The 72,089-nt window shown below is 47.2% G+C and overlaps 1 non-coding gene and 1 pseudogene across 1 annotated transcript; both read right to left on the bottom strand.

Annotated features, from left to right (window-relative positions):
• Window positions 1–32,590: 32,590 nt before the first annotated feature.
• Window positions 32,591–32,779, bottom strand: LOC144764432 (U2 spliceosomal RNA). Its single transcript, XR_013596539.1, has one exon. It is a non-coding gene; the product is annotated as a U2 spliceosomal RNA (small nuclear RNA).
• A 23,939-nt stretch (window positions 32,780–56,718) lies between these two features.
• On the bottom strand, window positions 56,719–56,893 carry LOC144764359 (U2 spliceosomal RNA; annotated as a pseudogene).
• Between the last annotated feature and the right edge of the window lie 15,196 nt (window positions 56,894–72,089).

Consider the following 72,089-nt stretch of genomic DNA (forward strand, 5'->3'; position numbering starts at 1 on the left):
TGAGCACTATTAACAATGCCCCCAAAAACCAGGGATTAAACTGCTTCCTTTTAAATGTCCGGTCCCTCCCCAAACATCAAACAGAGTTATGGGATCTTATCAACACCATGCAGCCTGACATTTGTTATCTCACCGAGACATGGATGAAACCCCACACAGTTACTGCCATTACTCTAGGGGTCCCCTCAGCTATAAAATAACTCACCTTGACCGCCGAAATAAAACAGGTGGTGGCTTAGCCATCATATATAAGGATGCATTTAATGTAACCATCCTAGATCAAAGGTTAAGTCCCTACTTGGAAATAATGATTTTTAAAATCAAATTGGAGGGTCACATCCACTGGAAAGGCGCTCTGGTATATCGCCCTCCAGGTTCCAAACCAGATTTTGCCCTATCCTTGCTGGAGTTCTTAGCCCCCCATTTTAAAGCTAAAGAGGACTTTATCCTTCTCGGAGATTTTAATGTACATTTGGATAAACCAGCACACCCGGAAACAATTGCACTTAAATCAGATCTGTCCACCTTAGGGCTAGAAATAATAAATACAGGTACAACCCATACAGGTGGCCATACCCTTGATTTAATATTCTCCAACTGTTCAAAAGTACACTGCCTCCCGGCCAAAGAAATCCTCTGGTCTGATCACTATTTGATAGAGTTTTTCCTCCTCACTGGTCCAATAAAACCTATACAAAAAAAACTTCTCCCGCCAATACTGCGCCGGCAATGGCATAAAATATCAGTGGATAAATTGCGGGACAAATGGATACAACCTATATTCACCGATGATGACACAGCTGATACTGCTTTAGGGAAACTCAACAAATCGTTAAAATCAGCCATCGACATTCTGGCCCCACTTAAACCTCACAAGCAATATCCCACAACAAAGCAAGAAAAATGGTACTCACCAGATCTTAGGAAAGAGAAACAGAAATGCAGGCGTCTAGAAAAAGTATGGAGGAAATCAAAAACTGAAGAAAAAAGGACAATTTACCAAAAGGCCCAGTTAACATACTATAAAAACATAAAGCAAGCTAGGAAGAACTGTCTTTCCTTACAATTAGCAGAGGCTGGTAATTGTCCAAAGGAGCTGTTCAAAATATTACAGAGTTTTGTAAAACCCACAGCTAGTGAGAGCCCTGACGAATTTTCCCAAGTTCTATGCAATGAGATCTCCATATTCTTTGAGGACAAAATCAACCTCATTTATAATAAAATCCTAGCATCTAATGGTGCTGGAATAATATTCCCTCTCCCTACAGGTCTGTCAAATCAGAACACAAATAATAATTCACTACTCTCTTTCCCACCAGTTAGCGATCTTGATTTACCACCTCTCATCAACCATATAAAAACTGGGTCTCCCAACGACCTCCTTCCAGCTAAAATGCTCCCCCCCCTGATCACCCTCTTGGGACCTGCTATACAGTCTGTGATGAACATCTCACTGGCGGTAGGTCAGGTCCCAAGGGAATGGAAGGTCGCGGTGGTGAACCCTATAAGGAAAAAGTCGGCCTCTCCCTGGACAGACCTCCCCAACCTGCGGCCCATTTCCCTCCTACCACACATAGGGAAGATGACTGAGAAGCACGTCAATACCCACCTCTCAAACTATATCGAGGCAACGGATGGCCTGGACCAATCTCAATCTGGGTTCAGGCCTAACCACAGCACCGAATCAGCCCTCCAGGCAGTGACCAATAACATCAGGATGACACTGGATGATGGGGGGGTCTATGATTCTGGTGCTGTTGGACTTATCCGCTGCCTTCGATACGGTGTCTCATGAGGTGCTTCTCGGTCGTCTAGAGGAGGTGGGATTGGGGGGGCTCAGCGCTGTCCTGGATGGAGAGCTTTCTCTCTGGTCGCTCTCAGGAAGTCAGGTTGGGCTCCCATAAATCCATCTCTAGGGAGCTCACCAGGGGAGTGCCACAGGGCTCATGCCTAAGCCCAACATTATTTAATGTATATGTGGCCCCCCTGGCCGACTTAGTGAGGTCCTTTGGGTTCACCCCGGTGTCATACGCCGATGACACCCAACTCCTGTTCCCTTTTAAAACCTTTACACCTGCCTTAAAACAATCCTTTGCAGATGGAATGAGGGCAGTATCCGAGTGGATGGCTAAGAACTGCCTTCATTGCAATGTGGGCAAAACTGAGGTATTGCTGTTTGGGGAGGCGGAGAAACTATGGTCTGATGAGTGGTGGCCTCTAGAATTAGGGCCTGTTCCAACCCCGAAACAGACTGTGAAAAACTTGGGGGTACTATTCGACCAAGCCCTAACATTCAAAGATCATGTTACCAAGTTGCCAGCACATGTTTCCGGGCGATGGGACTTCTGAGAAGAGTGTTCCCATACCTCCCAGACACGCATAGAAAGACCTTAGTTCAGGCTCTAGTCATCAGCAGATTGGACTACTGCAATGGCCTTCTCCTATCATCTAACAAAGGCCAATTTACCAAAATGCAAGTAGTCCAAAATACGGCGGCGAGGTTAGTTCTAAATGCTCCACCTAGAACTCCCTCCCGACCTCTGCTTATAGAACTACACTGGCTCCCTGTGCGGCAACGCGCTCAGTTTAAAACTCTTTGCTCCATTCACAAATGCCTGATTGGAATGGGGCCAAAATACCTGACTAAAATCTTTCAACCCTATGTCCCTGGGCGATCACTACGCTCAAGCAACCTTCAGCTGCTGCAAGTGCCCAGAATAAAAAAATCTAGACAGGGAGGCCGAGCCTTGGCACACACAGGCCCAGCACTCTGGAACTCTCTCCCCCAGACACTGAAACAAATCACCAATTATCTGTCTTTCCGGAAAACCCTCAAAACCCATCTTTTCACCAATAGTTAATTTATACCACCCTCACTTAGCCACTTCTGAGCTCGCATCTGTACATCCTATGCTCCTCCACCAGACAAAAGCGCGGAGATACCCCTTCGGGGGTTTATTCAGGCGCGATACAAGACCATAAATAAATAAATAAATAAATAGCCAGTGTAAATATGCATCACAGTCCAAATAATCAAGCATTGTGTTAACATACACTCCACACTCAATAGGCTATTTCCTAGTGCTAAGGCAGAGCCATTTTGGTATGTCCCATTGAAAATAGGGCACTGTGAGACCACCATGTACCACTACTACTTCTCATGTGAAATCTCCTCAGATCATTCGCCATTTGTCAAACACAAACCCTTTCCTCTAAACAAGTATGATCAGACAATGTCATGCTGTATCAAGGTGTAATGAACAAATGCATGATTGTTTGTGACAAACAGTGATGCAATTCATCTCCCATGTCACATTGCAGAGGGTGAGACAGCACCTCCTGAAGAGCAACCTGGCCTGGCACCCACTGATGACACGGACGTCTATGCTACCATCGACATCGATGACCTGCAATTCCTGCTCAATGAGATTGCCTCCCCAGCCTCCGGTGCAGGGCAACCCAGTAGCCCTCGGCAGAGCCCACACCCTGCTCACACCAACGAGCAGCAGTCATCCACCACCCCAGCCACTTCCCTGGGGCCAGATCCAACGACACGTGCATTCCAACAGCGGATCATAGAGCTCCAGGAACGTTTGGTGGATAGGGTCGAGCTAATGGCATCCGAAATTGCAGGCCTACGTGGGTGTCTTACTGACACCCACAGCCCCTTCCATGGTCTCCAGCAGTCCATGGCTGACATTGCTGGAGTCATGATCCAGAGGCAACATGCTTTGTCTGCTCAGGGTGGTTCCAGCAATGTCAGCACGGATCTTGACAACATCAGGAAGATCCTGGAGAGCATGGAGCAGATGCAGGCCCAACATCTGGCTGACAGGGCTGAACACATGCGCCAGGTTACTGGGATTTACACTGCCCTGCACCTTCTTGTTGTCTCCTAACTGCCACAGGGTTTGGCGCAGATGGATGCTGCTGCAGCCTCCACATCCTCAGCTCCAACACCAGGTGTGTCAGTGCCTCACATGGCTGCTGCCACAACACCCACTGACACCTGTGAGGCACATGACACCTATGATGATGGAGATGAGGATGACAGCGAAAATCTGCTGAGGAGGAAGCAGTAGTATCCCTCTGTGCCAAAGCCCCAGTTTATTTGGTTTTGCAGCACTCTGAATCGTGCCACCCATGAACTTCTTGCACTCACTTCACTGTCCCCCGGAACATCCTTGGACCCCCCCCCCCCCATGGACTGCCGTATGAACCCATTCCTTGCCACTTCAACCAGCCTGTGGAGTGAACTATGCCTCTTCCCTTGGACCTGATAACATCAATAGTCTCTGTCTGGCCATCCAACGGGCACCCTCTGCACTAGCCCTATATGCTCACCACGTGTATATACTGTAAATAAATTATTCTTTTCAGTTTAATATGTGTTTTGGTCATATGTTGCTAAGGTACTAACTTGCTTTTTAGGGTCCGGAGACTGATACCTTAGGAATGTACAACAATGTCAATACGAGCAGTGTACATGTTGATACAGATCCTGAGATGGTGGAAACTAATGTAGAGATGTGTAAACATGTGGAGCCACCATTGCACCAATGCTATGCCATGACATTGTCACAATGTAAATGGGCCATCAGGTAAGGTCATCTATTGAGACATGCCAGTGAGCATTAATTTGCTAAATGTGATAGGAGAACGCCCCCTGGCCCATGTTTGGATGCAGCAAGTCTAGTACTAATGTCCTCATGTCTAGTATGCCATGCACTGCTAGATACCACTGGTTGACCTCCATATTGGCATCATACATTAGAAAGGGTACACACTGTCTGAATGAATATTAGTTCCACTCCTGCATACACTGAGTATTCCCTGCCGTCACACTGTTATGTGTGTAGTCTGTGATTCATGAGTCTGTGGCCCTGAGGTGCAATGAGCATGCCTTTCATCAACATCAAATTTGTGGAAGGGCTGCAGCAGATGTGTAGTTGGGCCACAACTTACCAACATGGGCAGCAGCTCTGCATCCTACATGTGTAGGTACAAGTAGGAAGGTAGCTCCAGGCAGCCCCAAGCACGTCTGTACTATTTGTACACTTAGCCACCACACATGCCACGTCATGTTACCATTGCTCACAAGTGGTCCATGAGTGATGATAGCCTCGTCTTACATGTGCTACTCCCCCATGGTGGACACGTGACATAGGGCCAAAACTTCCAGTAAACTTCGCGGTGTGTGCACCTGCATGTGTAATGTCAGATGTTGAAGTTACGATGTCACGTAGTGGTAGAAATGCAATGACAGAAGTGTCAAACTGGTATCTATGAATGACCCAGGGGTCAGTGTGTATCCACATATACATGTCCGGCTGTAGGAGGTGTCTTCACCCAGCCATGTAAAATATTTTGGATGTTGCAGTTATGCATGTCATGGTGATGGTTATGGTCCATCGATTCTGCAAAGTATCTGGTCAGCATAGTGATGTTTGGCCTTGTGGATCTGTAGCTGGTAGTTGTTTCCGGGCTGAGGTCTTGTGACAGACAAACTAATGTTGTACCCACATTAGACGCAACATCAACTTATTACTCAAATTCGTCCCATGACGTTTAAAGTGGTCTAATTTATAGGCCCTTTCGCCTGTTCATATGGCGCCACTTTTCACCGGCCATAGCAACATTTCTGGCCATTACATGACCTATTTGCAGCTCTTATCACATTCCACACATGCATCTTTGAGGCATATGTTCAGGAACCATATTGACAGTATGGTCATCTGTGCAGATATGTACTTGACATTATACATCAACAATGAGCTTGGTAATATTCAGGATATGTAACTTATACGGGCCCTGGTAATTTATACGGCACATCTTGTGCGTGCTTCCATGGGAAAAGAAATTGGCTGGTAATCCGGAACGTTGTTCACATCTTAAGGGTCAGTTTACCGCTGCTATGACGGACATGGTTTGGACAAGTGTCTTGATGATTGGCACCATTGTGTATTGGGATATTGCAATGACTATTGGCATCATGTACACCATTTCACACATTCCAAATTTGTGTGATTCACACAACATACCCAATCCATTATACATGGATTGGGGAAATGGACTCAGAATAGGAATGTCATCCTCATCACAAACAGCACCCTAGTTTTCTAGTATTTGAAGAATGTGACACAACCATTTGACATAGTGTAGCCTACGTAGTACCTTGACAAGTAGAGTGTCATACATTTGACACAGTGCAGGGCATAACTGTACTGCGTACACATTCCCAACCTCCATTGAGAATTGTCTCATCTGACCACTCATTGGGACACGTAACTGTTTAATGGGTACAGTGCCCATGCCAGACAGTAACACATAAACATGTTATTTATTTGACAATTTTATTTAACAGACACCACGTGACTGACTCAGGCAAAAAAATTGTTGATGATGCGGTTCCTCCGTGTGTACAGCACCAGCCTCTTCATCTTCCTCATCTTCATCAGGTGGTTCTGGCACTTGGATCCATGGGGCTTTGGTACGGACACATATGTTGTGCAACACACAACATGCCAGGATAATTATGTTCACCATTTCGGGACTGTACAGCAGGCTGCCACCTGAGATATCCAAGCACCGGAACCTGGACTTCAAGACACCAAATGTCCGCTCTACAATGGACCTTGTGCGTATCTGTGCCGCATTGTACTGCCTCTGGCCAGGGGTGGTGGGGTTACGTACTGGTGTCATCATCCATGCTCCCAGTGCATATCCTTGGTCCCCTGTGACATACAAGGGAAAGCGGAATTAGTCATTGGTTGTGCTCTATGTGTTGTTGATGAGCATGGCTTTGTGTGTTGGGATGGATGTCAAGTTGTATATCAAGTTGCCCATGTGTTTAAGCTGAATGCTGTAGTGCATGTTAGCATGTGATTAGGGCTCATTGCTGTGACTCCATCCAACATCATTTTAGTGTGCAGATGAGTTGCATGTGTGGCTCTTTTCCCATCTGCAACAGACAGTGATCCACCTACTGCACTGTAAATTACCTTAGCTATATAGGTGGCATGATTACACACAACACACACTTGACCTACTGTGCGCCAGCATTCAGCAATCCTGCTGCAGAACACAAAGCATGCTTCTCACGGTCATGGTCTGAAACAAATCACCAGTCAGCTACCCGTTACATGCATGGACCATTGGGGCCTTGTTAGGTTCAACAACGACATCAACTCCAGCATGTGCAACACCATCCACTACCTGTACTGTGTGCCCCTTCCTGTCCTGGACTCAAAACCAAATGACATGAGTGCTCAGCAGACATAATTAATGTTGCTATATCACATCTCTTATGTTTCAGATCTTTTTGTAATAAGACTTTTTATTATTCTTAAATACATACTAAACAAAACTAAGGTCCTTTATGAATTTACGGCCATCGGCTTTCCAAGTTAAGACTGGACAAGTATGCAATAAGTAATAAAGCATATTAACCCCCCTCTGTTTTGACGCCATCATGCCCAGCCCATCAATGAACCACAATCGTGCATGAATACTGGTTCATGATTATTATACAACGCCCCATCGTTGGGCATGCACATTGACCATCAACTCCCATCCCCCCACCCCGGCCGATGGTGCAGTAGTGTACAATCTATGTGTTGCAAAATCACAACTGATGTGAGTCATGTACCAATGAGTCATCGTACGCTCTATAGTCTTGTTCTCTATAACCTCCTATGTTGCGGGTGCCTCTCACTGTGCTAGTCCCTCTCTATCCGAATGGAGCTACTCATGCATGTCCCACCCCCACTGAGGACACAGAACTGCTATCCTCCTCCCTGTCTATTATCCAGAGTCCCGCCACCAGGGCCTCCCATGCACGTGAAGCTTCAAGCACTTTTTCATGATGGGACCTATGCGCCAGCTGCATTCTGATGGAGCTCTCACTCCCCGGCCATTTGAGTATTGCTGCCTTCCACCTAACAAAGTTTGGGGCCAGCCGCTGCCTTCCAATGTGACGTATTTCCCTCTCGGCGGGAATGATGCCTAAATCCACCAACTTACTAGTCATGTCATTTGTTTATAGTGTGTGGGAAGCAGTGCAGCAGGCACGTCCCCTTGTCCGTATCAATCTTCCGTCCAGTCACCTCGCAGAGCACCCCGGTCACCTCCTCCCAGTACGTGCCCAGCCATGGGCAATCCCAGAGCCTGTGGTTGAGGTCAGCTCCCTCAGCTCGCCATCGGGGCCATATCGCCGTTTAGGATTGGAAAGATTGATGATTTTTAGCTGGTGTGAGGTATGCCCTATATGACACAGAGAAATCGATCATCTGGAAGCTAGCATTCCTAGTACCCTTCCACACCCTTCAAACGATCGGTGAGCAGGCCGTCTACGGGATGTCCCTCCCAAGGTCCTCCGCCCATTGCTCCCTCAATCTTTGTTGCGGGGTAAGCCTATCCCCTGACGTCCGTTTAGAGAGGCTGGTAATTGCCGTGTATGTGCCTGCTGCCATCACCACATTTTTGACATACTCTGCTCAGCGGGAGTTCCTAAAGACCAGCACCCAAATGCATTTTATGAGCGGCACTCAAGGCTGCGTGCATCAGAAAGTGGCCTTGCGGGAGGCCAAAGGCTTCTTGCTGCACACTGTAGGGAAGCAGTGCTCCGTCTGCGTACAAGTTACCCACCATCTGCAGGCACAGTTCCTCTCACTCCGCCAGACTCCGACCAATCACACCCTTGTTGCAGTGCTGTGCACATGCCCAGTGGTATCTTGGGTGCATGAGGCCTCAGCACTCCAATCCTGCTAATGGAATTGTTCCCAATAGTAGCAAAGGCAATTATCCGCCATGGATAAATCAGCGATCCTGAGTCTCTGCAGCAGTATCACAAATGACAACACATGTTGCAGTACATTAGGCGCTGTCTCCCTCTCCGGCCCTCTGACCTCCAGCGCTATCGCTGGAGTGAGGGTCTGGTACTGCGCAGCTAGATAGTATAACTTGAAGTCTGGAGTAGCCAGGCCTCCCTCCGCCAGCAGCCTCATCTGCGTCTCCAATGCTACTCGACGCCCACCCGCACCACAAATAAAGCCTCCCCCCGCTGGCAAGCATTGTCATCAATAAAACAAAACACGGGGATGAGCTACGCGCGCATCCAGGATGGCCGCGTGAGCACAGGGCTCCCGAGTCCCTCGCTGCCCTCCGCATATATCCTGAAAGATATCCTGACTTTGACCACGGGTTCTTGCAGATGAACCTCAGCTGACACCTTGGCTGTTTTCAAAATTTCATTTGGACTTCGGGAACCGCAGATACGCCGATTGGAGTTTTGGAGGCCCGCCCCACGGCGACACCGGGAGCTGGCACACCAAGACGCCGGGGAGTAATTGAACAACAGCGGCCTGAGGGGTTTCCCCTGTTGCCCTGAGTTGACTTTCGGTTTCGTTTTTGGGCCGCTGCCTTCTCTGATAGCGAGGTCCAGCCTAACTCTGCTGCCTGACTATACGCCAACTGTCCTGAGGGTTTGGGTGTTGGGCTGAGCTGCTGCTCCTGCCCTTTCAGCCCACCTTCGTTATTTGCAGTGGTCTGGGGGTGAGCGGCCATTTTCACCAGGTCTCGAGGGCCCCCTCGGGGCTCACCATTCAACATGACCACCAGGCCTGACAACGAGAAGCGGAAGACTAAAATGCCTCTACGCGGGGGACCGATTCAAACCAACGTCATGGATTGCTATACCCAACCCAAGGGGTCCCCCGGTGGTGCCAGTCGAGCTTTTGAGGGCCCCACTGATGATCCGACTGCGTTGGCCGAATTAACTTTGCAGGACGTCATGGGCGCCATTGCCAATATGCAGACTTCCATTGGTCAGCAATACGAGGCTCTCACTCTCAAAATAGACACTGTAGCAGTTGATGTTACTTTGATCAGAGCTGAATTGTCGAAGACCAATGAAAGGGTCAAGTCTCTGGACATGAAGACTTCTAGCCTCACGACCGATGTCTCTGATCTGCAGACGGAAGTTGGACGCTTGCGCTCCTCCAACGAACTCATGGTCCATCGCCTGGAGGATTTTGAAAATAGGGCCCGGCGCAACAACATACGCCTTATCGGGGGTCCCTGAAACGTCTGGAGCCTCAGCAACTGATCTTCTTGTTGAGGACATCGTCTTGAATCACCTGGCCCCCACAGGCCTGAGCAAATTCTTTGCTGTGGAGCGTGCCCATCGAGTGCCGGGCGGAAAGCCGAAGTCGGGCGCCACGCCGAGACCTATCATCGCCAGGATCTTCAATTTTAGGGACAGAGACACCATCCTACAGGCCTCGAGAGTAAGTGGCCCCGTAAAATTCGAGAACACGACGGTGAGTTTCTACCCGGACTTCACGCAGCTTGTTCAGAGACAAAGGATGGGGTTTCAGGGAGTGAAACGAAGGCTGAGAGACTTGGGCCTGAAATATGCAATGCTCTTTCCAACCAGGCTGCGTGTCGAATATGAAGAACGGACTTTCTTCTTTGATCGTCCTGACGGAGTTAGTGACTGGCTGGATACCCTCCCCAAACAGACTGACTCAACCGGGCATCCGGGTGGAGCCGAGGGCGGCCTATCGGAACAAGAGTGACATTATGTTTCCTGATTTCTGAACATTCACGTATTATTTGGCTGGGTTCGATATTTCTTCTATTACTGTGTCTTATTGCTATGTACCTGAGGGTGGCGGGGGGAGTGGGACTCTTTCCTCCTCAGGGGTTTCTTTTCATAGACTAGTTTAATGATGGGGCGACAGGCACACTGCAAGTTGGGGTGGCTTTTGAGTCTAACGCAGGGGTGCAGGGTGGGGGTGTTGTAACGGGTTCTTATTGGGAGGGTGGGGGGTTCTTGGGTGTTTGTGGGTTTCTTGATTAGGTCATTGTGTTCGCTGTGGGGTGGACTCTGCACATCTTTCTGGAATGGGGGTTAGTGGGTTGAAACTAATGTGTTGGAATGTCAATGGGCTGGGGGACAGGATAAAATGGGGTATGGTGTTGCAGCTACTGCGGCGCCTCTCCCCCGATACTGTGTTGTTGCAGGAAACGCATCTGGTTGGGAACACGTGCCATGCCATGAATCGGCGAGGGTATCGTCTGGTGGCACACTCTGGCTTCACCTCTGGTTCTAGGGGTGTGGGTATCCACGTTAGGTCCTCCCTCCCCTTGGCAATCGATGATGTGCTTCTCGACGATAGGGGGCGCTATGCCGCTCTCACTGGTAGATGGGAGGGGAGGACGGTCTCATTTGTCACTGTCTATGTCCCGCCGGGTCTACAGACCTCGGCTTTTGCTGATCTTGGGCATGTAGTACTGGGGCTCCCTGAGGGCATTTTGGTGATATGCGGAGACTTCAATTCGGTTGTCTCCGGTGACATGGATCGCTACCCCCCAGGGATCTCCCCAAGTCGCAATCATGGTTGAGTGGGTTCCTGGAGACACTTGGTCTGGTGGACTGTTGGAGGTTGCTGCACCCGGATCAGGCGCAATACACCTTTCACTCTGGAGCCCATGGCAGTCTGTCCAGACTCGACTATATTCTGCTGCCGGCCGCACTGTCCTCCTCCGTTGGGGAAGTGAGGCACCTCGCCCGGGGCATATTCGACCACTCTCCAGTATGGCTTAGCATGGATACTACTATGAGTAATGAGGGACGGGTCGCCCCTATTAACCCCTGGTTTCTTCGCAATCCCAAGACCCGTACCGAATTGGTGAAATCCCTTGATCATTATTTTGTAGAAAATGTGGGGTCTGTGTCATCTGCGGTATCGTTGTGGGAGGCGTTTGAGACTGTTATACGTGGGCAGGCTTTATCTTTGATCGCCACCGCCAAGAAAAGTAAGCATAAAGAGGTGGTCCGTCTGTAGGCAGAGATAACCGCACTGGAGAGTGACTTGGAGCGCGGAGTGTCCCGTGCCAAGCTTCATTCCCTCAGCCTCAAACAATTGGATTATAAGGCCCTGGTTACTGATGCTGCGAAGGTCATGAGCAGGGAACAGCAGGGCAGATTGTATGATGATGGGGATAAGGCGGGTAAATTGATTGCGTGGCTGGACAAGAAAGAAAGGGCGAGTCGTGTAGTTCCTGTGATTGAGAACCTGGACGGAGTGTGCATGACTGACCCGGCTGCGATTGTTGAATGATTTGCGGAACACTTCCGAACTGTATATGCTCCAGTCTCTGACAGACCGGAGGCTGACTCTCATTTGTTGCTTCGGGATATTACTTTGCCTTGCCTGTCTGCGGCTTACAGAGACCTGATGGACGTGGTGTTGTCGGCTGATGAGGTGGCTACCGCCATTCGTTCAATCCGCTCTGGCAAGGCCATGGGTCCGAATGGTCTGCCCATTGAACTGTATAAATTGTGCCCAGACAAACTGGCTCCATATCTTCGTGATATGTTTCTAGAGTCCCGCGACTCTGGCTCCCTCCCACGTGACCTGCGTCTTGCTACTATTGTAGTGATTCACAAGGAAGGGAAGCCACGGGATCGCTGTTCATCTTATAGACCGATCTCGCTTCTAAACGCTGAACCGAAAATTCTGGCTATGTTATTAGCTAACCGCCTGACGAACGTTATCAGCGACCTGGTCCATCAGGATCAGTCCGGTTTTATCCCGCACCGTAACACGGCGCTTAACCTGCGGCGCTTGCACGGTGTTCTCGCGAGGGCGTCGTCTCTTCGTGAACCGGCCATCTTGGCTTCATTGGACGTTACGATGGCCTTCGATACTCTTGAGTGGCCTTATCTCTGGGCCGCTCTTGTGAAATTCGGATTCGGCCCCGGGTTCATCGGCTGGGTGAAACTTTTGTATGCGGAGCCACTGGCGCAGGTAGTTGTGAATGGTCGGGTCTCAGCGTCTTTTGTTCTCGGGAGGGGCACGCGACAGGGCTGCCCATTGTCACCACTGCTTTTCGCGCTCGCCTTTGAGCCGCTGGCTGCCTGGTTGCGCTGGGAGCCCTCGCTGAGGGGATCAAGTTGTCCCCGGACTTTGAGGATCGCGTCTCTCTTTACGCGGATGATATTTTACTGTACCTTACGTCCCCTCGAAAATCTCTGAATGTTTTGTTCGATGTGCTCACTTCGTTTGGGAAAAATTCGGGCCTCGTTATCAACTGGGCTAAATCCTGTGTATACGTGCTCTCGGGCGGTCCCCCTCCCTTGCCTCACAGATGCCCCATTCGGGTCTCTCCGACTGGCTTTAAGTACCTGGGGATTTTTAAAACTTTAGACCCTGCGGCTCGCTACGAACATAATCTGCTCCCCCCCTTCAAAGATTGAGACTTGACGTTGTGCGCTGGCGCGGGTTGCCGCTATCGCCGCTCAGGCGCGCAGCCCTTTTTAAAATGATGGCCCTGCCGAGGTTTTTGTATGCGCTTCAGAATACATTCGATATTATTGCGGCGAGCTACTTTAGAGAGGTTGAGATCCTGCAGAGACGGTTAATCTGGGATGGACGTTCGCGTATTTCCCTCGCTAAACTCACTCTTCCCTGGTATGATGGGGGTATAGCGTTGCCGGATATTAGGCGTTACTATTGGGCCTCGCAACTGAGTGCGATCAACCATGCGACATATGCACCTGCTCCTAACCCGCATTCGAGATGGATAAGTATTTGCTACCGGGCGGGGACTACAAGAGGGCGCTCTACTCCAAGGCGGCGGGCAAGGATTTATCTGGACCTACCAAGATTGCTGTACGCGTGTGGCATGCTGCGAATGCGTCTGTGGGATGGGAAGATCGATTGACTCGTGCGACCCCCTTGTATGCTTCTGAAAGGTTGGGATGTCTCTGTAAAACTAAAGGGTTTGAAAAATGGGATATGATTGGTATTAGCTGCGTGGGCGATCTTTGGGTCAAACGCAAAATCAAGACCTTTGCGGCACTAAAGACAGAATATGAATTGAGTGACAGGGAATTCTTCCGATACACACAGATTCACCATGCCTTGAGTTCGGTTCTCACTGCGGGTACTGTCGTCCCCGAGTCCTCCCCCTTTGAAGATAGGATCCTTGACGGCCACGTCCCCAACGGTACCATTTCCCGATATATAAGAAGTTGATTAACAACCGAGTGGATCTGTTAGTGCGTCTTAGGGAGGTCTGGACCGGCGATGGTTTGGAGCTGGACGATGAGGATTGGCAAGCTGCATTATCCTCGCCTAAAGAAGTCGCGATTCCTGCCCGTCTCCGTTTCGTTCAGCTCAAAATCTTACATCGTGTATATATCACTGGTCCGCACTTGATTCGCATGGGTTATTCCTCGGACGGGCTATGTGAGCGTGGTTGTGGGATGCTTGGAACTTCCCTCCATATACTTTGGGAGTGTCCGGAGGTGGTGCAGTTCTGGAATAATGTGCATGCAGTGATGGGTAGAGTCACGGGGGTGGTGCTTCAGCCCGAGGCCAGGCGCTGCCTGTTGAATGTGTGGGAGCCGAATGATTATAGTGTGGCCCAGACGCAGTGGGCGACCCTTGGGAATATGATAGCCAAAAGAGATGTAGCGCAGTTGTGGGGTTCCCAGCGCCCGCCCACGGTATCGGTGTGGAAGGAGAATATGGACTGGTGTATGTTCAGAGAGAAGACTCGGTATGTGGCGCGGGGCAAACCTAGAAAATGGAATAGTATCTGGAGCCAATGGAACGCATACCGTGGAAATCTATGTGCGCCTCCGTTCGTGGACGACCCCGAAGTCCCTCTGTCCCCCTGATCCGGCATTCCATGTATTGTGTGCTCTTTGTTATCCTTAAACTTGTTTCCCCGCTGGCCCCCTCCCCACAATATGTACTATTGATCTATTGTATAATATTGTGCCTAGGTGTCCTCCTATGTGAACATATGTCCATGTACACTGTTTCCTTTTTTGCCTTGTACGTTGTTTTTTCTTCTTTTAATAAAAAAAAAAAAAAACACAATACATAATAATGCTAATTTGACCAATAGGTGCACCAGCAGGCAATGTCCCCCAACCAAACAAATCACAAACCCCAAACAACCCATACCCCCACTGACCCTCCCAGCCCCACAAGAACAGGCACCAACACTGTGAATTCCATCCAAACTGGCACAAATGCACTCCTCATTCTAAATCAAGGCAAACCTGCCATTACCATCCAATGGAGGTTGGATAGGGCCTAGGTCACAATCTGCTACTAATCAAATAAACACAACATCCAATGCTGCCCCCCCATTTCCCCGAATCATCCTGCCTCCCAGGACCTCCCTGAGCCCATCACCGTTCCACGCCTGCACTACACCCCCATTTGCTGGCAAAACAGGCACTCACCGCCCCCCATGTGATTCATCTCTGCCATCTTCAAACCACTAATACCAACACATCAACATTATTACTCAAAACCAAAGTGCCATCTCCACAGACCCTCCAATAGCTACTTATTCAACAATCCGTCAGCTGTCCCAGGGGTGAACAATGGCAGTGCCTGGTTGTCCGATACAGAGGATCTACCCTCCAAGTGTTCCTTTCCACTCCCATGCCAAAACTCTGCCGACACAGTGTTTTGCTATTTCCCAGAGATCGCCACCACCGCAGCCAGGGCTGCCTTACGTTCCATGGCAGTGTGCGAAGCCAATGATTTCCGCAGGCCACACCTGCCTCAATGTAGTCGTTGCGATCCGCAAGGCTGCGAGTCGCAGACCAGCTCATGCGCCTCCCCCTCCTGACCATCCTTCCCTGCTTAATGGGACTCCAACCATTCCCAGGCCTCCTCGGGTGTATCATGAAAGTGGGTTTTACCATTCAACACTATGTGTTAATTGGCTAGCAAAAATTGAGAATATTGAATCCCTTCCGCATGCTGTTCTTTCTTCCCAGCTTGGGAGGACATACGATGCCGCTGCGTGGCAAACGAGTAGTCTGGAGAGAGAGTGACGTTGCTGTTGTCCACTTGGAAGGGGCCATGGCAGCGGCCTTTCCGGAGAAGCAGGTTGCGATCTTGAAAGTGCTGCAACCGCGACACCTACGGTCTTGGAGCAGGGCCCTGTGCCGGCGATCTGGCCGGGACATGATGCGCCCGTTCCATAGTGTAAAAATTGAAAGTCCCTCAGGGGCCACAACAGACCAGAGCCAAGTCTCAATATACACCTCTATGTCCGGGCCCTCAATTTAATCAGGCAGGCCCAGCATGCGGATTTATTTGCGCATGTTTAAGCCTTCTGCGTCCTCAGCTCGCCGCTCCACTACTGAGAGACGGTCCAAGAGCCCTTCCATTGATGCAGATGCTGCCGTCTGCGCTGTGCCAACCTCCTGAAGTGTAGCTTCCAACTGTTTTAGTGAGTCTGCAATTCTTGAATGGTCTGCACGCAGTAGGCCTAATCCAGTCGCAACTTATGCAATGTCCTGCTGAAGAGCAGTGCGTGTGTCTGTGATGGCCACCAGGATCTTGTCAAATTGCTGTAGAATACCGGCGTTCTGCAGCAATTCCGGTTCAATCCAGTCTTCCACCGGTAGGGATTCTGCGTCCGACGGCGGTGAGTCCCCCTCCTTCCGACCTCTGGGCTTGCCCATGGTTGCAACTGGCGATGTACTCCAATCCTGCGCCCCCGTCTACTCACACCCACTGCGCAGTCCTGTTAAGCTGCACCTCCCGTGCGTCTTATTGAGCCATCCAGGCCTCCTCACGAGCAAGGTCACTCTGCACTGGCCCCTACACTTGCGTCCACAGCTGTGAGGCCCGCTCCGCAGCTCTACCACCGGTACTCCCTTGCTCAGTGGGCATTTCCGGGTGTGCACACATCCTCTTTGCAGTGCAGATTGCAGCAGCCCGCCACCACTGGGAGGTCTAACTTCCTCAAGGAACTTCCTCTATCCGTGGCCGTTGCTGGCTCTGCATCCTTTGCGCCCCTTTGCAATTTGCACTCAGTCCACGCACAAATCAACAGGGCAGTCCAGTGCCATCACCAGCCTATCCCTCCCTCAATCCACAGTGCGTTCACACAGCTCCAATATTGCTGGAGGTGGGGGTAGGGTCTGCAGCTTCTTGAGGGTCCGGCACCCTCCAAACTGCGCCGCTTTAACTCAGTTACGTTGGGGGAGGGGGGGCTCCCACCCAAGTGCAAGTCTACAGCCCAGCTCGCTTTGCCCTACAAGAAGTCCAAACCCCACCTGCTCAGCCTCCACAGTCGTGATCTGCACTTTCAGGGTAGGGGCCGTCAGTAGCAGGCTTCAGATGCGACCCACTGCACTCACCGGGGGAGGCTCAGCAAACTTCGCGGGGCATATCACATGGAGGGCCGAGCGGTGTCGTCCAAAGTGGGCTTACTCCGCTCTTTAGGGCAACCGCCTGCCGCTCCCTTCACCAGCGCACCCCCAGCTCGTGGCCAGCCGCACCAGTCACCTCAGGCCCTGGCCGTATCTCTGCCGTGCCGGGGGTCAAGTCACTGTCAGTGCGGGAGGGTGTATCTTGGAGCCCCCGTCCTCTTTCATTGCCCTCCTTGCTGGGGCTGCGCAACCGGCGTGCGATCAAGGCTCCACAGTCAGAAGTCGCAGAGCTGTGATCCACATAAGGGCACACCTGTATTTACAGATGCCGGAGTGGCTGCACACATAGCCCAGGGTGTGTGTGCTCCAATTTTCGCTATCGAGGCGCCGTTCCTGCTGTCGGCCGCATCACACTGCCCCCCCACCCTGTCATGTGAGGGTGCCAGCGCTCCCCAGGCAGCCGGGAGCAGCGCCACAGCTCCGCACTCCTATATTAGCGACGTCACAGCTGGGCACAGCCATTACGGAGACTTTGCCCCGGCGCCATATGAATGTGGGTGGCAGCTGGTACTCCCGCTCCATCACGCAGTTAGTGCGGCCCCCACTCGCTCCTCTCTGGGCAAGTCTCGGTGCCCCTCCGCGCCAGGCCGCCCCCCGCTCCTGTGGCTCTGGTTGTGGAGTCACGAGGCATCAATCCTAGGATTACTATGGGGGATTAGGCGCGGAGGTCAGCGCTCACACAGCCTTCCCCATCTGCACAGACACCACGCACCAGTTGCCATATCACATCTCGGACATTAGGCTGACCACCGCCATCACCACACTGCACACTGATCCACAATGCAGGCAACACCTTTGAGTTGGCATTATGCACAGCTCGGGCCATCACCTTGGCACCTGTCTACGCACAGTCCGGGCCAGTTCTTAAGATACATACAAGTCATACACACCATCAGAGCACTGGGTACACAGCCAATGAACTGCAGAGCAGGGCTGCCACGTTTGTACATGTATGTCAGCATTGGTGAAATGGAGACAAGTAAACTTTATATGGTGGACACAGCAACAATGACATGACACACTTGATTACGGTCACACAACTGGCTAGAGACCTGTCCTTCCGCAAGCTGATTATTCTACACATTAGCTTCCATGATTCTGTATGCAACACCATACACAAAGGACACAAGGCGACGTGAGATGCACATTGCAAAGACATTGCTTGTTAATGATTCCATCCCTGTAATCCTCAATGCTGTACCTGGAGGCTAGGGGTTTACAAGTTTGGATCATGTGTGACAAGGAGGGATGGTTTAGCAATGTCTTCGAGACTTGATTGCTCATGCAAAATGTGATAGAGCGCCATGCAAAGATGTTGAGGATGTGTATCCACACTCAACATCATTGATTGAAATTACACAGCATGTTTCCTGAGTTGCAACAGCAGTGGGCCAGGATCTCACATGACTTACTTGGCTGTAGGTATTCATTTATCTACATTGAGGAACACTGTGCAAAAAGTTCCTCATCCCAGATTATCTGTACATACACTTAGTAGGATTTGAGAATACAGGGGTACCATTATTGTGTGACGTGCTCATGGTGCAGCACGTGAAGCAAATTTGACATTGCTCACACACAACAAGCACTTCACTTCCAGGTGGCATTCTTCACTGACCTGACTACCATGGAATTGTTTTTGCTCGTGCCCATTTCCATGGCCCTACCAACATAGTAACACTTTTCCCATGCCATGTCTACTTGTAACACCATGCATGACCAATCAAACAGTGGCCCACAGGCATTGGGATAACTCATGACAAGCACATTTTTTGGCGGTTTACATGATTGTGAAAGAATGTTGGTTCCAGACATTGACATTGCCTACAGACGACTATACTCCTGCTTCACATTGGCACACAATGAGTTGGCACCATGGTTCACTGACAATGCCAGGGCAGCTATGATGTCTACAAAAAAATCAATAATACATGTACTCACAGTAGGTACTGCCAATGGTGCAAACACTGACATTGCCATGTGAGAAGGGTGGTTTCAAGTTCCATACATTTGTATGTCTACTACCTTTGTGGCCAAACACAGTATGCATACAACTGGGTATGACCACATGCCTTTCCGCCTCATGTTGCCGTAGTAGACAGGGATGCAGGTCCTACCCCACTATTGAGCGTACTTACACATGTGAACAGTCATACACAAAAAACAGGTATGAAGACAATACACACCACTATAGCAGCGTGTCACGCAATAGCTAAGCGGAATAAAGTAACATTATATGCACCTGCACTCCCCCTGCCATGTCACGCAGCACTGTCCGTTACACAGGAGTAGGGTCCTTTGCGGTCTCTCCGTGAGGTTAGCATTGTGCAGATGGGGGACTTATATCCTGAAGGGCACTACATGACAGACATTGACTTAGGCTATATCCATACGCCCTCTCCACTTTTTCACTATTCCTGCTTTTGCCTACAGCAAAATATACATGATCAATACCCAGACTCCCCCTCAGAACCACCAACACTACAGGCCCTGCAGTTGCTCCTTGTCTTTCCCTCAATGAAGTAATTAATTTCCTACCTTTAGAAGGCGGTGCAGGAAGAGATGGGCAGGGGGACAGACAAAGGCTTACACAAATGGAATACAGGGTTGTATCAGCCTGTATGTGAGGAGGAGTGGGTGAACGTCAATCTAACAAATTTGTAGAGCGCACTACTCACCCGTTGGGGTCTCAAGGCGCTGGGAGGAGGGGGAGCCACTACTGCTCCAAGAGCCAAGTCTTCAGTGGTTTCCTGAAGGAGAGAAGGTCCTGTGCCAGCCGTAGGTGGTTGAGGAGGGAGTTTAATGTCTTGGCTGCCAGGTAGGAGAAGCATCTTCCTCCAGCGGTGGCTCAGCAATGGGTTTCTCCAGGAGGGCGGTGAGCTCAGCATGTTTCCAGCTCATTGGGAAGGTGGCGGATGCAAGGGAGCTGTTAATGATGTCCCGGAGTTGGGGTGCAATGATGGAGTAGGCTTTGTTGTTTTTTTTTTTTTTTTTTTTTTTTTGAAAACCTTTATTGTACAGAAAGAGCTCACAAATACGGGCCTACAACCCACCGGGCTGGCCACCACAGAGTCGAGTGTCAGGAGCAATGCACAGAGTATCATAATATACAAAGGCAAAGAAACAGGAGAAATAACAAGCATCTCAGAGCAAGCACAGGAGATAAGAATTCGAAAGGTAGTTTTCGTATTTTGTAAAGGACGGGTTAGGGAGTACAGGAGTATGGCGGGCCGAGAGACAAACCAAGGGGGTGGGGCCGCGGCGGGCAGCAATACAATGATCGTAAAAAACACACAGGAGAAACAAATACGAAATAGGCATACCAATAAGCACCGGTCAAAACAAGAGACATGAGGAAAGGCCACCGCACACAACGTCCAATGCCCGCCCACCGCAGCTACCACCTGTGCCACCGAACAGCACAGAAAAGGACCCAAATACAAGAACAATACGAAACGGACCCCCAATAAAAGAAAAGAACCCCACATAATGGGGGGGGAGGGGGAAAAGGAAGGGGGAAGAAGGAAAGGAAGGGACTCTTATCCAAACACCCGCCCCCGGGCGACGAAACAGGAAAACAATAACCCGGTACAAAATAGACATTAAAAATATAGAAAACACACCCAGCAAATCAGAATCATCGTGATACCGGGAAAATACCCCAGAAAGACACCAGGGGGACAGACGACGAGACAGAGCCCCGAAAGAAGGGATACACAAGGGCCATAGAACCAAAAAGGGAGAAGAAAGGAGGAAAAAGATCCCCCAAAAACAGCAACAGACCCCCCCACCCACCCCACAAGCCCACCCTACACCCCTGCAGAAGGCTACGGCCAACCCCCCAGCAGCGTGCCTGTCGCCCTAAATAGAACCCGAAATATAGGAGAAAGAAACAAGGTAGAAACAAAGACAAAAAAGAGGGCCAGGGAAAGGAAGGAACATTACACACGGGAGAGGGCAAAAAACAGTATTATCTGCAACCATCCCACCACCTGTGCAAAGGGGAAAGAGGCAGAGCCCACGGGAAGTCAAACGATATCAGGATAAGTTTCAGGAGTCCCACGAAGTTACGCAACATCACAACAGCACATGTCGGTCATAGATCAAAAAAACAAGACTACCGCATATAATAAGTCATTTCAGCCCTGTCCGCTTTTGTCCAAGGTTGTAATCATCCAAACAAACAAAGTCCAAACGACGAGGGACACAGGGTTCAGGAGTAAATCCAGCGGCAGTCCTGAGGAGAAACGTGAAAGAAAGTACGGAGGATACAAAAAAGTTACGGTACAACCCTCGCACCGCAGGCACAGTTCCATGGACAAGTCCAACGAGGCAAGCCCAGCTGGGTCGGCACAGGCGCCCCGGCAGGGGAGCCGACGCGATGAGAAACAGAAAGGATCATCGAGGCCTGGACAGGATGCAAACGGACCGCAGACCAGCGGCCGAGGCAACAAAGCAGTGCAGATTGCAGCAGCCCGCCACCACTGGGAGGTCTAACTTCCTCAAGGAACTTCCTCTATCCGTGGCCGTTGCTGGCTCTGCATCCTTTGCGCCCCTTTGCAATTTGCACTCAGTCCACGCACAAATCAACAGGGCAGTCCAGTGCCATCACCAGCCTATCCCTCCCTCAATCCACAGTGCGTTCACACAGCTCCAATATTGCTGGAGGTGGGGGTAGGGTCTGCAGCTTCTTGAGGGTCCGGCACCCTCCAAACTGCGCCGCTTTAACTCAGTTACGTTGGGGGAGGGGGGGCTCCCACCCAAGTGCAAGTCTACAGCCCAGCTCGCTTTGCCCTACAAGAAGTCCAAACCCCACCTGCTCAGCCTCCACAGTCGTGATCTGCACTTTCAGGGTAGGGGCCGTCAGTAGCAGGCTTCAGATGCGACCCACTGCACTCACCGGGGGAGGCTCAGCAAACTTCGCGGGGCATATCACATGGAGGGCCGAGCGGTGTCGTCCAAAGTGGGCTTACTCCGCTCTTTAGGGCAACCGCCTGCCGCTCCCTTCACCAGCGCACCCCCAGCTCGTGGCCAGCCGCACCAGTCACCTCAGGCCCTGGCCGTATCTCTGCCGTGCCGGGGGTCAAGTCACTGTCAGTGCGGGAGGGTGTATCTTGGAGCCCCCGTCCTCTTTCATTGCCCTCCTTGCTGGGGCTGCGCAACCGGCGTGCGATCAAGGCTCCACAGTCAGAAGTCGCAGAGCTGTGATCCACATAAGGGCACACCTGTATTTACAGATGCCGGAGTGGCTGCACACATAGCCCAGGGTGTGTGTGCTCCAATTTTCGCTATCGAGGCGCCGTTCCTGCTGTCGGCCGCATCACACTGCCCCCCCACCCTGTCATGTGAGGGTGCCAGCGCTCCCCAGGCAGCCGGGAGCAGCGCCACAGCTCCGCACTCCTATATTAGCGACGTCACAGCTGGGCACAGCCATTACGGAGACTTTGCCCCGGCGCCATATGAATGTGGGTGGCAGCTGGTACTCCCGCTCCATCACGCAGTTAGTGCGGCCCCCACTCGCTCCTCTCTGGGCAAGTCTCGGTGCCCCTCCGCGCCAGGCCGCCCCCCGCTCCTGTGGCTCTGGTTGTGGAGTCACGAGGCATCAATCCTAGGATTACTATGGGGGATTAGGCGCGGAGGTCAGCGCTCACACAGCCTTCCCCATCGGCACAGACACCACCCACCAGTTGCCATATCACATCTCGGACATTAGGCTGACCACCGCCATCACCACACTGCACACTGATCCACAATGCAGGCAACACCTTTGAGTTGGCATTATGCACAGCTCGGGCCATCACCTTGGCACCTGTCTACGCACAGTCCGGGCCAGTTCTTAAGAAACATACAAGTCATACACACCCTCAGAGCATTGGGTACACAGCCAATGAACTGCAGAGCAGGGCTGCCACGTTTGTACATGTATGTCAGCATTGGTGAAATGGAGACAAGTAAACTTTATATGGTGGACACAGCAACAATGACATGACACACTTGATTACGGTCACACAACTGGCTAGAGACCTGTCCTTCCGCAAGCTGATTATTCTACACATTAGCTTCCATGATTCTGTATGCAACACCATACACAAAGGACACAAGGCGACGTGAGATGCACATTGCAAAGACATTGCTTGTTAATGATTCCATCCCTGTAATCCTCAATGCTGTACCTGGAGGCTAGGGGTTTACAAGTTTGGATCATGTGTGACAAGGAGGGATGGTTTAGCAATGTCTTCGAGACTTGATTGCTCATGCAAAATGTGATAGAGCGCCATGCAAAGATGTTGAGGATGTGTATCCACACTCAACATCATTGATTGAAATTACACAGCATGTTTCCTGAGTTGCAACAGCAGTGGGCCAGGATCTCACATGACTTACTTGGCTGTAGGTATTCATTTATCTACATTGAGGAACACTGTGCAAAAAGTTCCTCATCCCAGATTATCTGTACATACACTTAGTAGGATTTGAGAATACAGGGGTACCATTATTGTGTGACGTGCTCATGGTGCAGCACGTGAAGCAAATTTGACATTGCTCACACACAACAAGCACTTCACTTCCAGGTGGCATTCTTCACTGACCTGACTACCATGGAATTGTTTTTGCTCGTGCCCATTTCCATGGCCCTACCAACATAGTAACACTTTTCCCATGCCATGTCTACTTGTAACACCATGCATGACCAATCAAACAGTGGCCCACAGGCATTGGGATGACTCATGACAAGCACATTTTTTGGCGGTTTACATGATTGTGAAAGAATGTTGGTTCCAGACATTGACATTGCCTACAGACGACTATACTCCTGCTTCACATTGGCACACAATGAGTTGGCACCATGGTTCACTGACAATGCCAGGGCAGCTATGATGTCTACAAAAAAATCAATAATACATGTACTCACAGTAGGTACTGCCAATGGTGCAAACACTGACATTGCCATGTGAGAAGGGTGGTTTCAAGTTCCATACATTTGTATGTTTACTACCTTTGTGGCCAAACACAGTATGCATACAACTGGGTATGACCACATGCCTTTCCGCCTCATGTTGCCGTAGTAGACAGGGATGCAGGTCCTACCCCACTATTGAGCGTACTTACACATGTGAACAGTCATACACAAAAAACAGGTATGAAGACAATACACACCACTATAGCAGCGTGTCACGCAATAGCTAAGCGGAATAAAGTAACATTATATGCACCTGCACTCCCCCTGCCATGTCACGCAGCACTGTCCGTTACACAGGAGTAGGGTCCTTTGCGGTCTCTCCGTGAGGTTAGCATTGTGCAGATGGGGGACTTATATCCTGAAGGGCACTACATGACAGACATTGACTTAGGCTATATCCATACGCCCTCTCCACTTTTTCACTATTCCTGCTTTTGCCTACAGCAAAATATACATGATCAATACCCAGACTCCCCCTCAGAACCACCAACACTACAGGCCCTGCAGTTGCTCCTTGTCTTTCCCTCAATGAAGTAATTAATTTCCTACCTTTAGAAGGCGGTGCAGGAAGAGATGGGCAGGGGGACAGACAAAGGCTTACACAAATGGAATACAGGGTTGTATCAGCCTGTATGTGAGGAGGAGTGGGTGAACGTCAATCTAACAAATTTGTAGAGCGCACTACTCACCCGTTGGGGTCTCAAGGCGCTGGGAGGAGGGGGAGCCACTACTGCTCCAAGAGCCAAGTCTTCAGTGGTTTCCTGAAGGAGAGAAGGTCCTGTGCCAGCCGTAGGTGGTTGAGGAGGGAGTTTAATGTCTTGGCTGCCAGGTAGGAGAAGCATCTTCCTCCAGCGGTGGCTCAGCAATGGGTTTCTCCAGGAGGGCGGTGAGCTCAGCATGTTTCCAGCTCATTGGGAAGGTGGCGGATGCGAGGGAGCTGTTAATGATGTCCCGGAGTTGGGGTGCAATGATGGAGTAGGCTTTGTTGTTTTTTTTTTTTTTTTTTTTGTTTTTTTTTTAAAACCTTTATTGTACAGAAAGAGCTCACAAATACGGGCCTACAACCCACCGGGCTGGCCACCACAGAGTCGAGTGTCAGGAGCAATGCACAGAGTATCATAATATACAAAGGCAAAGAAACAGGAGAAATAACAAGCATCTCAGAGCAAGCACAGGAGATAAGAATTCGAAAGGTAGTTTTCGTATTTTGTAAAGGACGGGTTAGGGAGTACAGGAGTATGGCGGGCCGAGAGACAAACCAAGGGGGTGGGGCCGCGGCGGGCAGCAATACAATGATCGTAAAAAACACACAGGAGAAACAAATACGAAATAGGCATACCAATAAGCACCGGTCAAAACAAGAGACATGAGGAAAGGCCACCGCACACAACGTCCAATGCCCGCCCACCGCAGCTACCACCTGTGCCACCGAACAGCACAGAAAAGGACCCAAATACAAGAACAATACGAAACGGACCCCCAATAAAAGAAAAGAACCCCACATAATGGGGGGGGAGGGGGAAAAGGAAGGGGGAAGAAGGAAAGGAAGGGACTCTTATCCAAACACCCGCCCCCGGGCGACGAAACAGGAAAACAATAACCCGGTACAAAATAGACATTAAAAATATAGAAAACACACCCAGCAAATCAGAATCATCGTGATACCGGGAAAATACCCCAGAAAGACACCAGGGGGACAGACGACGAGACAGAGCCCCGAAAGAAGGGATACACAAGGGCCATAGAACCAAAAAGGGAGAAGAAAGGAGGAAAAAGATCCCCCAAAAACAGCAACAGACCCCCCCACCCACCCCACAAGCCCACCCTACACCCCTGCAGAAGGCTACGGCCAACCCCCCAGCAGCGTGCCTGTCGCCCTAAATAGAACCCGAAATATAGGAGAAAGAAACAAGGTAGAAACAAAGACAAAAAAGAGGGCCAGGGAAAGGAAGGAACATTACACACGGGAGAGGGCAAAAAACAGTATTATCTGCAACCATCCCACCACCTGTGCAAAGGGGAAAGAGGCAGAGCCCACGGGAAGTCAAACGATATCAGGATAAGTTTCAGGAGTCCCACGAAGTTACGCAACATCACAACAGCACATGTCGGTCATAGATCAAAAAAACAAGACTACCGCATATAATAAGTCATTTCAGCCCTGTCCGCTTTTGTCCAAGGTTGTAATCATCCAAACAAACAAAGTCCAAACGACGAGGGACACAGGGTTCAGGAGTAAATCCAGCGGCAGTCCTGAGGAGAAACGTGAAAGAAAGTACGGAGGATACAAAAAAGTTACGGTACAACCCTCGCACCGCAGGCACAGTTCCATGGACAAGTCCAACGAGGCAAGCCCAGCTGGGTCGGCACAGGCGCCCCGGCAGGGGAGCCGACGCGATGAGAAACAGAAAGGATCATCGAGGCCTGGACAGGATGCAAACGGACCGCAGACCAGCGGCCGAGGCAACAAAGCAGGACGACGAAGGGCGTCGGAGAGCCTCCAATCCAAGGATGCGGTCTCCGCCGGAGGCACAGAGACCAGGAGCACACCAGCCGTACCCTGCAACAAGGAAGCAAAATCCAACGATGGGGGCCCGCATAAATCGAAAAGTGGGTCCGCCTCCACAGGGGAAACAGGCGCAGCCACGGAAGTCCGCCAGGAGTATAGTGCATCCAGGACAACTTGAAGTGCAGGAAACCCTTCACAAGATCCGACATCCGGGCCGTGTGGCGGGCCCCCAGTGCTCGCCCAGGCCCGGCAGAGACTCCCAGGGTCGGCCGCCATCTTAGGAGCCCAGCAAGCCCTCGGTCGTCGGGGGCCCCGGCCGGAGCAACACCAAAGCAAAAGGAGGTCAGCCGAACTGCGGCGGGGCGCCCCAAGGCAGGAAGGAGACCCACCAGAAGAAGGATGTTCGGCGGCCCCCTCGTGCCGCCGGCCCCGTTCTCCGAGCCCGGGCGGAAAATCCAAAATGGCCGGGCCGGGGAACAAAGGGGGGACCAAGCCGGACAAATGAGGAGGCTCTCCCGCAGGAGGCAGCATCCGCACCCCGAGGCCCAGGTCAGTCGGGTCCGCCAACGGGCACAGCCGGCCTATTCGCACATCAGCCTCCGCAACCAGATCCACAGCGCCAGCAAGGGCCGACCATCGCGCTCCGTCACGTCCCGTCGCTGCAAGGAGGTCCAGGCCAGTCCGCCCCGAAGGCTCCGAGCGGGACCACCGCACAGGATCGACAGCACCCAGGATCACCGGAGCAACGGGTAAGTGTCCGCAAAGTGCCCGCAGTACCGAAACACCGCAAGGAGGGCTTCCCGGGGCAGGAGAAATACAGGATAATCGAAGAAAACAGGTGGTTGAACGGAGCCGAGCTAAAACGCGGCCATCTCGGTCGCGAGCTAGGCTCCTCCCCCGGAGTAGGCTTTGTTAAAGATGTGTTGTGGGCAGGGGTCGGTTGGCGAGCCGGAGTGGATGGTGTTCATCATGCGGGTGGAGGGCTAGATCCAACACCGTTTTTTAGCTCATTGCACCATCCCAGTTTCAGAACCTGGCTGTATGCAAATTAGTCTGTCCCTGGCCCAGTGCATCATGGGAACAGGGCAGACCAGACTACAAAAGCCAATTCTTACACTGGGAAGGAAACAAGCTTCCGGGGACCGGTTTCTGGCATTTCAGCCGTCTTCGGCCCGGCGTGCTTGAATCCTGATGGTGCAATGAGCAAGGGACTCACATCTGAGTATACCCTTCCACGCTTAGGGTGGACAAAAATATTTACAACAAGGGTTGGTGATGGACAGAGTCTCTGAATTAAGCAGAATACTCTCACCCAGTCAAGAGATCAGGGCTAGATCCAACACCGTTTTTTAGCTCATTGCACCATCCCAGTTTCAGAACCTGGCTGTATGCAAATTAGTCTGTCCCTGGCCCAGTGCATCATGGGAACAGGGCAGACCAGACTACAAAAGCCAATTCTTACACTGGGAAGGAAACAAGCTTCCGGGGACCGGTTTCTGGCATTTCAGCCGTCTTCGGCCCGGCTTGCTTGAATCCTGATGGTGCAATGAGCAAGGGACTCACATCTGAGTATACCCTTCCACGCTTAGGGTGGACAAAAATATTTACAACAAGGGTTGGTGATGGACAGAGTCTCTGAATTAAGCAGAATACTCTCACCCAGTCAAGAGATCAGGGCTAGATCCAACACCGTTTTTTAGCTCATTGCACCATCCCAGTTTCAGAACCTGGCTGTATGCAAATTAGTCTGTCCCTGGCCCAGTGCATCATGGGAACAGGGCAGACCAGACTACAAAAGCCAATTCTTACACTGGGAAGGAAACAAGCTTCCGGGGACCGGTTTCTGACATTTCAGCCGTCTTCGGCCCGGCTTGCTTGAATCCTGATGGCGTTGAGTGCGTGGAGGGTGGCGGCATCGTAGTTCAGACCGGTGGCCTGGTGTCGTTGAGGGCCAGGGGTCCTGGCGCTGGGCACCGTCCATGTGCAGACTGGCACAGACGGGCTTACCTTTGTTGCGCCTTCGGCACAACAGCGGTGCGTCCGCTGCACAACAGCAATGGATCAATAGTGTATGAAAATTAATACCAATCAACACTCACACGGGGTACAAAATGAGAAGGGATGAGGGCAGGCACACAGGGACCCAGAAGGCAAGGGGCACAGGCACTCAAAGGGGGCCATGCAGCAATGACACAGGTGAATCAGCGTCGATCTGAGGAAGGGTCAAAGCTGGAAAAGCGGACAGGGCAGACGGAGCTGCAGCAGTGGGTAACCGACCTATCCAAGGGTCTAGGGTCGCTGTCTCCACTGCGCAGCAGCTGCGAAATAAGGGGAGGAGGGGTCAGCTGGGAGGCGTGAGGAAAGGACAGCCAATGGGATCCAGGGTGCAGTGCGGCACTGGTGTCAGCATGGGAAATGACAAGCACGGAGGCTCTAGCACCGGCAAAATGTGCCATCTGACGAACTGCCTCACCCCCAATGTCAACTTTCTGATCATTAATGTACTAACTGGGCACCAAACATGCCACCCACCCGTGGAGCTCCATAGATTGGGTCTCAGGGGAAATGATCATTGCAAGTGCTGTGAACAATCCGGGGCAGTCTTTATTACTTTGTCCTGAGGCTGTATTCCTGGTCATCTATACTGGGAGGTAGTATTGAGATACTTGCACACCACGATGGGTTAGCAGTTTCCGTGTACACCTCTGTTTGACTACTTCATCATACTCTGCACATTAAGGGGACAGTGGCCAGGTTGATCAGATTTGCTCTCAGACTGGATATACGCCACATCTTATTTACATGGGATAGTAGGGCGTAGCCAGGTATGGAGTGCTGGCTGGAAGACTTGGATTACTGTAGGGACCCTGTCAACTTATGCTGAAGAACTGGCAAGGATGTCTAAACCCAAGTGCAACTGGGGTCCACTGCTGAGTTTCCTTTCTCCTCCATCACCTGTAAGTGTCACCAAACATTCTTCCACGAGTCATACTTTCCATAGTTAATTGTAAACCGTGGTTGATGCGACACCTATATCATCAAGCAAGAAATAATATGAGGTATGAACCTTTTGTTTTTGTGCATGCCCTTGCTGTATTATCCACTGACGTCTCTTGTTTTTCAAGTATGTACTGCCGTAGATTGCAGTATTACTGTGTTATGTTGTGAATAGGTCAATTAACAATGTAATGAGGGAACAGTCCTGTATCAGCTCCATATTTGAGGGTCAGTCTCCATATACCTAGAGGTGTACCAGGTAGTCTGCATCTGCCTCACATGTGCCGGCGTACTCCATACAGCCTTAGCAATTATGCACACATTGAAGTGTGCTACTGGGTCACTGACGGTAAGTGACAGGCAGCAGTACGACACTAGCACACTAAATGGCAACATGTCAGTCTCTCCTGTGGTATTCATCATGCCTGTCCAGCACAGGACATACACAGTGGGAGTTGTGTTGCAAGTTTGCTTGTGAATGATGTTTCTCCGTCACACATGCATGTTTCACACATCTTGCAACTTTGGGGAGGGGGACAGGGATGTACAATTTGCAGTAATTTTGGTCTATGTATCTGGCTACAGTGACCACAGTTCATGGTGTCAATGTGTCTGGTGTGGGCTGATGTTTTTGGACATCTTGGGGCAGATTTACAAGCCCCTTGCATCTCATTTACAACGCAGTTGCGTCACTTTTGTGCAGGGGTACTTACAACGTGACGCATCTGGGAGATGCGTAACATTGTAATGCCCTGCACCACATGTCGGCGTTCCTGTGCAGGGGGGGCCTTCCGCCGCTGGGACACCTCCTAAAAGTGGCGGAGTGAAATCTACAAGATTTCACTCTGTCACTTTTAGGCCCATGCTGCGTCAAAACCCTGCGCCTGGCTGAAGCAGGTGTAAGGATTGACACATTATGAACTAGATGGGGCCCCCAGAGCATTGCTGGAGCTGCGTAGCGCTTGTGACGCAATTCCAGCTATGCATCACTTTTACGGCACAGATGCGTCACACATCTGTGCCGTTTTTGCACCATGGTGCACCGCATTGTAAATGGCGCCCATCCATGATGTCGGAGCTGTGGCGCACAATAACTGGCGCATCCCTGCTGATTAGCAGGAATGCGCCAGTTATTGTAAATGTGCCCCCTTGTATGTGATATGGTGACATTGATATTGGTACATTTCTGTTATGCATGTATGTGCTGTAGATGGAAGTGGTATGTTGGATTACTACTTACCAACTAGGACTGCATTCCCATATGTTCCATCCTGGAAGCGCTGGTTGATGACTGACTGCTGGAAAATATACGAATCATGCACACTCCCTGGGAACTTTGCAATGACATTTGTGAACATTCCACGGTGGTCCACTATTGCATGCGCATTCATTGAGTGAGTGTGCTTTCGGTTTCTATATATGTGTGCACTGTCCGCAGGTGGCACTAATCGGATATGTGTGCAGTCTATTGCACCCAGTACTTGTGGAAATCCAGCTATGGCGTGGAAACCCTGCTTGACCAGGAGCTGTTTACGCACAGTATTGTTGAAGTGTAGTTTCTGAGGTATCAGGCTGATTATGCCATCCAACACAATTGGGAGGAATCTTGAAAAGGCTGCCTGTGAGACTCCACCCACTCTGGATGTTGTGGGTTGAAATGTCCCTGAGGCCAGGAAATGCAGCACAGCCAGTAGCTTTGTTTGCGGGGGGATATTGGTTATCTGCTGGGTTCCTGGTGTGAGCCTGTGGCCAATGTGGTTCAGTATATACTCAATAGATGTCCGTTTGAGCCTGTAGTGGGATATGAAATCCTGGGGTTGTAGATCTCCAAGGACAAGTCGTGTGCGCATTGGCTGCCGTCGTCTTTGCCGCTGCCTTGGTGGTGGTCCAGGAGGCGGTGGTGGTGGCGGTGGTGGGGGCTGTGGTCTTTGTGGAACTCCAAGCTGTATGATTACTGCCTCCATGGCGTCTGCAGGTCCTCAGCTTTGTGGTGGGGCTGGGCTGGCCTATGTCTCCGTTTATTTGTTTTTTTTATCTCCAGTTTGGCTGTTTTAGAACTGGTTTTAGCAGTTCTTATTTATCTCCAGCTTAGGGCCCTTAGCGGGAATTTTTTCCCCACTAAGCATGTCCATGCGTTAGTTGTTAATAGTGCGATATCGTTTTAGCGACTTTTTTGGTGAAATTTAATGAGGGTATGCCTACCTCGCATATCATTAGCGATCTTTATCGCTTCCGTGTTTCGCGATAATTTTTCCTGTTGCTAACGCGTGGAAACTGTCGCTAACAGTAGTTAGTGGCAGCTTGATCATAGGGCGATAGTTTTATCGCCCCATTAGCGGGAAAAATTCCTGCTAAAACGGCGATGAGGCCCTTGGTAATATGCCCCTCTGTATTTTTCTTCTTGCTCAGAGAAGCCAAGGGCAGTGTCCACTTCTCTTCCAGCCTGCCTGCCTCCCTCCCCCCCTCCCTCCCTCCATCCATCCTACTGACTTGCTGGGAACCTTCTTCCATTCGTTCCCCAGTGAAATGGATCCAAAACCAATGAAACTCTGCTGCTGGAACAACAGTATTTTTCCAACGTTTGTCTCTTGTCAAAGTGCAGCGTCTGGATGGAGAAGAGGAAAAAAAAGAAAGAATTTGTATTTATTTTTTAAACACGAAAAAATAAATAAATAAATAACGCACAGCCCGGGTGCCGCAAAGCGGCAAATAAGTCAAATAAATACATAAATAAGGCACGATACGGTGACCAGTTTGCTTTTATTCACACGCAAACCCAATAGCGCCACTTTACATGGTTTGGTAGGGAAGCGCTACTTTCGTTTTCTATTCTATTTTTCAACAGCATTGTTTTGCCCGGGTGGGGAAGTGCACCATTCCTGGAGGTACTGCAATACCAGGTTGATGCGTGGAGTGGACAGAGCAAGCTCCTATTCCAGCTTCCTGTTCCATAAATCAATTTAATATATGGTCCCCAGATAGAGGACGTATCGGATATTAAACTGATAAGAACAGTTTATTTTTGTTTCAAAAACCTTTATTGAATAGATAAAGGCACAGATACAGAAATATACAATTTAAAAGACCAAAGTTACATCAAGTGGTCCATAGGAGATATATACAGATATGATGAGTAAATCTGGATGAAGGCACAGATACAGAAATATATAACTTTTAAAAGACCAAGGTTACATTAAGTGGTCTATAGGAAATACATACAGATATGATGATGAAAACTTTGTACACTACAGGCAGATAAATTTGGTGCGTTTATAAATGCCAATCCTGTTACAACCCGGTGGCAAAGCAGACAAACAAAAACAAGCGTATAAACAAGTTATTTAATCATAACTGTCTAGTTTTCTAGGTGACCAAACCCTCCCAGTTCTTAATTTGCCACAAGGTGTTGGTGTCGTCAATCCCTAAGGTGGCATGATCAACAGAAACATAGGTCATAACTTTATCCAAAAAAAGATTTCTGCATATTTTCCTTATGGAGAAAAAGAAACAGGTTCCTGGCATCCCATGAAGCCTCTTTGGCACTGTTCAACAGTCTCCAGGCAGTGGGAGGGCGCCGTGCAGAAATGTCCTGTCCATACAAAAGGGCGTTAAAAATCAAGGCAGCAATGCCAGCAATGTTTGAAAGAAAAGGCCGCAACAAAACCCAAAATTTCTTCGCTTAAAGACAACCCCACAGGAGATGGAGAGTGGTTTCGTTGTGGCTGCATCTGGGGCACGGACAACATGCTGTGGGGGCCAAACCTCTCCGATGTTCAAAAACTTTTACAGAAAGGCATCCATGTGCGGCCATCCAAGCCAGGTCACGCTGACTGTAGGTAATGTCCCTGTGACCCACCATTTTCCAGACTCACACCGACTGAGCCTCAGTTAGAACACCCAACAGGATCGGTTGCTCAGTTTTCCGAAGTTCGTTCTTTAGCCTGGTGGGGTGAATACAGATGTCCCTATCAAAAGTTTCTGTGTCCAAGGTCTGCAAAAAGGAACAAAGGTCTTTATAAAATGGTGGTGCATCGTGGGCCAAGGGAAAACAATTGGAAGGGGAAAAAAGTCCAAAACGCTGTATCCGTGCTCCTAGAAAATACTTGGTAAATAAGGCAGGAACAGATTTCAGATCATCAGCAGTGCGTGATACAACATAACATAATAATTTGCACAACAAAAACGTTCTAAGGTAAACTTTTATCCCCATTCCTCCACTGTCGACAAACTTTATCTCTGCTAAGTTTCTCCATGCGAGAGTTCCATAAAAAGGTAAAAAACATTTTCTGAATTTTCTGGAAAGTGCGGTATTTGGGAGGAAAAACCATAGCAAGGTACAACAATAACGGAAATAAAACAGCTTTAATAACCAAAACTTTGCCTTCAAGCGTCAGCTTGCGCAAGGACCATAGGGAAAGCTTTTTTAATAATTTCGCCTGAAGTTCAGCCCAATTTCACTCCTCAAACCCGCAAACCCCAAAGTAGACTCCCAGGATTTTAAAAGGTTCCGAAGTAACGAGGACTGGTAAATTTGCCAGTCAGTCCCATGGCCCTGTAGTAAAACAAACACTTTTACCCATGTTAAGACTCAAACCAGAATGTGACTGAAAAAGAGAGGCCTGTAACAGTGTCCTGCGGAGAGAGGCAGCATTCGTAAACAACACCGTGACGTCATCCATGTATGCCACAGTTTTGTGCTGAATCCCCAAACCCCCAGGAACAAAAACCCCTTTAATGACTTTGTCTTGCCGCAGTTTACACAGAAAAGGCTCTAATGCACAAACTAAAAAGATGGGTGACATAGGACACCCCTGACGGACCCCGGAAAGAATAGGAAAAGGAGCAGAAAAAAACCTGTTAATATTAACTTTGCTGGTAGCACCATTGTAAAGAGCATGTATCTTTTGAAGAAACGCGGGTGGAACTTTCATGCGTTTCAAAAATAAAAAAAGAAAATCATGGGACACTGTATCAAAGGCCTTGTGGAAATCGAGGCTGAGAACACCCAAAGGGAGAGTGCGTTCTTGATGATACCAGAGGGTATCCCGCAAGGTAACTAGACTATCCACAATTGTATGCCCGCGAATAGCACAAGCTTGATCCGGGCATACACATGTATGCATGACAGTTCGCAAGTGACGTGCCAACACTTTTGCCATCAATTTATCATCTACATTTAGGAGGGTAATGAGCCTCCAATTGCCCAGCGATGTTTCATCCCCTGTCTTGAATATCAGAGAAAGTACCCCAACAGAGAAATCTGTGGAAAAAAGGTTATTGGCAAACCCAGCATTTATCATAGCCATATAATCAATACATATCAGACCCCGAAACTTTCTATAGAACTCCCAAGTGAGCCCATCGAGCCCTGGGCCAGACCTCCTAGGGGCGGACTGAAGTGCAACTAGAAAATCCTCACCATCAAATGGTTGGTCCAAGTGAGCGACTTGGGCCTAATCGAGACCACCCTCCAGGCCTGAACAATATTCTTCAAGGTCTGCATCGGTAGACAAGTGTTGTGGCAAAGCATACAAATTGAAATAAAAATCAAACGCTGGCATCGGTCTACACCTTGTACAACAGTCCCATTTTCCTCACGCAAATGCGTCAGGAGTTTTTGAGCAGATTTAGCCTTTTTGAAGAAAAAAGATGTACATTTCTCATTTTCTTGGTAATATTTGACCCGAGAATGAAAGATCGTGTCTCTACGTATCAACCAATTATTCATCGCAAGTGTGAGCAACCGGACCTCATTTTTGACATCCTTGCCTGCTTCCCCCAACTGATGTAGAAGAATAAGGCGGCAATGCAATTTTTGGAAAGCAGCCCAGGCAGCCCTACGCTTGAGCCGTCCTTGTTCCTGAAAGAAAAGCCTACTTTTATGTTTAACCCAACACCACCATTTGTAAATATCTGGAAACCTACTTTTTTTTAACAGTCCATGCACCATAACATTGAGCATATGATTTACAAATTTTATAATCCAATAAGAGGTCATTGTTCAGTTTCCAACAACCAGAACCTCGTTGAGGTGTACCCGGAAGGGTGATACCCATAGCCAACACTTTATGATCTGAGAAAGGCACCCTAATAAGACCACAGCTAATTGCGTGCAAGGACTTGGAGGCAAACACAAAATCCAGGCGGGAGCAGGCATTCCCATGAGCCGCCTCCCAAGTGAAACCTACCCCGGGCGGATAATACTTCTGGTAGGTGTCATAAAAATCTAAATCGTGAAGAAGGGACAACAAAAGTTTCGAGGTGAGATCTAAAGTATAGCCGACCTGTGCACCCTGCCTATCCTTCATATGTAAAATGCAGTTGAAATCGCCAACAAGGAGTGTCTGTGTAGCACCTGCAAGAAAGGGTTTTAACACATGGAACAATTGCTCCCTCTCAGGTTAGTAGCTGGAGCGTAAACAACACATAACCTGAAAGGAAGACCATCCATTAGAACTGATAACAGCATAGCACGCCCAGGCCAGAGGACCTTTTCCTCCGTGATTTGCCAATGCTTATTCCTAAAAAGGACTACAATGCCATAGTTTTTGTTTGCGCAACCGGACCAAGCTGAGGGTCTGTAAGGCCAGTAGCGCTGAAAAGAAAAATATTTTAGCTGATGAGGGATATAACATTCTTGCAAACAAATGACATCATAAGTGGTTTGACCAAAATAATCCAAAACCATACGTCTACTTAAGTCGGTCCCCATACCCCGCACATTGCAGGAGGCAAGGGAAAGAGCCATGATACATAAAAGTAAGACAAGTGCCATAATGACATACAGTTCAAGATGCCACCCCTGAAACATCCTCTTCACACAAAGTCTGGACCTCAGTACCCTGGAGAGTGGATGCCGAGAACAAAGCCTCCAAATCTGGTGTACCTTCTAGGTCCAGTGCCGGACTATCAGTGATGTCCAGCACCTGGGCAACCTCCTGAAAAGCCTCCTCTGAGTCAGAGAGGCAAAGTAAGGGGTCATACCCCCCCCCTGAAAAACGATCTAGAGACGAAACATGCTTTTGCTTGGAGCGTGTGGAAGGAATGGAGTCTTTCACTTGCTGTGAAACACGGGATTTCTGCTTATTTGTGCTCCATCCACTATGTTCCAAGGGTGACGTCTGTTCCTTGGCCACAACCGGTGGGGTCACATTCAACCCAGGGGATGCAACGGTCTTCTTCACCAATTTCACCATACGCTGTGGTTTAGGAGGCGGGGGTACTGTTGGAGGAACAACAGAAGGAATAGTTTCAGGCACCTCCGTAAGGGAAGCTGTAAACTTGGAAGGCGCCTGAGCAACATCACTTTGAACAAAAACCACCACAGGCTCTGACTGGGACAAACCTGCACACAGTGCCTTTCTATCCAAGGCTTTATGCTTAAGGCGCAAGGTTTCAGCACATACTTTCTCCGCATCCTCGTCCTGCAAAGACTGGATGTCCAGGTCTGTTGCGGAAGGATCAATACCATAGGCGGCATCAGTCTCCTCCTCCTCCTCCTCCTCTTCCCCCTCAACCTCCTGAGTGGGACCACATCTCTTAATTTCTATACCGTCTATTACCCCTAAGATGGCGGAGTCAGTAATCTCTGGAACAGAAACGGACGCTGCATCAGGCGGGGCTGGGGCAGGAGGTGGGGGACCCTGCGCGCTAGCAGCAGAAGCATAAGAAAATTTACTTTTAGGACAGGTTTTGAACAAATGATCTACACCACCACAGAGGTTACATTTTTTGGGTACCACACAGTTCTGGGCCCTGTGATCAAGGCCTCCACAATTCCTACACGCCATACCAGAACATTGCTCTTTTGCGTTGCCAAATTGCTGACAGAGCCTGCAAAACTGGGGCTGTCCGGAATAGACCAGAAACCCCTTATTTGCCCCTAATGTGATGGTCTGCGGTGGATGCGCCAGACCCCCAATACCCCAGGATCCTCTTTGAAGGTGACAACATATTTACGTTTCCCATTCCATATCCCACAAATATTGTGAACTTTTTGGCCACCCCTAATAGTATCACAGTAACGATTTAAATACACCTCAATGAGCCTGTGGTCTGCATAAGGATTGTACATATGTACCACCAGGGTAACCTCCTTAGGGGCAGACATAGAGGTGACAGTGAGACCCCGAAAGGGCTTGGTTTCCTGACGAGGCGCCACACATTGCAAAAAATCTTTACAGATCGTTTCACTTGAAAAGGTCACATCAAAAAGGCCCCAGTTTGAGAAATCCTGTATACATTCTATAGCACGTTCAACAATTTTGCATTCTTCCTTGATAATAGCGTCAACCAAAAAAAAGCAATTTTTTTCCTTTTTGTAAGCCTCACTAACCTCTACACGTACAGTGTTGGATATGAAACCAAAACCCCGTGCATTACCCATGCGGGAATAAGCCATGCTAATGCCTGCACAGCCCGGGGGAGGAGCCCCCAACAAGGAGAAAAAAGAAAAGTGCCAAGCTCCGTGTTGAGGGAAAGGAGCAAGTGTAGAAACTTAATGGCAAGAAAAAAACACAAATGCAACCACAAAGAAACTTATAGACGAGCTGGCAGCTGCCACTGCTCGCAATGCAATGTATCACCAAAGTCACTGAAAAAGCAGAAAGTTCCTAAGGGGTTAAAATATCACGAGTGTGAAGTATGCAGGTTATACCAAAGAAATCCAAATATGAGACATCCAAGTTGAATTTTATTCTTGTTAGGACCCACGACCAGTACAACCTTGATGAAGTCTACTTCTTGAATGATACACATAGCTTAACAGAATAAGAACACTCAATAACATGTAAGGAATTCTACATTCATAACATTCCTTAAAGCAAAACAACATCTTACCTACATATTACACACCTCCGTCTTTTTTTTTTCCAGAGAGATTCATAAAGAGAGAGAAAACAACAAAGAAATATATATAAACAAAAATGAATAAATAAAATAAAACAAAAATTTATAATACACATACTCTCTGGAATAAATAGGAGCAGATCTTAAACGTGTACTACATCTTGTAACACTTTCGCCACTTCCACCAGCAATATCACTGGAGCGAGCAGGTACAAATTCGGAACCTACTGACCCACTCCTAGGATGTGAATCCCCTCTATCAAAATCACGTCCATCATCTCTCAAAGCCGAACTTTCCAGATGCCCAGTTTGATTTGATTCAGTCAATTTATCAAGATCAAACTAATCCTGTCTATGACAAGGTGTAGTTGAGTTAACTTTCTGTAAAAAAATATTAGCTCGTTCGGAAGAAACCTTGACTAATGCATTACTGTTCCACCACCCTGTATTTTGTAACAAAACACCAGTTTTGTTAATCTTCAAAACTTTTACTGGTTCAGAAAATTTAGACTGTCCTTTACACACTTTATTGGTTTTTTTAACCAACTCCCAATCCCCAACTTTGAGAACACCCTCTTTAACATGCATTTTCTTGTCATAATTTGTCTTATAACTGTTTTGTTTTTCCTCAACATGTTCCCTAACCTTCCTCAAATCAATATTATGACATTGTCCAACTTTTCCCAACAACCAAGATGGAGTGATAGATGAAATAGGTTTCCTACCCCTTAAAAGAATAAAAGGAGCAACATCAGTAGTACTCCGGGCGTTATATTGTAATTCCAGATCTTGAATTGCAAAAATTCAAATACATTCAAATTATTTGCCACTGCCGTCTGAATTCCCTCTTTTATCAACCTATTCACTCTCTCCACTAAACCATTAGAGGCTGGACTATACACTATTATATGTTTAACATCTTGTTGAATAAGAACATCATCAAACATTCCAGAAACAAAATGAGATCTGTTATCCGTGACCACTTCTTTGACCCTGCCTTCCATTAGAAACAAAAACTTTAAGAAAGCGACAGCTGAAGCTGAATCAGCATTACTAACAAATGAAAAGTAAAGCCATTTCGAATAGTAATCTTTGGCTACAATCAAAAATGTCTTATCACTCCCAAATATATTTAAGGGACCAGTGAAAACTAACCCAATCTTTTCCCAAGCATTACCAGGCCAATTGACTGGTATTAGTGGACTATTCGAAGTTTTCCAATGCTTGTCTGAGCATAAACATTCTGAACAAGTGTCCACATGTCTCTTTACCTGACCATCAATACCTGGCCACCAGTACATCTGTCTTATCTTCTTAACAGTGGCAGAAATCCCTAAATGGCCCTCATGGGCTAAGGCAACAATATTAGATCTTAAACTCGCAGGAGGAACAAATAAATCCTGTCTCATTACAATATCTTCACTACTGATAATTCAGATGCAACTTGAGCAAAATTTCTCAATTCCATGGACATATTTCTATCTTGTGGCCAACCCTTAACCAGAAATTTCTTCAACTGAGTTAAACAATCATCTTTTATGGAACTATTCAACCATTCTGACTCAGAAATCTTGAACTGTTCATTAATGTCATTAACAGTAAAAACATACTCCACATCATTAAAATTTTTACCAGAGCACTCACTCAAATTATCAGAATCAGATGGCAACCTGGACAGACAATCAGCTCTTACGTTCCTCCCTCCAGGAATATACTTAATTTCAAAATTAAATTCCTGTAATTTTGATAAAATACGTATCAATCTGCAGGAAGCCCTATTAGAACAACTGTCCCCTAACATGAATATTAAAGGTTTATGATCTGTATGTAATTCATACCTAGTCCCCCATATATACATTCTGAATTTCTCAGAAGCCCAAGCACATGCCAACGCTTCTCGTTCTATTGTGCTATAGTTCTTCTCACTAGAATTCAACGTGCGAGAGGCAAATGCAATAGTACATTCCTTGCCATTAACAAACTGACTAAGAACAGCTCCTAACCCTCTAGCACTGGCATCGACTGTAATAATACAATTTGCACCGTGTGTAAATGGCTTGATTGCTGGAGCCGTCACAATAAGTTTTTTTACAAATTCAAACACTTTTTGACACTCTTCTGTCCAGATAAATTTCACATTTTTTTTTTGAAGATTCCTCAACGGTTGCACAATAACTGCATAGCCTTGAACAAAGCGAGCATAATATTCGCTTAAACCTAAAAAGGCGCGCAGAGTCTTTATCTGTGGGAACACTAGCATCAATAATCCCTTTAAGTAATGAAACCTTAGGTTTTATGCCCTCTGAAGAAATGTTGTGCCCTAAATAGTTAACCCTCCTGCGTTAAAAATTTACATTTACCAAAATTAAGTCATGCCATTAGATCCAAGCTTTTCCAACACTTCATCCAACAAAGCAATATGATGATCCAATTTTTCAGTATGGATCAAGATATTGTCCTGAAATGCTTGTATTCCAACACGATCACCAAAGACTTTGTCCATAATACGTTGAAAAAAGCTTGCGGCTGACGCCAAACCAAATGGCATGCGCTTATACTTGTACACACCAAACGGTGTGACAAACGTGGTTAAGTGTTGAGAGTCTCTATAAAGAGGGATCTGATGATACGCAGAACGTAAATCAATTGTTGAAAAATATTTACTACCCCCCACTCTAGCTAACATTTCATATATCCTAGGAAGAAGATGGCAATCAACAAGAATATTTCTATTCAGGACCCTCAAATCAGCACATAACCGTATATCGCCTGAACTTTTCCGTGTGACGACAGCCGCAGAAACCCACTCAGAGGATTCCACCTGTTCAATAATTCCTTGTGCACACATATTCCTGAGTAATTTTTTGAGATCTTCCTGTGCAGACAAGGGTACAGGTCTTACTTTTTTTTTTAACAGGGATAGCATTACTCTTAAGTTTGATGGTGTACTCAAAATCCTTAATCATACCAATCTTATTAGAAAAGACAGTGGGAAATTTATCATGCAATTTCTTAGAAAACTCATCCAACTTGGGAGTCTCTTGAATAGATAAAACTGGCATGTCACATAGGATTACATGTTCATCATGCCCAGGTCTAAAAATGATCCCCAATTTAGCTTGGTCCTGCCAACCTAATATGTCTCTTCCATTGACAGCAACATAAATCTTGGTGTAAATATTCCTACCTTTGAATAAAATACTATCATCAAAGTACCCTTTCATGATAATATCAAATTCCCCAAAAGCTTTAGGGTTGATAGTGGTAGGTTTCAATAGCTTCTGGGACCAAAATTTATTAAAAGTTTTTTCAGCCAAAATCGTGATTGGTGACCCTGAGTCTGCAGTAACATTCATATCTATATTACCAATTTTCGTCTCACAAATAGGACCTTTACAATGTTTCACACCATCCCCAACTGCATTAATTTCTATAACAGAAATAGAAATATTGTTGATAGCTTCAGATAAAATATCATTCTCGACATCTAATTGACTGACCCTAACTTTAGACTTCGGTGCATGGCAAACATTGAAAAAATTTCCAACCTTTTTGCAATTGTTACATCGTTTTCCCTGTGCAGGACAATTTAGGGTTGTTACCCATATGAAATTTTGAGCCACATCTGTAACAACTCCCACTACCTTTTCGTTCTGTGTTCTTTTTTTACAAATTTTTATGAGAAACCTTACATTCACTGGTTTCATTGTTAAGTGAATCAACATTAACTGTGGCAACTCTAGATATATCTGAAGAAGTATTGTTAGTATTACCAGCTAAAATCTTAGAAGAAACTACTGAACGTTCTATACTTCTAGCAATTTCCATAACCTCTTCGAGAGAGAGAGAGTTTTACAAGTAAGAATTCTTTCTTGTATTTTTTTATTAAAACAATTAAAAACTAATTGATCCCTTAAAGCTGTATCCAGATAATCTGCAAAAACACATTTAGACGCTAAAACACGTAGACTAGCTAAATAATCCTCAATGGATTCATCAGATGACTGCTTCCTTTTGAAACATTCATGCTGTTCAGCCATCACCGAAGGCTAATCAACATATTGTCTACTTATACGTGTAATAGCCTCTTTAAAAACATCCCATGTTTCATCTCCCCTGGGAGCTGGAACAATAGGAAGGTTATCAAAAACATCTTGCCCCGCATTACCAAGATGATTAAATAGTAAAGCCTTTTTCCTAGCTGCTGCGTATTTGCCGGCATCAATAGCCTCTAGATAATTTTCAAATATCCTAAACCATTTGTACCAAGGTTTAATAGGCTTTCCTGGCAACTCGAGGAATGGAGGAGGCTGCTTCACATTATTGCTACTACTGGTAGACATTTGTCAATAAAGTTTGAACAATGATGAATAAAGATTAATACCAAATTATTAAACTCTTTGTAAAACTGTTGATTAACATGTGTCACAAAGCTAAATTGTTTAAGTATTTTAGTTAAAAACAAGTAAAGTAATCAGCAAATTTTTAGAAATAAAGAAATACCTAAATTCCTTATAGAAATATATCCAGTTGGATAATCCTAAACTTCCTTGTTATAACGATGCTAACACATTCACAATCTTTTTAGAAAGAGAACATGGCGGCCGCAGGCTAGTGCGGTGCGCGCGCTGGACGTCTGAGCTCCCTTGACATGGAGAAGCACTCCTCTCCGCTCTAACTAAGTTCGGCTACTCTTGAGGATCTGCTGTTTTTGCTCCGTTTCCCCTACCTGATTCGGCGTGATGAACTGAAGCCGCTGGGATTGTAATAGCGGAGCAAGGTCGGGGGCTGCCGGTTTTGATTCCTCCTCGCCAGACCAGGTCCGCTCCGGGGGTGGTTGCCCTGCCTTCCGGTCTCACAGTGTCCAGTGATTGAAGCCGCTGGAACTGGAAAGCGGAATCGGAATAGCAGCGTGAAGAATAGAACTGCCGGTCTCTCCCTCGCCAAGCCGGCTTCGCCTCGGATGTGTCTCGCTCTGCCCTCCGGCAGCTCTCCGCTCCCCCAGGGTCCGTGGAGCAGAGCAGCCGTGGAGCTTCGCCGGGGTCGCTCGGCGCGAGGTCTGCTTAGAGGCAGGCTTGACTGCGTGGGCTCTGGAGGCGCAGTGGTTCAGCTGCTGCAGAAGCAGACCGAGCCCATCAGTAAGGCGCGAGCTGGTGCCGGAGGCGCAGCAACCTGCAACAGTAAGGAGCCGCGGGTGGGGGTGTTTCTGCACTCGGAGGGATCGGGGAAATTGAGCCTTGACAGAAGCAAGGGTGCCTCATCAGGGGAGGCAAGTAATCTCAACTGTCTAATTAAAAATCTAAAAGAGATTAAAAGGGTCAGCCAGTCGTTACTACAGCTACCAGAATCCCCTGGTTCAGAGACAGTGTCAGTGCCACATACAGTGCCACATACAGTGCCACATACAGGAGCAGCAATTGAGTCCTCTGTCCCCGATTTTGTCTTGCCTCCCGTCCCTGCTGTAGGCAAGCCTTCAAGCGAGCCTACCCCCTCTACTCCCCCAGCTTTATCAAAAGAGAAAGGGAAAGGGAAAACCAGTCAGAAAATCAAACCGACAGCTACAAGAGCGAAAGCCAAAGGGAGGGGAAATAAAAAAATCAGTAAAAACAGCCAAGGAGGGGCTAAGGCTCTGGTCTTAACCAACAGTGCTGTGAAAATAACCCCCTCTTTACGCTCTTTCTTTAAAGTCCTGCCTCAAGTTTTGGATCTAAGCCCAGTTAATAATCAGGACGAGAGCCCAGACACCCCTCTGAGTACTGATATCCGTTCAGTGAATCTACCCCCACAAGCAGAAATGGCAGACCTACTCTCCCCCCCACCACTGTCTGCTCCACCACAGTTAGTGGGGGTAAATATCCTACACGATGAAGGAGAGGCCCAGAACCTGACATCGACAGGCCCCTCGAAGGCTTTAGGGGAGAGAGACGAGGAAGAGGTGGCCAGTAACACGACACACACTACTACCGAGTCAGCATTGGCAGCATTGGCGGCTTCAATTGCCTCAATGAGAGAAGAAATCCGTAGTGATTTTTTGGTTTCTAAATCAAACCAAAACGACATTCGTTCATCCTGTGAAGCTTTGGAAAGGAAAGTAGATGGCTTGGGTGAGAGAACGGAGGCATTAGAGAGCACAGTGGGAGCAGTAAAAGCCAACCTTGAAGCAGCTGAGTTAAAAATCCACAACCTACGCAAGGAGGGAGATGCGATGAAAGAAAGAATGGAATCTTTAGAAAATTTCTCGCGTAGAAACAACCTGCGTCTTCTCAAAATACCGGAGGGGAAAGAAGGTGGGGACATTAAGAGCTTCGTTGTAAATCTTCTGAAGGAAGCTTTGGGTCTCGAGGAAACAGTCGAAGTGTTGGAGAAAGACATCCAGAGGATCCATCGCGACCCGTTCCGCCTTAACGCAGGCAGGTCTAAACCTCGGAAAATTCTTGTTAACTTCCTGACTTATGCCTTAAAGGAGAAAATACTTAACACTGCGCTCAAACTTAAAACCTCAAAATGCTCTGAATTCCCTTTTGAGATCCGCTCTGACCTATCCAAGACTACACTTGACAGGCAGTGGGAGTTGGGACAGAAGATGGACAGCTTCAGAACGGCTGGTGCAATAGTCCAGATGAGGTTCCCGGCCTACCTGCGCATCATGTATAATAACAAGATGCATAATGTCAGAACACCATTCGAGGCGGATGAGCTCCTGGAGTCCATCCAGAACCATTCCCAGGGCAAATGTTGAACGACCAGGACCTCCCCTCATTTCAGTCTACTTGCCCCTACTCAATAGGCTGAATAACGAATTATTTAAGAAAGCATCTTGCGAGCTTTTGGGAGCCCTCACAAAGCAAAAAAAATAAAATATAACAAAAAAAAAGAGAAGGAAAAAGGTAGAGGGCTAACCAAAAAAAAAAAAAAAGGGGGGAGGGAGGGGAAGAAGAATGAAGAAGAGAGGAAAAGAGGAAAAAAAACATATATAAGTAAAAAGAGGGAGGAAAAAAAAAAAGGAAAAAGGGGAAGGGAAAAAAAAGAAAAGGAAAAAAAAAAAAAAAAGAAATTAAAACAATTTTTTTTTTTGAGTAAATAAACAAATAAATAAAACCCACACTATCTGGAGAATGTAAATAACAAATCGACAAGGGGAAGGTGATGGTGATGGTGATGGTGAAAACACAAGATAGAACACTGGTTTTTTTTTTCCCCCAGACATTTTTAAGGAGTGCAACTCCGTGTCGAGAGCAGAGCTCAGATCAGCGCGAACCGGCCCATCAACTGGCCGGAGTAAGTACGGACGGGTTCTCCAAAGGGGTGGGGGGGGGACACAAAAGCATAAAAACTCAAAATTATCCTCAGAAGCTTGGCCCTTCAAAGCAGATTTTTCTTTATCTTTTTAATAGTCCAACTGCCTTAGAGAAAATAACTAAAAGCAACAAAGCAATAAACATTAAACTGGGTGGAATGGAAGTGAATATTGGGAAGGAAAAATGACATCGATACATTTTCTATCTTGGAACGTGAATGGTCTGGCCATACAAGGGAGAAGAGAACGCATTCTACAATATTTACGCGATTCCCCTGCGCAGATCATCATTATCCAAGAGTCACATCTTTTAAAAAACGAGGCAGGTGCAATTTTAAAAAAACAAAAATGGATTGACGTATTCTTAAGCACCGACCATAATGCAAATATAAGAGGAATTCTCTTAATTTGCAAAAAATCAGCTAATGTGCGGATTCTTGAATTCAGAGAGGACAATAGTGGAAGATGGCTCATAGTTAACCTCTCCATACATGGGCAGAAGTACAATCTAGTCGGATATTACGGTCCTAATACTGACGATCCATCTTTTTTGGAAACAATAAGGAACGATTTAACAACTACTTCTGACCCCATAATTTGGACAGGGGACTTTAACGTTATTTTGAACCCGAAATTAGATAAAACCACCAATAGTAGCAGGTATAGCTGTCAACTCCCTTCAAAATCTAGGCAGACTCTAAAAGGGATTATGGAGGACCTGGGCCTGGCAGATCTATGGAGAGAAAGAGCCGGCACTAAACCAGGGGTATCTTATAGGAATCTAAAATACAAACATACATCACGAATAGACTTTGCCCTGTTTAGCTACTGTCTCCAAAACTCCATAGCCAGTATTAAGTATATACCCTCTCACCTATCCGATCATTCAGCCCTGTCTTTCATCTTAACACTTCAAGCTCAAAAAAAATACCCCTCCTGGTCATTCGATCGAACCATTTTATTTTTCCCGGAGGAAGTGACATACCTCAACTCCGAAGCTAGGTTGTTTTTAGATATCAATTTGCACTCGACCTCCCTTGCTTTAGTTTGGGAAACTCTTAAGGCATACCTGAGAGGTTGCATTACCAACAGAGCTTCCTTTATGAGGAAAAACTATCTATTAAAAATCCAAAACCTAGAACAGGAGCTGGAGACAATTGAACAAAGGCTTGGGGGCACAACTGGCTCACTACAAGACCAAAAACATATGTCAGACCTCAGAAGTCAGATAGAAGATATCCTACAAGAAAGGGTCTCAAAGAAATGGGAGGCGAGTAAATTATCCAGCTTTGAATTCGGAGAAACCGCAGGCAAGATTTTAGCCTGGAGGGTTAAAGCAGACCAAGCAAAAAACCACATAAGAGGGATCATGGTTGCGGGGGAAAATCAGCTCAGGTCATCAGATGTAGGAATTAGTACTGCCTTTACGCAGTTCTTTGCGGAAATATACAGGGATGACATTATAGATAACCAACAGGCAAGGAATTCATGGCTGGATAAGATATCTCTTCCACACTTATCGCAAGCGCAAAGCGAGGCAATGGAATTGGACATCTCAGAGACAGAGGTTAAAAAGGCCGTTTCTGCACTAAAACATGGCAAAGCTACAGGTCCTGATGGACTCCCCGGAGAATTGTATAGAGCCTTGGCCGACACAATTGTCCCTACCATGACGGCCCTTTTCAACGGTATCCTGAAGGACGGCAACATCCCACCTCAATCATGGAGCGAGGCAACTATAGTCTTGATCTTAAAACCTGGAAAAGATCCAACACTATGTGGGTCTTACCGCCCTATATCATTGTTGAATAATGATTACAAGATATATGCCTCCATTTTAGCAGCTTGATTGGGATCAGTAATGGGGGAAATAATCCATCAAGACCAGAAGGGATTTATTATAGGGCGTCAGCTCTCCGACCTAACATACGACCTAGTGGGGGCAATTGACATCGCCTCAGCTTTTTCTATCCCGCTGGCAACCCTCACCCTAGACGCGGCTAAAGCTTTCGACAGGGTAAACTGGCCCTATTTAAATGACGTTTTAAAGAAGGTCAATTTAGGGGAGAAATTCTGTCGAACAATAAAGCTTATATATAAATCACCAACAGCACGGCTTCTAATAAATGGCAAACTGTCTGAATCGCTCAGGATCTTTAGAGGTACAAGACAGGGCTGCCCGCTTTCCCCCCTCCTCTTCAACCTATACATAGAACCGTTTGCGGAAGTTCTCAGACGAGAAGATTCTATTCCATCTTTTAGGTTCGGGGAGTGGGAAAAGCGGGTAGCTTTGTATGCAGATGACATCTTGGTCTTTACCTCAGACCCGGAGACCGCACTCCCAGTAGTCGTTGAGAGAGCTGAAGACTTTGGCCGTATCTCGGGCTATGAGATAAACGCATCCAAAACAGACATTATGGCATGGAATATACCTGACCTACGGTTAAACACATCAAACTCAATGAGATATTTGGGAATCCGGATAGTGCAAGATATCGCCCAAATTGCCCAAGTTAACCTTGAGAGAATTCTTAAGGAAATTAAAAAATCTTTAAAATCTTGGTCTAATCTTCCACTGACTGTCCTAGGCAGAGTAAGTCTGTTAAAGATGTCAATCCTTCCCAAGTTTACCTTCTTATTTAACACGATTCCTCTCGCCTTTGATAAAACAGCGCTAGAGAAATGCCAGAGAGAGTTTAACTCCTTCGTGTGGGGATACAAGTCAGCAAGAATATCTTGGAAAAAGCTGAGGAGGAAGAGGGAAAAGGGGGGGCTATCCCTGCCCGATTTACAATACTATGCGTGGGCATTCCAACTATCCCATTCAAGAATGCTTCTAAAAGTGCCATCCAATACATCAATAGGTCTCATGTTTATGGCAATGCTGATTGGTGCTGGCTTGCCAACTAATGGCTACATGTTTAAGTTTGGAGAACAGAAATATTTCAAGAAAGTTAAATTAAAAATTCTTATGTCCCAAGCGAAGCTATGGTCACATATAAGGAGGAACCTGGGTCTGTCATACTACTCTAACCTTGCGCCCATCTGGGAATCCCCAGGGCTCCCTTCTTGCTGGGATGACAGGCTTACTACTCCGTTGAGAGCAGGAGGGATCTTAACATGGGGAGAAGTGTTGACAGGTGACTCTCTGAGGCCCTGGGAGGAGCTGCGTGAGCAGCGGGGGATAGATCTCTCGAGGTTTAAGTTTCTGCAATTAGATAGTTGGGTTAAGGCAATAAACAGGTCTGGGGTATCATTAGGGAAGCATAGCATCACTGAAGAGAAATTGGTAGCGCAACCACTAGGGGGTAAAGAGGTCTCGCAGTGGTACTGGTGCCTGCTAGAGGAGACAGACGGAGATTTCACCCTCCCGGAACAACTATGGGGCTCAGATCTGGGGGCCCAGAGCATCGAAACCTGGCAGAATTCCTGCACCCTACTATATAAATGCGTCAAACCCGCATGGCTAAGGCGTAATCATTTTTTTACAATTCACCGTGCATATTTTACACCGCTAAAACTATCTAAATTCACCCCAGGGAAGAAATGTAATAAATGTGGCCATATCGCAGCCTCAGATATCCATATGTTCAAGGAATGCCCCAACATATTACAGTTTTGGAATGAAGTTAAAGCAACTCTGGACTCCATTCTTAATACTTCGATTTCCATCACACTTTCCTTGATTATATTTGGATGGGACAACAATATAAAGGGTCACGCAAGGACATTTCTGTTCTTTTCCATACTGCTTGCAAGAAGAGAGATATGCAAGGTCTGGATTGAAAATTCAGCACCAACTCACGCAAACTGGCTGTCGTCTCTCTACGCAACCTCCAAAACAGATTTGAGGAGATCAGGTGGCGAACGTAGCCGTATCTTTTGGGACTTTTTGGTTCGTTGGAGACAATAACCGGGGTTTTTTTTTTTTTTTCCCCGGTCCTATGATTATGCCTTGTAACTCCAAGAACTAGGCCCCCCCTAGTCGGCTCCGAATGGCTAGTTCAATTGAATAAAACATCAAGTTTGGAGTCTTCTCCCACGATACTCTTCGGGCCATCTCTTGCCGAGTTCCACCAAATAGAGTATAATATGCAGAGAAAACTCTGCACCTCGATTGAGTGGTTGGCAGTTGGAGGCTAAATAAGAGTGGGTCAGGCAAATGAGGATAAAAAAATAAAAAAAACACATTCACAATATTTATTCTATTAAATTGCTAGCGCATTAATTCGTATTTCCTTCGTGAAGAAACAGCTCATGCAGTAATGTCTCTGATTTCCTCCGTTTGTTCTTGTTGCCAAGCAACCACAATAACAAGTTAAAATGGCCGGCCGTAAACGTGCATCGTGCGTAGGAACACGCGATGATGTCACAAGTCAGAATCTTCAATGTGCGTAATTCCAAATGCGCGACTGAGACAGCCAGCTATGCTCGATGTGAAAGTTCTTTGTTAATCCGGTGCACGCGAGACAACCAGTAAGTGCAACTTTAACTTTTGAAAGATGCAGGTGTAGCTCCGTGTTGATTTAACAGTCTGAGATCCCAGTACTGCCCGAAAATGACAGCCGATAAAATCACTTACTGCCCGATGCCGACAGTCGAACAAACACGCCACAGCACGCAAAGTGTAGAGTCATTAATTGAAGGCAAACAGCATAACAAACATCTCTAAGCACAAAATGCAAATATGATAGATCACCGTCAGCCAAAAGTGAGCTAGGTAAATACCACAAGATGTGCAAGTCAATTAATTAATGCTGATACGAAATGCGATCCAATTGTTGAAATCCCGTTCGTTTTGCCTCCAAATATAATGAAAACCAATGACTCACATTTTCTTTTAAATTGTCGGTGGGTCCAAGTCCAATAATCCCGTCGCCAAAATATGTAGTATGCAGGTTATACCAAAGAAATCCAAATATGAGACATCCAAGTTGAATTCAAGATTTATTCTTGTTACGACCCACGACCAGTACAACCTTGATGAAGTCTACTTCTTGAATGATACACATAGCTTAGCAGAATAAGAACACTCAATAACAAGTAAGGAATTCTACATTCATAACATTCTTTAAAGCAAAAGAACATCTTACCTACATATTACACACCTCCCTCTTTTTTTTTTTAGAGAGAGATTCACAAGGAGAGATAAAACAAAAAAATATATAAACAAAAATTAATAAATAAAACATAAAATAAAACAAAAATTAATAATACACATACTCTCTGGAATAAATAGGAGCAGATCTTAAACGTGTACTACATCTTATAACACTTTCGCCACTTCCACCAGCAATATCACTGGAGCGAGCAGGTAAAAATTCAGAACCTACTGACCCACTCTTAGAATGTGAATCCCCTCTATCAAAAACACGTCCAACATCTCTCAAAGCCAGACTTTCCAGATGCCCAGGTTGATTTGATTCAGTCAATTTATCAAGATCAAACCAATCCCTCCTATGACAAGGTGTAGTTGAGTTAACTTTCTGTAAAGTAATATTAGCTTGTTCGGAAGAAACCTTGACTAATGCATTACTGTTCCACCACGCTTTATTTTGTAACAAAACAGCAGTTTTGTTAATCTTCAAAACTTTTACTGGTTCAGAAAAATTAGACTGTCCTTCACACACTTTATTGGGTTTTTTAACTAACACCCAATCCCCACCTTGAGAACACCCTCTTTAACATGCATTTTCTTGTCATAATTTGTCTTATAACTGTTTTGTTTTTCCTCAACATGTTCCCTAACCTTCCTCAAATCAATATTATGACATTGTCTAACTTTTCCCAACAACCAAGATGGAGTGATAGATGAAATAGGTTTCCTACCCCTTAAAAGAATAAAAGGAGCAACATTAGTAGTACTCTGGGGCGTTATTGTAATTCCAGATCTTGAATTGCAAAAATTCAAATACATTCAAATGATTTGCCACTGCCGTCTGAATTCCCTCTTTTATCAACCTATTCTCTCTCTCCACTAAACCATTGGAGGCTGGACTATACAAAGGTACTCTTATATGTTTAACATCTTGTTTAATAAGAAAATCCTCAAACATTTCAGAAACAAAATGAAATCCTTTATCTGTGACAACTTCTTTCACCCTGCCTTCCATTAGAAACAAAAACTTTAAGAAAGCGACAGCTGAAGCTGGATCAGCATTACTAACAAATGAAAAGTAAAGCCATTTCGAATAGTAATCTATGGCTACAATCAAAAATCTCCTATCACTCCCAAATATATTTAAGGGACCAGTAAAATCTAACCCAATCTTTTCCCAAGCATTACCAGGCCAATTGACAGGTATTAGTGGACTATTCGAAGTTTTCCAATGCTTGTCTGAGCATAAACATTCTGAACAAGTGTCCACAAGTCTCTTTACCTGACCATCAATACCTGGCCACCAGTACGTCTGTCTTATCTTCTTAACAGTGGCAGAAATCCCTAAATGGCCCTCATGGGCTAGGGCAACAATATTAGATCTTAAACTCACAGGCGGAACAAATAAATCATGTCTCATTACAATATCATTCACTACTGATAATTCAGATGCAACTTGAGCAAAATTTCTCAATTCCATGGACATATTTCTATCATGCGGCCAACCCTTAACCAGAAATGTCTTCACCTGAGGTAAACAATCATCTTTTATGGAACTATTCAACCATTCTGACTCAAATCTGGAACTGTTCATTAATGTCATGAACAGTAAAAACATACTCCACATCATTAATTTTTTTACCAGAGCACTCACTCAAATCATCAGAATCAAATGGCAACCTGGACAGACAATCAGCTCTTACGTTCCCCCCACCAGCAATATACTTAATTTCAAAATTAAATTCCTGTAATTTTGACAAAATACGAATCAATCTGCACGAAGCCCTATTAGAACAACTGTCCCCTAACATGAATATTAAAGGTTTATGATCTGTATGTAATTCATACCTGGTCCCCCATATATACATTCTGAATTTCTCAGAAGCCCAAGCACATGCCGACGCTTCTCGTTCTATTGTGTTATAGTTCTTCTCACTAGAATTCAACGTGCAAGAGGCAAATGCAATAGTACATTCCTTGCCATTAACAAACTGATTAAGAACAGCTCCTTACCCTCTAGCACTGGCATCGACTGTAATAATACCATTTACTCCGTGTGTAAATGGCTTGATTGCTGGAGCCGTCACAATACGTTTTTTTACAGATTCAAACACTTTTTGACACTCTTCTGTCCAGATGCATTTCACTTTTTTTTTTAGAAGATTCCTCAACGGTTGCACAATAACTGCATAGCCTTGAACAAAGCGAGCATAATATTCGCTTAAACCTAAAAAGGCGCGCAGAGAGTCTTTATCTGTGGGAACACTAGCATCATTAATCCGTTTAAGTAATGAAACCTTAGGTTTATACCCTCTGAAGAAATGTTGTGCCCTAAATAGTTAACCTCCTGCGTTAAAAATTTACATTTACCAATATTAAGTCATGCCATTAGATCCAAGCTTTTCCAACACTTCATCCAACAAAGCAATATGTTGATCCAATTTTTCATATGGATCAAGATATCGTCCTGAAATGCTTGTATTCCAACACGATCACCAAAGACTTTGTCCATAACACGTTGAAAAACGCTTACGGCTGACGCCAAACCAAATGGCATGCGCTTATACTTGTACACATCAAACGGTGTGACAAACGTGGTTAAGTGTTGAGAGTCTCTATGAAGAGGTATCTGATGATACGCAGAATGTAAATCAATTGTTGAAATTTTTTTACTACCCCCCCACTCTAGCTAACATTTCATATGTCCTAGGAAGAGGATGGCAATCAACAAGGATATTTCTATTCAGGACCCTCAAATCAGCACATAAGCGTCTATCGCCTGAACTTTTCCATGCGAGACAGCCGCAGAAACCCACTCAGAGGATTCCACCTGTTCAATAATACCTTGTGCACACATATTCTTGAGTAATGTTTTGAGATCTTCCTGTGCAGACAAGGGTACAGGTCTTACTTTTTGTTTAACAGGGATAGCATTACTCTTAAGTTTGATGGTGTGCACAAAATCCTTAATCATACCAATCTTATTAGAAAAGACAGTGGGGAATTTATCGTGCAATTTCTTAGAAAACTCATCCAACTTGGGAGTCTCTTGAATAGATCAAACTAGAATTTCACCTAGTATTACAGGTTCATCATGCCCAGGTCTTAAAATAATCCCCAAATTAGCTTGGTCCTGCCAACCTAATATGTCTCTTCCATTGACAGCAACATAAATCTTGGTATAAATATTCCTACCTTTGAATAAAATACTATCATCAAAGTACCCTTTCATGATAATATCAAATTCCCCAAAAGCTTTAGGGTTGATAGCAGTAGGTTTCAATAGCTTCTGGGACCAACATTTATTAAAAGTTTTTTCAGCCAAAATCGTGATTGGTGACCCAGAGTCTGCAGTAACATTCATATCTATATATCCAATTTTCATCTCACAAATAGGACCTTTACAACGTTTCACACCATCCCCAACTGCATTAATTTCCACAACGGAAATAGAAATATTGTTGATAGCTTCAGATAAAATATCATTCTCCACATCTAATTGACTGACCCTAACTTTAGACTTCGGTGCATGGCAAACATTGAAAAGATGTCAAACCTTTTTGCAATTGTTACATCGTTTTCCCTGCGCAGGACAATTAGGGTTGTTACCCATATGAAATTTTGAGCCACATCTGTAGCAACTCCCACTACCTTTTCGTTCTGTGTTCTTTTTATACACATTTTTATGAGAAACCATACATACACTGGTTTCATTGTTAAGTGAATCAACATTAACTGTGGCAACTCTAGATATATCTGAAGAAGTATTACCAGCTAAAATCTTAGAAGAAACTACTGAACGTTCTATACTTCTAGCAATTTCCATAACCTCTTCGAGAGAGGGATTTTTACAAGTAAGAATTCTTTCTTGTATTTTTTTATTAAAACAATTACAAACTAATTGATCCCTTAAAGCTATATCCAGATAATCTGCAAAAACACATTTAGACGCTAAAACACGTAGACTAGCTAAATAATCCTCAATGGATTCATCAGATGACGGCTTCCTTTTAAAACATTCATGCCGTTCAACCATCACCGAAGGCTAATCAACATATTGTCTACTTATACGTATAATAGCCTCTTTAAAAACATCCCATGTTTCATCTACCCTGGGAGCTGGAACAATAGGAACATTATCAAAAACATCTTGCCCCGCATTACCAAGATGATTAAATAGTAAAGCCTTTTTCCTAGCAGCTGAGTGTTTGCCAGCATCAATAGCCTCCAGATAATTTTCAAATATTCTAAACCATTTGTGCCAAGGTTTAATAGGCTTTCCTGGCAACTCGAGGAATGGAGGAGGCTGCATTACATTATTGCTTGTACTGGTAGACATTTTTCAATAAAGTTTGAACAATAATGAATAAAGATTAATACCAAATTACTAAACTCTTTGTAAAACTGTTGATTAACATGTGTCACAAAGCTAAATTGTTTAGCCTCCTAGTTAGTAATGGCAGTCTCTTTGTAAATATTTGTCCTTGTAAATACATGTAAATACGTGTTTTCTTGTAAATACAGACCGCCGGACCACCCCACCTGGTGACGCAGCCTTGCCCCGGACAAGCCAGGGAGCGAAGGCCCAGCCCCGCAGGTATAGGCAAATCCAAACAATGACCCTACACCCCTCTGGACGCAGCCTGGCTCCGGACAAGCCAGAGAAACGCAGGCCCAGCCCTCAGGGTGTCAAGTGTCGTCTCCCACCTCTAGCAGACCAGAATAAACCTGATCTTAGCCAAAAGGCCGAGAAACAATAACCAGAATATTGCCGGAATGACCGCCTCCCGAAGAAATCCACCTGGCTGACCCGGACCGGGGTCTTCCCTTGCACCGTCGCCTGCCGCCCTTTAGCCTCTTTTTCTGACTCCCAGCAAGAGCTCAGCATGTGCCGGTGGAAAGGAGGCCCCGGCCTCAGGCCTTCTCCCGGCTCCTAGAGTCCTCCTCGGCTGTCGCCTCATTAGGCGTCACTTAGCATAACCACGTTGTCCTCTTTCTAGTATTTGCATGCCCCGGCCCTTCCTGCGCACTGCTTCCAGCCGGCTGGCCAGAAAGCCTGGCAGCCAGGGGATGCTGGGAATCAGCCCAGGATGCCCTGGACAGCTCCCTGACCGGAAATGGCCGGCCCCTGGCCCCTCACCCTCGCTTTCCGGGGACACTGCTCCCCTGCAGCCTAAGGCCTATAGATAAGGCTTGGCCGTTCTGGGCGGGCAGAGAAGGAAAAGGACTCTGTATTTTTCTTCTTGCTCAGAGAAGCCAAGGGCAGTGTCCACTTCTCTGCCAGCCTGCCTCCCTCCCTCCATCCCTCCATCCCTCCATCCCTCCATCCCTCCATCCCTCCATCCCTCCATCCCTCCATCCTACTGACTTGCTGGGAACCTTCTTCCATTCGTTCCCCAGTGAAATGGATCCAAAACCAATGGTAGTCTGCTGCTGGAAAAACAATCTTTTTCCGACGTTTGTCTCTTTTCAAAGTGCAGCGTCTGGATGGAGAAGGGGGAAAAAAAAATAAGAAAATGTTTTTATTTATCTTTTTTAAACGCGGAAAAAATAAATAAATAAATAACGCACGGCCCGGTTGCCGCAAAGTGACAAATAAGTCAAATAAATACATAAATAAGGCAAGACACGGGGACCAGTTTGCTTTTATTCACACGCAAACACAATAGCGCCACTTTACTAGGTTTGGTAGTGAAGCGCTACTTTCGTTTTCTTGTCTATTTTTCAACAGCATTGTTTTCCCCGGGTGGGGAAGTGCACCATTCCTGGAGGTACTGCAATACCAGGTTGATGCGTGGAGTGGACAGAGCAAGCACCTTTTCCATCTCCCTGTTCCAAAAATCTATTTAATATATGGTCCCCAGATAGAGGACGTATCAGATATTAAACTGATAAGAACAGATTTTTTTTTTTTTTTTAAATATACTTTATTTATAACAATATGCAGAGATACATGTTAACCAATCCCATAGGGTGGTGTACATTTGAACCTGAGTAGGGGGTGCGTGCAGGCACCAACCTACCGGTTTTCCATCAAGATTTTATGCATACAGTATTCACGTGAGGCTATGTTTAAGAAACCCAGTCTGCCCATTTCCCTTGTTTCCATATTTTTTCCGCTTTTTCTTTCCCTTGCTGTTTAATATCAACCTAGTAGAACACCATGATTTTGTCTAGGCATACATGGATGACGTCCTGCACTTCTAGCTCTTTATGTTTAAATAAAAACAGGTTTCTGGCGACCCATAGGCTTTCTTTTGCACTACTGAGTATCCTCCATAGAGTCCTGTCTTTATTTTTTGACAGTGGACTCCCTATACCATATAGTACAATTTCATAATTCAGAGTTTGTAGTAAGGTTATTTCTTTAATCAACATTTTTAATTTCTCCCAAAACTTTTTAGCAAAACAGCAATTCCATAGAAAATGCATGGTTGTTTCTTCCACCGGGCAGTCAGGTCTTGGGCATTTTGCTGAGTTCGCCAGTCCTCTTCGGTGTTGGAATGCTTTCACTGGCAATGCGTTGGTGACCGCCAGCCATGCAATGTCTTTTTGTTCGTTTGTGATGTCTGTGTGGGTGGTTTTTTGCCACACTGCGTTGGAGAGTTTTTCTGTTAGGTTGTTCACCATCTCCATTTTTTCCAAATGTTCTAGTTCTTTTTTAAGCAAGGTTCTTGCTTCGAAGCAGTCTTTCTCGACCTCCAGTTGCTGCAGCATTGTGATGAAGGGTTCTAGGCAGGTGTAAAGTTTGTGGGGGAAAAAGGCTACGGGGATTGCATTGTTCCTTTGTAGAATTTGGAATCTGTGGAAGATGTCTCCAACTCCATAGCGCACAAAGTTCGCTGCCACGTTTCTGCCTTCACGTATCGCTCTGAGGCAGAGGCAGAAATATGTTGTGAAGATGTACATATACAGGTTTGGCATGTTTTTCCCTCCATTTTTTGGGTGTTTGAAAACTATGGTTCTTTTGAGTTTTTCCATTTTGGAGTTCCAAAAAAAGGTGAATAAGCTTTTTTGCAGGAGTCTGAGTGTTGTTTTGTCTGGGGGGTGTATCACTGCAGTGAAGAGGATTAGGGGTAGGATTATTGCTTTTATTACCATGATTTTCCCTGTCATTGTCAAGGATCTAGTTTTCCACAGTCCTAACATTTGGTTTATTTTTTGTTGGACAGGTGGCCAGTTTTCTTTCCCTTCTGCATCCTGTGAAAAAATATTCCCAGGATTTTGGTGGGTTGTTTTGTTACTTTGACTTCCACTTTGGCTAGGTGGTTCCAGTTCCCGATGGTGAGGCATGTACTCTTTTCTGTGTTGAGGGTCAATCCTGATGCTTGGGTGAAGAGTTTGGTGTGCAGCAGAGTTCTTATGACCGCTACAGGGTCTGGGCACAGCACTGTGACGTCGTCCATATATGCGATGCATTTGGCCTTTTTCCCACTTGCTCCTGGTACGAAGATACCTTTAATTATCTTGTCTTTCCTCAGTGTACAAAGAAATGGTTCTAGTGCACATACGAAGAGTGCTGGTGAAAGGGGGCACCCTTGGCGTACCCCTGATTTGATGTGCACCTCCTCTGTGAGTGCACAATTTACTATAATTCTGCTGGTTGCGTTGGCATAGAGCATTTTAATCATCTGGGTGAATGATGCTGGGAAGCCCATTCTGGATAGAACTTTGAACAAGTAGTCATGTGATACGCTGTCAAAGGCTTCTTGTAAGTCCAATGACAGCACACCTAGTGGGTTCCCTTCTTCTAGGGCTCTGCTAATTGAGTCACGAATGGTGATTAGGCTGTCCCAGATTTTCCTTCCTGGTACTGCGCAAGTCTGGTCAGGTTCTATGAGTGTTTTCAGAACCTTCCTCATCGTATTTGTGATGCATTTGCTGAAGATTTTGCTGTCTACATTCAACAGTGTTATTGGTCTCCAATTTTTTAAATTGCTTACTTTCCCTTTTGTGTGGATCAGTTTAACAGCTCCTTGTGTGAAGGTGTTTCCAAAGGATTGTTTTTCTATGCATTGTGTTGTCATTTCCATAAAGTCTTTTGCTATTTCTCTCCAGAATGTTGTGTAGAATTCCCATGGCAGGCCGTCCTGCCCTGGAGCGGAGTTTTTGGGGGCTTTGTTTATTATATCTAGAAACTCCTGTCCTTGGAGGGGGTTCTGTAGGAATTCTTTTTCCTCTGTGGAGAGCGCTGAGGTGTATCCTTCCAGGAGGTCGTTGCATGTTTTTTCCTCAGATTCTATAGTTGAAAATAGCCTTGTGAAAAATTCTTTTACTATGTTTTCTATGTCTTTTTGGTCTTTTTGTAGGACGTTTTGGTGGTCTAGAAGGCCGTCTATTTGTGTGTGGTTCGTTTTGGCTTTTTTGAAGAAGAAGGTTTTGCACTTTTCATCTTCTTCGTACTTCAGGACCCTTGAGTTGAACATAGTTTCTTTCCCTTTTCTAGTGAACCAGTTCCTAATATCTGTCTTGATCTTATTTATTTCTTGTGCTACTTGAATCCCTGCGTCTTGTAGTTCAGTTAGGTTTGCGAGGGAATCTTGTAGGTCATTGAATATTTTCCTTTTCTCTGTGGCTTTTTCTTTACCTATTTTTGAGAAAAAGTACTTAGTCTGTCTTTTGACATATTCCCACCAATCTTGTATTGATTTGAAGCTCCCTTATTTGGTTTTCCATACTCTGTAGTTTTCTAGGAATTCTTCTTGGATGTCTTGTTGCTTTAGGAGTATGGTGTTAAGTTTCCAGTAGGCGCTCCCTTTTTTCTGCATGGTGGGGATTTTGATTTCAGTGATTAGGGTTTGGTGGTCTGAGAGGCAGCTATCTTGTAATTTTGAGGAGATGCATGGGATGCTCCCTGAGACTAGTATTAGGTCAGTTCTTGAGATTGTATTTCCATCATTGGAGATCCAAGTGTAGCCTGTAGTGTTTGGGTTGCAGGTTGTAAAGGAGTCTTGTAGACTAAAGTTGGAGATTAATTCACTTAGTTTTTTGGAGGACTTATCCAAGGTGAATGTTTTGCAGAGGCCTATTCTATCTGTTGTACGTATAATACAGTTAAAGTCTCCTAGTACTATAGTGGGTGTGCATCCTACTAGGAAGTGCTGCAGATTTTCAAATAGTGTGTGTCTCTCATTTTTGGTTGTGGGTGCATATATGTTGCAAACACGTAAATTGAAACCCTGTAAGTCAACATGTAGCATTACCGCCCTTCCGTGTTCGATGTTTTCTTGCTTTAAAATGGTAAAGTTGTGGTTTTTAAAAAGGAAGCATAGGCCGGCGTTTTTGTTCCCGCCCCCTGACCATATGGATGGGCCTAAATCCCATTCCTCTTGTAGGGATGAGTGGTCATAATTAAAAGGTAGGTGACATTCTTGTAGGCATATAATGTCTGCTTTTAGGAGTTTGCAATATTCATATATAGCCATTCTCTTGGGTGTTTGTTTTAGTCCTCTGACATTTAATATGGCTATTGTGATAGCCATGAGAAAGTAGATTTGTAACATCATTTATGTTTTATAATGCGTCTACATCGATGGGCTCAGCTGTGTCTGTCTCTACGTTTTGTTGGTCAGTGGTGGGAATTTCTTCCTCACCCCCTAGAAAAAGGTCGAATGGATCAAGATCTTCTTTATCTTGCTCAGGTTGTGGGCCTGTAAGATTTCCCTTTAGGGCTGCTGTGTGCCCTGTCATGCTTATGTCCTGTTTCCCTGAGATGGTGGGAAGTTTGGAAAATATTGTTCTGGTGTGTTCAGCATTTAAATCTGGGAATAGGCGGTCGAACCCCTCTATTGATAGTTCAGTTGATTTGATTGTTGATCTTCATTTTTGCCGGGTATGGATGGCATTTTGTGAGAATTTAAGGTTCTGATTTTGCTTCCTTTTAATTGTCCTAGTATGGATCTTCTCTGCTTTTTGTTTTATCTTTTTGTATTCTTTCCCTGCTGCTATGCTGTCATTTGTTTCCTCCTTCTCTGAATCCGTGTCCTGTTCAATGTTTCCTTCCCCTACATTTGTTCCTACTTCCATTTCTAGTTCTATTTCTTGTGTATCTTTCCATAGTTTTGATTTGTTTTGTCTTTTTGTTTGCGCTATCTCCAATTCCCCTTCTGTGTCCTTGTCTCCTGTTACTATACCGGTGATGTGTGTGCTGGCTTCACTGGGGTTAATATCTGCACTGCTAGTATCCTGCTCTTGTTTTAGTTGGTCTTCGATTGGTCTCTGACTTTCAGGGGTTTCTGTGACTATGTGCTGTGTGTCCTCACTAGGGTTTGTTTGGCTATTGTTGGGTTCTGGCTCTTCTTGGGGTTTGCTGGGTTTTTGATTTCCTTCTGGTTTGGGGAACATGTCTTGTGATTCTGGGGTGGGGGTGGTTCCCTTCGCTTCTCCTTTTCCTTCCTCTCTGTTCTCCCTTGGGTTGACTGTGTTTTTTTTGGTTTTCTTGCTGTACCACAGTGAGTTGCTGTCTTTTAAGTGGCATTCTTTATATAGATGATCGTTTGTCCCACATAGGTTGCACGTTTTGGCAATTGTGCAGTTTTGTACCTTGTGGCCTTTTACTCCGCAATTTCTGCACACATCTCCTGTGCACATCTCTTTTGAGTGCCCAAATTGCAAACACTGCCAACAAAAGATTGGCTGGCCTGGGTAGTATAGGAAGCCTCGGTTTGGGCCAATGGAGAAATTTAAGGGAGGGTGTTTAGTCCCTCCTATGCCGTCTTTGTCTGGGGACAGGACTACCATAAACCTCCTCTTCCCGTTCCATGCCCCCCATTCATTTTTTAATTCAGTCCCTCCTCTAACCTTTTCACAGTACCGAGACAAAAAATTTTCAATTTCATAGGTAGGTGCGAATGGGTTGTACATGTGTACATTCATAGTTATTTCCCTGGGGATTGCGATAGGGGTGACCTTGTAGCCGACTAGTTCAGGGTGGTTCCTATTGGTGTTATAATTGTATAGGAAGCTCTGGTAGTCTGTCTCTGAGGACAGTGTGATGTCAAAAATACCCTTTTTCCAAAAGTCTTGGATACACTTTGTTTGCGCTGGCTCTCTTTTAAAAACCTGCCTCATTACTACCTCCATGAGGTGTTTAATGCTGCGCTTGTCTCTTGCATCTTCTTCTATTTCTATCCTCACTGTGAACCTAATGTTCGATGTGGGTATATTACCTCTGTTGCTGTCCTCTGAGGTGTTGTCTTTGCTGCCATGTCCATTCCCAGCTGCTGCCGCATAGGATTTGGATGCTGCCATCTTCTGGGTGTTCAGCGCCCTTTCTTTGGCGCTTGCGTGCCCCTTGGCCGTGCACCAGCCGGTGCGCCTGGGGGGCTCGCTTTCCTTTATGTCTGGCCCTCCTTGCGTGCCCCTTGGCCGTGCACCAGCCGGTGCGCCTAGGGGCTCGCTATTGTTTTTGAAAATTCGATTTCCTTCGGGTGACTTCTGCTGTGCTGTGCGCACTGATTCAGAAAAGGGCGTGCCCCCTGGCCGAGCCTCCAAGGGCGCCTGGGGGCTCGCTTTACTGATTCCCGCCGATTTCCACCCCTAGGGGGAGCCTGGGAGCCCTCCTGAGTTCGTCTTGTACCAGCTGTGTTTTCCGACGGTTTGCGTGCCCCTGGCCGAGCACCAGCCGGTGCGCGTGGAGGCTCGCATTGTACTTTCAGAAATCTTTGCAATGTGGGTATTTTCTGTCTTTGGAGTCTCTGCGGGCCGAGCACCAAGGTGGTGCGCCCGGGGTCTCTCCAAATTAAAAGTCGGCAAGAGAACGTAGGAATTTGGTTTTTTTCCCTCAAGGGGTGTTTTCCTCCACTGGCGTGCCCCCTGGCCGAGCACTTTGCAGTGCGCCTGGGGGCTTGCGTGTTTGTCTCCTATTCTTTACTCGGCGTGCCCCCTGGCCGAGCCTCTAAGGGCGCCTGGGGTCTCGCTTAACTGTTTTTCCGATTCTCGACCCTGGGGGGAGCATGTGAGTGGGCCTGTGATCTGCGGTGACCAGCGGTGGATTTAGTCAGCCTGCGTGCCCCCTGGCCGACACCAGCCGGTGCGCCTGGGGGCTCGCGGTATTTCTTCAGAAATCTTTGGAATGCGAGTATTTCCTGTGTTTGCTTTGGAGTCTCCCCAGGCCGAGCACCAGGGGGGTGCGCCCGGGGTCTCTCCAATGAGAATTTGCCAGAAAAAAAGCTTAGCGAGGCTAAGGGATTCTTTCTCCCGGTTCTCACGGGGTATCCCCGGGCCGAGCACCGCTGGTGCGCCCAGGGTTTCCCCGCTTTTTTAGAACTTTTCGTGCATTTTCCCACCACCCTTGTAGTGGCCTTCCCTAGCTCACCTGGGTCCTGACCGTGATCAGGGGTTCCGATTTGGGGTGGGTTCTCGATCGTGAGTGAGTGGCCCCGAGCCGTGCACTATCCCAGTGCGCCCGAGGTCACTCAAAAAAATGCCTCCTGGCCACGCAGCTATGTGCGGGCTGTTCGTCCGGTTTGGAGAGGCTTCCCCTTCGCCCCCCGAGTTTCTGGGCATCAGCTGGGCCCTGGACAAGCCAGGGTGCCGCAGCCCGTCCCTCCACTCAGGTGGCTCCAGGTATCTCTCCTGATGTAGGTTTCTGCCCTTTCGGAACGTGCCCAGGGTTCACACAGCCTTGCCACGGACAAGCCGTGAAGCGAAGGCCCAGTGTCCCCCAGGTGTCCCTCGAAGGTGGTCACCTATGCTTTAACCTATTCGCTCTCAGTCACGCAGCCTTGCCACTGACAAGCCGTGGAGCGAAGGCCCAGCAACCAAAAGGTTTCTAGGGGTCAAGCGCCCTCTAGCTATTCACAAGTGTATTTCTACACTTGATCTTAGCCAAAAGGCCGAGAAGCGATGATAAGAACAGATTTTTTTTTTTTTTTGATCCTACCCGTCACACCCTCAGTCAGCCGGTCGGGCCGGTCTGCCACACCTGCCGGCCTCGCCCTTCAACCCAGCTGTCTCGCCTGGCCTACTAGCCCAGGGGGTACTAGACATGGCTTATCTTTTCAGCCAACCCCGGTCTGTCCTGCTACTACCTCCATCCAGCAGCCAACCAGCCCAGCTGAAAGCGGGGAACCAATCCGCAGACAGCCATTAGCTGGTTGGCCTTGTGCCGGTCGGACCTAGGAGGGTTCGCCTGGACAGGGGGGCGACTTAGCCTTCCAGCCATGCCGTTCGGCCCTGTCGTTCCATCCAAGGTCATCAGCCCGGTTGTCGGCCCAAGCCGGTCAGCACAGCAGCCCTGTCCTGCCTGCTGACCTACGAAAAAAATCGCCATTCAACCGGCCTGCCAGTCAGCCCCCTTCGGGGTGCCTGCCCAACAGTCCAGCATGCCAGGCTACTAAAAACGTTATGACATCACTGTCATATGCGTTATGACATTTCTGTCATATTTCGTTCCGGTACCGTCACATTCGGTTCCGATTCCGTCATCTCGTTTCACCGTGCTGGGAATATCATTGACCCACGAAGTTCAATGAAGACATCCCAACTGACCGCCCTCCCCTAGGGGAGGCAAGTGATACTACACTTGATCTTAGCCAAAAGGCCGAGCAGATTTTTTTTGTTTTGAAAACCTTTATTTATTGTTAAAGACACAAATACAGGGTAAACTTTACAAGTACATTTATCCAAGAAGAGATCGGTACATTGCGTTCATAACCACAGGTTACAGCGCGTGGTATAGGGCACGTTTTAGAAGTACATCATCCAAAAGGGAGAATATCGGTATATCGCTTTCAGGAACCACAGGTTACAGAGCGTGGTATAGGGCAAATTCGATAAGTACAGTATCCAAGAAGACGAGTATATTGCGTTTATAACCACGGGTTACAGAGCGTGGTATAGGGCAATCTTTACAAGCACATTATCCAAAAGGTGGACTAAATCTTTATTGAGCCTATACAAATGCCAATCCTATTGTATACCCGGTGGCAGGGTAGTGTAGTAAGTCTCTCAAGTGACCCATCCTTTCCAGTCCGAGAAGCGCCACAGAGCTCTAGCCTGGGGAACCCCAAAGCGAGCATCATCAATGTGGACATAAGTGTGCATTTTGTCCAGGCAGATATTCCTGCAGGCCGCTGGATGGAGCACTTTATGATGGAAAAGTAGTGCATTGCAGGCCTCCCACAGTGTCTCTTTGCCACAGTTCAGGATGCGCCATGCCGTTAGGAGATATAGATCTGGCAGGGACCAACCATACAATACCATTTCGAAAGTCAATGTCCGAATGTGGGCAATGTTCTGGAGAAAGGGTCGCAGCAGGGCCCAGAAGGCTTGGGCATGGGCGCAGGTCCAGAACAAGTGGTACACAGTCTCTGCATGCAGGCAGGAGTCTCTGGGGCACCGGTCCACGGGTGCCAGCCCCCGCCGATGTTGGAAAGCCTTCACTGGCAGACAGGCGTGGGCGCTGAGCCAGGCGAGGTCCCTTTGGCTGTGTGACATGCCACGGTGGCCTATCAGTTCCCAAACAGATGAGGATTGGCCTTCTGAAAATGGGCCAAGCAGTGTTGGTTGTTCCAATGAGTTCAAATGGTTCTTGAGCTGTTTGGCTTGGTGGCGGGCTGCGGGGGGGTATGGCCACAATGTCCAGAGTGTCCATAAATTTAACCAAAGCAGTATAGTACTCAGGTACAGTCTGGGCCGAAGGCGCTAGATTAGAGGGACTGAAAAGACCCTGCTGCCTGAAAGTTGCCCCCATATAATACTTAACATATGAAGCTGCGTGTGAGGGTATGACAGATTCAAGCCGGGCAACTGTGTGGCAAAAAACTTTTGACATCAAAAAAGTGGACACATGAGGCATCCCCTTACCCCCCTTCCACCAATGTTTACAGACTTTCGAGCGACTTAATTTTTCCATCCTGGAGCCCCAGAAGAAAGGGAACAACTTAGTACATTTTACCAAAATGGGTGGGGGCGGAGGGAATATCATGGCTAGGTATAGCATCAAGGGCATAAGCACAGCTTTGACAATTAGTACTTTACCCTCCAGAGTCAGAGTGCGTGTGGACCACAGTGAGATTTTCTTTGTCAGTTTACCATACACCTCGTCCCAGTTTTGTGCTATCGGTGTCTGTTCTGCGAAGAGTACACCCAGAAGCTTTATGGGCGTTGTGGTCACCGGTACTTGTAGGGCGGTCAACATGTCCCATGGGCCCATCTTCAAACATATACACTTATCAACATTGAGCCGTAAGCCAGACACCTCTTGAAAAATAGATGCTTGTGTGAGTGTTTTGCGGACAGACTGGGCGTCCGTGCATAATATCGTGACGTCATCCATGTAGGCCACTAGTTTAGCCCGTGTGCCCTTGCCCTCTGGTACAAATACCCCACGTATAATTTTATCTCTTCGTAGATGGCATAAGAAGGGCTCTAGCGCACACACAAAGAGAGCAGGAGACAGTGGGCAACCTTGACTCACCCCGGACAGGATGGGGAATGGCTTTGTATGATAACCATTGATGCTTACTAAGTATGAGCGCAAAATCCGTTACGCTCGCGGATTTTGCGAATTTTCGGTAAATTCGCGATCCACGAACTCCCGCGAATTTACCGCGAATTCGCAAATCCGCGAGCGGCGGATTCCGGGGGTAAAAGTTCAAGCCTTGCTGGCCTGTTGTAACTAATTTACGATGGCACCGGCAAGCTGCCAGCGCCATCCTAAAATAGTTACTAAATTAGCTTCAACAGGAAGCTCTAATAGATAAAATAAAGCAGGTGCTCGAGCGCCTGCTTTATTTTATCTATTAGAGCTTCCTGTTGAAGCTAATTTAGTAACTATTTTAGGATGGCGCTGGCAGCTTGCCGGCGCCATCGTAAATTAGTTACAACAGGCACAAAATGGTGGCGTCTTCTTGAATAAATATGAAGGGCAGGGTTCATTCTGGCACGACGGTCCTGGCACAAAAATTAAACCTCAACCGGAAGCACTTACAGATATCAATTAAGCATATGCCCTAGTTGAAGCTTAAATTCAGTGACTCATTCATCGGCCCAAAAAACAATCGTGAGCGTTGTCAAGGCTGGGCAGATGTGCCTTCTTCCCAAATATACCATCGAAAATCAGCTGTGATGCTGGACAGAGGCCTTTGCATCCTTGACTTTCACGAGCGCAATCCTCGTGCTGTTCCTGTGGCCAGGAGCTTGTGTATCTTTATCTGCTGCTCTGATCGGTCTCTGACCTTTTATACACACAAGAGGCATGTGCACTCGCATGGAAGCCCCGTCCGTTTGGCCCCGCCCACACACTCGTGGTGTGCACCGTCTTCCCGCCATTTACCCACTATGATAGCTCACTCAAGGGACCCCTGCGCCCTTCGGCGCGATTGCATAGTAACACACACCTGGTCGCTGTAGACAACTCTCTGGCACTTTAGGTAGCTGTAGTGTAGTAAAAGCACTATACATTTACCCAACGAGGTAGCACTTACTGATTATCCAGTAGAAAGTACTCCAGTTGAGTAGAGGTATGGCACAAAACGGTGGCGTCTTCTTGAATAAATATGAAGGGCAGGGTTAATTCTGGCACGATGGTCCTGGCATGGAAGCCCCGCCCCAAATCCGCCGATCCGCAAATCCGCTAAATCCGCGGATTTTGCCGATCCACGATCCGTGAATACGCAAATCCGGGAATCGTGGATCCGCAAAATCCGCCCATGCTTAATGCTTACCACACTGTTGGCATTAGCATATAGAGTCCGCAGCATGCTCACCACAGTATTCGGAATTCTCAGGCGTTGCAGCGCTGTGAAGAGAAAAGCATGCGACACTCTATCGAAAGCTTTCTGGAAGTCTAGGCTCAGGACACCCATGGATGTGTGCCTGTCAGCATGATAGTGAATTACATCCCTGAGTGTGGTCAGGCTATCCACAATAGACCTCCCTTTTACAGCGCAAGTTTGGTCTGGGTGGAGCACATCACCTAAAACAGCGCGAAACCTACGCGCCAACACTTTAGAAACCAATTTGTAGTCTGTGTTAAGCAATGAGATGGGCCTCCAGTTTTGCAGAGAGGTCACCTCCCCTTTTTTGTAAAGCAGGATGATGATACCTGTGAAAAAATCGTTAGTGAAGGCATTATGTTGAAAGGACGTCATCACCATGTCCATGAAGTCTTGACAAATAAGCTCCCAGAAGGTTTTGTAGAACTCCCAGGGCAGCCCATCAGGGCCCGGGCTAGAGCCTGGGGGGCCGTGCCCAGTGCCGCAAGGAACTCCTCCCCGGTAAAGGGGCCTGCAAGGAATGTCTACTGCTCCCTGTTCAAGCCCACGTCTGCCGCCTCGCAGTATGAGTCGAGCTGTGCAACCAAAGGGGGGTTAGTAGGAGCAGCATACAAGTCACGATAAAAGTCATGGGCAATAGCTTGGCACTCAGTAACCCCTTGTTTACAGACACCCTCGGCATCTTTCAGAGTGGTAAGCAATGTGTGAGACCCCTGAGCCTTTTTAAAAACTGTTTGACACGGGATTGAAACAGAATGGCCTTGTTCCTCTTTGCTAACCATTCTGTCATGTCTTTCTTTATGGCACGTACATCTTCTAGAACAGGTTTCCCTGCTGCCCCCAATTGTTTTACCAACACTAGGTGATTTTGTAAGGCGCGGACATCCTTCCATTCCGCTTGCCCGATCAGCTTTCCTTGTACCTGAAAAAAGGAGCGAGTTTTTGTTTTTACCCATTTCCACCATAAGTACTGGGAGGGGAACTTCTTTTTAACAGCGGCCCACTTAGCGTATTGTTTGCGGTATTTAGCTGTGATAGCAGGGTCACGTAGCAGGTGACCACTGAGCTTCCAGGACCCTGGGCCCCTCTGCGGGCGCTGCGGGATGGTGAAAGAGGCGCACAGCAGTTGGTGATCAGAGAAGGGCACTGGTTCCAAAGTACAGGATGTGGACGTGAAAGCTTTGGATGCAAAGATATAGGGCCATATGTAGGTGGTCGAATACCGGTCGGTAACACCGAAAAAGGCCAGTGTTCGTTGTTACCGACCGGTAATTAGCCATGTGAGATGTACGTAATACCGAATTGATTCGTTAATAACGAATCGGTAATAAATTACCGATTCGTTATTTTCCGAATCAAAATTACCGAAACAAATATTACCTAATCGGAAATAACGATTCGGAACAATCCCCAAAAATGCTATGTAGCAAACCTCGGTATTACCGAAATTGACCGGATTCGGTAATAACGAATCGGTATTTACCACTTTTCAGGAGCATATGTGGTAATCAGGTGGAGTGCATAAAAACAGGCCCAAAATGCATCAGTGGGAACACAATGGCAGGACTCTACCTCATTGCAAGGCGGCTACGCTTGAGAGCAGCAGGAGTAAGGATCTGGAGACGGGAGGAGCAGGTGTACAGATTGCGCATCACATTGTTCCACTTGACAGAAGCAGAAATTCATGAAAGATACAGACTGCACCCTGATACCATCCTGGAGTTAATACGGGACGTAAAACCCTATCTGGAGCATCAGACACCAAGGGCCCACGCTGTCCCCACCCATGTCCAGGTTCTCTGCTGCCTGCACCTCCTTACATCAGGAAGTTTCCAGGGTGTGATTGCTGCAGTGGGTGGAGTGTCACAGAGCTGTTTGTCCCGTTTTTTCAATACTTTCCTAGATGCCATGATGGACAGAATGGAACACTACATTTCCTTCCCCAGTACACAGGCGGAGCTGCAGAGGACCAAGCTGGAGTTCTACCAAATGGCACACTTTCCACACGTCATCGGCTGCATAGATGGGACCCATATACCCATCTGCCCACCTGCAGCTAGTGAATACATTTACAGGAACCGCAAATCCACCCACTCCATCAATGTACAGGTGATATGTGATGCCAAGTTCTTAATTACTGACATCGTGGCCAAATTCCCCGGGAGTAGCCACGACGCGTACATCTTCCGGAACAGTGGCATCCATACCCGTTTGCTTGCAGGTGAATTTGGAGACGGATACATACTAGGTAAGTAAATGTGACACACTCTGATGTACACCCTGGCTAAAGCTATTGATCACACAACATAATGCCACTTACATCTGTACATAGGTGACAGCGCATATGCCCTCCGCCCGTATCTACTCACACCTTATCTCAACCCAACCACCCCGAGGGAGAGGAGATACAATGTGGCACATAGGAGCACACGCAACGTGGTGGAGCGCACGTTTGGATTGCTCAAAAGCAGATTCCGTTGCCTCCACAAAACTGGAGGTGCACGTCTCTACAGCCCCATCAAATGTTGCAAGATTATTGCTACATGTGCAATGCTACACAATCTGGCCATCAAAAAAGGAACAGCAGTGGAACTGACTGACTCAGATGACGAGGACGAGGACAACCCTCAGCCAGAGCCCAGCACAGCAGGTGTTGCTATTGAACATGATGGGAGACAGAGACGGGCAGAGATAACGGCAAACTACTTCTGAGTGAGTAACGACACAGAGCCAGTTCCAGTTACATTTCAAGGTGTTTATTAGGCACACCCCCAGTAATGTGAGCAATCTCCAATTGGACATGGGTTACATCACCCATCTCATGCTTGGCAACAGCCATTGGTCCTTACTTCTTGCAGCCACGTGCTGCCCGTGACCGTTCCCTATCTACATTGTCCGGTGTGTCAGACTGTTCATGTGAAGGCACGTTACGTTCACTACGCCTTCTGAACTCGGTGGGTGAGGGCGTGATGCTACCACGGCTGGTGGCCTCCTCACTGTCCCCCCCCTTCCATTGTGGCGGCCTTAGCATTCTGCATTTGCTCTAGCACTGAGGTCAAGGACACCATCCCCCTGGCCACATCCCTGCTGCAATGCGCCATCTCCTCCTGCATGGCGATGGACCTGCGACACATCAGTGATGTTGAAGTGGCGAGCCGGTTCACCGACTTGGTATAGGCCTGGAGCCTCTGTCTCTCCCTGCGCCTGGCTAGACGGTCCTGCTCAAGCTGGCTGCAGAGGTTGTCCACCGAAGTAGCCACTCTTTCCATTCCTGCACTCATGTTCTCCCCCATAGCACTGATGCCCTTCTCCATCCTGTGCATATGCTTGTTCATGTGTGCCACCTCCCTGTGTATTGACTTCAGTTCTTTCCATTGCAGGCGCTGGACCTTCAGCATGTTGCCTTCCAGTCCTGCGAACACACTGTCACCCAGCTCGGCTGCCTCTGGACTGTCCGGCCTTGCCCTGCGGCGTCTGGATGAGATGTGGGCACCCTCGGATGCAGAACTACACCTCTCCATGTTGGATCTTTCCCCTATGGGACTTTGTTCGCCCCCTCTGCCCTCCTCATCTGACTCCTCCATCTGCTGGAGGGTGGCCACGGCATGCCTCCTGCCTGACTGTGGGGGTGGGGGTGTTGGTGATCTTCGCAGTGGAGACTGTGTGAGAGGGGATTGTGGACTTCCCTGGCGCTGTGGTGATGGCTGTGGTGGTGGAATAGATGGCCGTGATGACGCAGAGCTTGTGGTCCCTGCAGGCCTGCTGGCGTCTTCATTTTGCCTCCCCTCCGGCCTGGCTGACTAAGCTCGGCTGCTCTCTGCTGCACTGCGAGATGACTCGCCTGTAATGACACAAATGTAGATATACTCACTGCTCTGTATGCCATGTGATTTCATTAAACAACATGCCTACAGAGCACAGTGGTTGTCCTGACATTGCCTATTACTTTACCATGCTATTGTGTTTGCTAGCCTGACTGTCCTATTCATGTGTTCCCTCTGACTACATCACCCATAATGCATTGCAGGTATCCAGTAAGACATGGGGTGGAGTGGGAGCCCCTTTGCCACTATGGGGATTGGGGGTGGGGAGGGGGTAGCACAGCATGCTGGGCATGCTTCTTACCTTGTTTTCTAGCTGCTCTGGCGGAGCTGTCGGCGTCTCCCACGCCAATTACACTCTCCTGCTGGATGGTGGATTCAACCATCTGTTCAAGTGGTGTTGGTACTGGGGCTCTGTTTTTCCCTCCTCCTGTTTTTCCAGCCTGCCTCAGTCTCTCTGCCATCCTCAGTTTGGCTGTCTTCCTGAGGTCGTACCACCTCTTCCTGATGTCCTCTATGGTGCGCTGGGTCACACCTATGGCATTGACTTTGTCCCTGATGCCACTCCAGATTTGCCT

The sequence above is a fragment of the Lissotriton helveticus genome, chromosome 6 (genome assembly GCF_964261635.1).
Source record: "Lissotriton helveticus chromosome 6, aLisHel1.1, whole genome shotgun sequence".
Taxonomy (NCBI): Eukaryota; Metazoa; Chordata; class Amphibia; order Caudata; family Salamandridae; genus Lissotriton; species Lissotriton helveticus.